Source organism: Saccopteryx leptura, chromosome 2 (assembly GCF_036850995.1).
Source record: "Saccopteryx leptura isolate mSacLep1 chromosome 2, mSacLep1_pri_phased_curated, whole genome shotgun sequence".
Taxonomy (NCBI): Eukaryota; Metazoa; Chordata; class Mammalia; order Chiroptera; family Emballonuridae; genus Saccopteryx; species Saccopteryx leptura.
In genome coordinates, this window is record NC_089504.1 from 54654792 (window position 1) to 54726880 (window position 72089).

The following is a 72089-nucleotide window of genomic DNA, read 5'->3' on the forward strand; positions in this document are numbered from 1 at the left end:
TATCTAAATTGTGGATTTATTAGGAGGAAAAGGGGAGTTATTACTATAAAAACTAAACTGAGTGCTATGCAAACACGCAATCTTGCCAATTTACTATGCACGTTATTGAATAATCTGTGCATAAAACAATTGTTAGAAAAAATATTGGGAAATTATAAAAATCTCAGTCATCTATATTCAGACTGCCTCAAAGATATCTTTAGTGTCCTTAATTTCTCTCCACTTTGAGGAATCAAACACACCATTAACACTATGTATGCAAGGTTATTTCAAATTCCAGCAGCAGACACAGTTCCAAGAAATGGCTTTGGCCCATAAAGTTCAACAAAAATGTATTAAAACTAATCAACTGTTTCTTTTACAGACCTCACTAATTAACATCCTGATTGTATCAGATAAGAGGGTCATCTCCATTTCTAAATAATGAAAAATGAAGAAATCAATGATTGGACATGTGAGAAGCAGAAGAAATCAGAGGTGAGGAAATATTTCTAATTTGATAAGAATGGCAGATGAACAGAAATTACCCACAGACACATCTCCTCACATACACAAATGTTGCCTTCCACCTCCAGCTGTAGCACCAGCTTGGCAACCAAGCACAGATTCTCTCACCACACACGAGATCCATATTTTCCAAATTATTAAAACCTAAGTAGGCCTATGAACAATGTAAATTCTGCTAAAATAGCAGTGATAAGAAGCAAAGGGTTATATCCCTTGCTGGGTTAACCTACCAGCAGACTCACCCAGGCATGCTGAAAGCAACATTGAAAAGTTGGGGATGGGGGGATGTCACTGAGCAAAGGACATTTAGCTTCAACAAATTAATCCTGAAATTTGAAATCATAAAATGTTAAAACGTTGTTTTTATTTCACCACCCAATTAAGTTTGTTAACAAATCTGAGTGGTGTTTATTTCAATTACTCATGTGGGTGGGAGAATGTTAGGCTCCATTATCTTTTCAGCGACTGGGACATGAATGGAGTTCTAGAGAGATTCATTGTAAAATGATACAGTTTCAGCAATGGTTGAAGTCATGATCTATATGCATTTCTTGGTATAATGACAGTTTTCACAAAGAAGTCAAGAAAAGAACAAACTATGCTTCCACTTCCTAAGGAGGGAAGGGAAGGAAAATTGCACATCCTTTGCCTATTACCCCAAATGAAAGTCCCAGCCCCTCCTCTACTGCATAATACTGGCATCCAATCAAAACACATAACCCTCGGTCCAGTCTTGCAGTGGACCTTCTTGGGCCCTGTGCTGTCACCAAAGCTCTTTTCTTTCTGTAAGAGAGAGAAGCAGTCTGATAAAGCCTTTTATTCATGCAACCATTCCCAGGAATATACTATTCTTCAAGGCAAGTTCTAGGGGGCAGAGCAAAGCTTATTTCAAAAATAAAGATCTCAGGCCCCATGGTTCCTGGGCAGGGAAGATCTGCCCTTCAAGTAAGATTAAGGTTAAAGAGTTCCTGATACTCTAATCTCAATGCATTACCCATGAAAGATACTTAGTAAATATTTGTCGAATTAAATGGGCAGGTGTGGTAACCTGTTCCCAAAGCTGCTCCTTTTTACCTGTGTTCAGTTAACGTCTGGTATAAAAGGACCTGTCCTTCTTTAATTATTCAATAAAATATGATCAAGGATGAGCAGATAAGTTGTGAAATGACATGCCAAGTGTGTTATGAGGCTTTGAGCTTTCAGTGACTGGACATCAAATAAACCAGTGTTTGAATCCACAAACAACTGTTATACTGAGAGCAGAAGAAAACAGCAAAACACAGCTGTCTGGGCATGGCTGGAGTGCCAATCTGAAAGTTATGTAACAGCTGTTGTGTAATTGTGCATTTAACTCAAAACACATTTTTAAAAGAGAAAACAATTCAATTTTCCAAAACAGAAAAAATAAGGAAAGAAATTGAAAGCTAGAGAGGGAGAGAGAAAGAAATAGAAAAAAAAATACGGAAATAACACAGATGGTTCTACCTGGTCCTCATGCATAAGGCACAGGGAGGCCAAGACCTTGGAGATAGTTGCCTTAGAATCTAGGGAGCTGGACTATGAGCCAGACCTGGCCTGCCTCCTGTTTTTGTAAATAAAATTGTATTGGAAGGTACCTAAGGCCATTAACGTATCTAATGTCTATAGTTTCTTTCAAGCAGAGTTGAAGTAAGTTACAACTAAAACCATCAGGTCTAGAAAGCAAAAAACATTATCTGTCCCTTTGCAGAAAAAGTTGACTGACTCCTGTCTTAGATGACTTAGAAGCCTAAGTTTATGTGCTTGAGCAGGTGACTATTCACTTCGAGAACCAAAACAGCCAATTCTCTGGGAAATGAAATTCTTGTCTTGCACTTAGTAGATCTATGATCATAAGCAAGTCACTTTCTCACTCTGTCTGTAAAACGGGGAACCAAGTAAAGATGGAAAGAGAAAGCCAAACTCCAGCACCTGATTTGGAGTAACTTTTCAATGAACCTTCATTTCCCACCTAAATCCTAAATTTGGGAGAGCTGGCAATTGTCCTTGGGGCAAAAAGCTGGTCTTAATTCTTAGTGATCAGAATTAAGAGCATCCAAACTTTTCTATCTGTGCCTGATACAACTTTTGCTAAAGCTTCAATACAATAAAGCGTTGTACTGGGATCAGTACAGTTAAAATGTGCCCTTTTTGAATGTTCTTGGCTTGAAATACTAATTTAATTTTAAGAGAATTTGAGTTACTTGTGACTCATGTTCAAATTCACTCTTTGCACAATTGCCTACATCAATGATTGAGAAATACAGCCAACTTCCAAAACCAGAGGTTACTTTCATTTTAAATGAGTTTTCACAGACGCATTGCCGTATTGCCACTGCAGTGACTGTGCGTGACAGACAGTGCACTCTGAGTTCCCTAAAAATCCTGCTGACCTTTCTGTTCCCGTCCATAAAATAAAGATAATTTAGAGCTTCTGAAATGACAATAGGTCTCCTTACCTGGCCCTTAAGTATGATTTTTGTAAAGCTGACTTGGGGTAGAGTCTAGACAGAGGGTTTTTCCTTGCCTCACCCCCAAACAGTATCCTTTCTTCCTGCTGGCATTGACCTGAAGACACCTGGCCAGGGTCCTCTCCTGACCAATTTATACTGAGAACAAGTGCCTGATTAAACTCTCAATTCTCAAATTCTCTGATTTCAAATCTGTCAGGAAATGGAAAGTTTCACAGGAGCATAAAGAGCATGAGAAGACAAAAAAATAAATAAATAATAATAATATTAACTGGCCTTAGTGGCCAGAACAGCTGTGCTGCGAACCCTATCACCGGTTTCAGCTTTGTAAATTAATTCTTCTGCAAATAGTGCCCTGTCTCCAGATGCAGCTTCCATGCTGGAGCACTGGCTTCTTAAGGATTTAACTTTAAAGTCAAGGGCTTCCTGCACTAGGTGTTACAAATAAGTAGTGTCATTTTCTTTTTGCTCCGAGTTTGTTCATCCAATCACATTCCAGTATGCAAATAAACCTTAGCCCTTGCAGATAAAAAGGAACAAATAAAGCCAAGTGCTCTATCAGAGAACTAAATCGCTGAGCCTGTCACCTGTATTTCAGGAGCTGAACCAGAAATGTCGTCCTCAGGCATGCCAGACTTACCTGTCCCACTCACCAATGTGAAGTTTCAGTATACGAAGGTTAGTACAATTTATATTTGCTGCTCTGCCTCAGATTTATAAAAACTACATTTATTTAAAGCATGAAAACATCAATTGAAGTAAACTTGTGTAAAGAGCCTTTTGCAAATACAAAAATGAAAGGCTTGCAAAATGCAGTTCTGAGTTTAATGTCTTGATCAAATAATAAATTCTAAATCACATCAGAAAACTTTTCATAAATTTATTTCTTAAAAATATTTCTAAGTGAAAGGCATTCTCTTCTGTGTGGAAAGTTCTTGAGTCAAGATTCAGTGGACTTTACTAAGCAGTTCTGTTAACTTCGGCGTAGCCCAGAATGTTGTATGATAAGAGAGCAAATACTCGCTAGAGAAACTGGAAAGAGTCAAACAAGTGGGAAATGATTTTCTTTTCTTAAAGGAGAAACAGCATGCTAAAGTAACATGATCTTTCTATATGTTTAATGAGTGTCAAAATCGAGGACCTAAGTCTGAGTATTGAATAAAACTCCTGTTTCAAAAAATGGACTTGCATTATTTAGCATATTTTGGAAAAGAAAGCATTTTTTTGTATTTCTTCAGCAAAGTTTGTTGTCCTTGGAGCAGACATATAATTGTTAACTGATAAATATATGGAGAAACAAGAGCAGGAGTCAGATCCAGACTTAAAAAACCCACAGCTAGGGAGAATGAGGAAATGGATCTTGTTTGGGTCCTTTGAGAAACTATGTCTGTTTCACATGTTACATGCCAGCTTTCCTTTCCGAGCCTAGAACTCCCAAACAAATGAAAGAAACAAGCAAACAAAATACCAGTCTAACCAAAAGTACTTAAAGTTAGCTATATGTTGTGATGGAGAGAATAAGGTAAGAAAGAAAGTATTTCAACTCAGGCAGAGCCATTTTGCTTTCTAAATCAGTCAATGAAAAAAAATCAAGAGCATTATAATTTAATAATAAAGTAAAAGCTTCACTACTATTGATTTATTTTTATTTCCTTACATGTAACCATGGATGGTTTTGTAACCCTAAGGTCAGTTACATTTTTATTTTCATATGTACAAAAAATGAGGAAGTTGCTCAGCTGACTGGCTCTTTTCCTTAGGAAAGTGCCTACAGAAATCAGATTGTGCCTTTAACATGGTTGACCAACAGCTATAAAGTGTATTTTCACAAGGTTTTATTAAAAGGGGAGATTTTTTTTTCATTTTATGGAAGCATTTAAAATATAGTGAATCCAAACACACCCTCCAACAATTAACACTTGGCAAAGTATGCCCAGAAGATAATAAGACTCAAGATTCCAGCCTTCCCAACTTTCTTACTGTAAGCTGGTCATTCACAAGAGATTTCAATTCAAGGCCCATTGAAAAATGTGTTTTATTAAGGTCAAAATCACTGAATGATTGAATTATGGCACTACTATTATTACCAAGAGTCCTTTTTTTTTCCCTCTTGACACACTGAGAAGATATTTGGTAGTCCGAATGTCACATTTTAAAAAATTTGGCTTTGCAGAACCTTGTAGTCTCCTTGTATATGTATGTCAAGAAAGCTTTAATGTGAAATACCCTTGTACTTAATTAAGTTTCACTTAGTAGTTATTAATTAAGCATGTAAGAGACAGTACTAGACAATTGAGAGGATCGTTAAAATCTAACATACAAATACAGATTTAGTGATCATTTAACATAGAAAGTTTTTAAGATCGAAATTTCATATTCTCTTCATTACACAAGAACACCTTTTAGGACACATGACTGACATAAGCGTTCAAAAGAAGGCAAGATTCAAAGAGCAGAATTATCTACCTGCTTTAAAAAAACTTTTCTAGGTAAAAATACCCAATGCAAGTCAGTGAATTTTGATTGCTCACACATCTCTATAAATCTGTTTTGCTTAGATAGCATTTTATTGTCTGATTTATTGGTTAGAGCATTTTCACACTTGGAAGGACACCAGTTATGTATGTAATTAAATCTAAATGGGTGAGCTTTTTCAAATGCCTTTGCATTTACTTTTACTATGCCCTACTGAAGAATTATATTGGATTTGCACTTGCAAGAGAAGTTGGAAAAATGACAGTTTAATGAACTAAGTTTCCTGGTTGCAAACCAAGTAAACAAGGATTTTATAGTGTCTGAGGAATCAAATTCTATGGCCAGCCCCTAACCTCAGAGTTACTTTTCTCTTACTATGTTAATGTCCTTCTTTATCATCACCAGAAGTATATTGGTCCTCGGGGCAAGGTGGAGGAAAGAGACAAGCAGGGTTGAGTAACAAAAAATTATTACAGCTATGGTAGAACCACATATTCTCAAGCTTGAGTCTGCTTTTCATCCAAACAAAAGAAGTCATTGTTGCATATCTTTTATGACTTATTCTCTAGCATGGTCTCATAAGGTTTTTTTTTTTTTTTTCTTGTTGGGGTGGATAAAACAGAGATCAGAGTTAAGAATTACTTTCTAAAATGATACAAAGGTTTTTAGAATTTAAAACCTCAATAACATCATTATAAATCCACATAACTCGGATCCCATCTCTATCCTCATTTGTCCCCTTTCCAATTCTAAATGAGTCATACTCTGCCAACTCATCCAGTTTATTGAGCCTTTAAAAGAAGAGCTTTATTGAAAGATATGTGATCATTTGGACAAACTACATTACCTCTCTCTGCCTCAGTTTATTTATGTGTAAAATGGGCATAATAAAAGTACCGATTTCCTAAGATGGATGAAAGAATTAAAAGAGTGTATGCATAAAAACCACTTGAAATAGTATCTGGGAAGTGACTGATTAACATTAGCAATCTTACTCCTCTTTATTTTTCTGACTTATTTACAGTTTTCCAGAATCTTCTTTTACTCAACTTTTTTTAGAACTGGTCCTCATTCTCTTCTAGTCTTTTCGTCACTCTTTCTTTCACAGTCATGCTCCACCTGACAAAGATTGCATTGGAGTAGAGTTCCAAGGGTTTATCCAGGATTTCAGGGATCAAGAATTTTCTCTCACAGAATTTGGTGATTTTGTTTTTTATTTCCCCTTCACAACACTGTTTTTTACAAAACAAAACAAAACAAAAACCCAAAAATAAAACAAAATAAATAAATTTAAAAAGATAAGCCTTCTCAGACAAGAGTCAACCTCCCAAATCTTAACTTATTAAATAATAATTTGTTCTTGCTAGAAAAGATCTTTATCTTCTAATGACATTTAATAGACACGTATACAATAGGCATACATACACACACAAAAAAACAGGAAATAATTATAGCTAAAATCCACTATGTTTACTCTGCTTTTTATAATGATTTTATTTCCTCATAATAACCTTCTAAGGAGATTACTATTCCTATTTTGTAGTTGAGGAGACTGAGGAACAGAGTGACTAACTAACTTGCCTAAAGTCACACAGCCAGTAACACAATTAGACCTTGAATGCTAGTAGTCTAAGATCAATATCACTTCTCTAAGATTAATATCACTGCTTTGGGGCATGGAGTTTCTGGAATCCTGTTCTGTTCTCTATTCTGATTTTCACTGGATCCATTTCTGATTACTGAAGGGGACGTGACCATGAATGAGCCTTTCTAGTCACTGCTCAGCTGTTCTGAGGCCACCAAGAGAAAGAAATAAATGACAATGCTTTCTTTCCCAAACTATGCTAAATTATGTAAACCCATTTGAGGTTTTTGAAACCAGAGCTTTCATCCAAAAGATATATTCTTGATAGAGAAAAGTTATGAATCATTGAATATTATATAATAAGCATCATTATCTCCTTATAAATTCTTACAACAAATTCAGGCCACATACATTTTTAAATACCCCATCCTCTTCACTCTTTTTCTCTCATTTTTTCTTCCCTTTATTTAATGTCATTGAATTACTGCTCCGTGCTAGGTCTTACAGTACAAGAAGACTAGTATGATTCTTAGTTCACGGAGCTTAAATTCTTGGAGGGTGTGTGGGGTGGTATAGGGAAGAAAATAAACAAGTTAATAATTTAGTCACATATGACAAAAGTTAAAATGAAGAAAATAGAAAGCTGAGAGAGTATGAGAGGAAGAGCTTCCTTTAATGAGGTTTTAGGGAAAGTCTTTTAAAGAATGTGAGCAGATCATAAGGTGCCCATGGAGAGTGAGGAAGAACGAAGATCCAGAGCTAGCAGCACAGACAAAGAAGAGCTTGATATATGTTCAAAGAATTATCAAAAGGCTAATGTGGTCAGAGCAAAGTGTGGAAGGGAGAAAATGGCGGAGATGGGAGTGGGGGCAGTGGCTGCAGTCAGATTGCCTGATGGATTTCATTTAAGGGAAACCACTGTGAGATGCTTAACACAGGGCAGGACTTATGTTCAAAACAAAGCTGATTGTATAGTGGCCTGTTTTCACTTGGGAACTCCTAACTCACTCTGGACTGAAGCAATATTTTGTTTGCCTTGACTTGGAAGCAGTTGAACATATAGCTGGCTGGCTGAAAGGTATAGTGGCTTAACAAGATCAACTCAGCTTTGATTTTCAGCTCTTGGATTTATTTAATGATATGACCTTCGCCAGGCTTCTAATCTCCTTGAGTTTCGGTTGGCCTGTCTGTAACTTGGGAATAATAATGACTACCTTGGAAAGTGGCTGAGAGAATTAAGGTAGGTGAATTGTGAAAAGTGCCCAGGACTTAGTAGCTACTTGGTCTAGGCTCTTTTTAACCCTCTTTTTTCCCAAAATGACTCCTAGAATTCTAAAATGATTTAGTTTCCAATGTAAGTGGAATGAATACTTGAATGGCTAGTCACAGTTCAAAACTGCTTTTATCTATTGTTTTCATTTGCGATTCATAATTAATCACTGGAGTAGTCTCCCATTTTAAAGCTTAGGTACCTGATCTCAGAGAACTTATGTGACTTGCTCAAGATCATACAGCTCTAAAGAGGCAAAAACATAATAAACTGGATTCTGAATCTTCTCATTTCAGACACAATACTTTTACACAAGATTTTGCTTTTTCCCCCTAAGCAGTAAAAACAGTATGACTTGAATTTCACTGGATTGTTTTATCAAGTGCTTTCTTCACTTTGATTGAGAGAACTGAAATTTGCATGATGAAGGATGAGAAATGATTTGGGCATTAGCTCCCCAAACAGGTGTACCAACAGAGAAGTTACTCTAGAATAGTACTTCTCTTGTTTACACATACAAGTGAATCACTTAGGAACTTGTTGAAATACAAATTGATCCTGTAGGCCCCAGGTGAGATATGAGATTCTGCATTTCCAACAGACTTACAGGTTTTACTGATAATGCTCAAATGGGGTCTGTTAGCTGACAATGGTCTAAAATTTTGGGGTCAACCTTGTAACTATAACTTAATCTGCAATAACCACCATTTAGTTCCTTAGGGATCTGACTTCCTGTTTCTGCCAGAAACTCACTCATACTCAGACAGATCAGAAACACTTACCTTTCCCTTCAAAAAGTGTCTGAGTCCAACAGGAATCAGATGATGGCCACAAACCAGTGACAGTATTTACCATTAATTTTCCTCCTGGGAGATAAACATTTATGAATGTAATACTTTAGCTCATCTCTGAGGAATGCAATCCTGGCAAATTGCATTTAGTCTGGCACCTGGCTGGCTTCAATAAATCTAATCAACAGAAATTCTAAAGTTGCACATACCATAAGAGAAGGTATTATCTCCATTTTATAAGGACTTATAGTGCTACAAGTGTGCACAAGATTTCTTTAAAGTGGACTTTACCTAATGAAATTGTTGTGAACTACTTGCCAGGATGAGGGGGCTAAGTGAGAAAAACCCTTAAAGAGTATGAGTAACAACTCATTTGAAGAGCAACAGAAGGATATGAAAATGCCCACAAGCAGCATGGGTAATCTATGAGCTGATATAATACAGCTCAGCATGAAAGAAATCTCATGGGAATATAGGTATGGCTAAAATGATGATACAGTTTTCTCTAACCATCAATTATCTGGCTGGGGATGATGGCGGTTTGGGTTTTCATGATGCGATTATAATTGTGGCAAGATATCAGTAGCAACAGAGACAGAGTTAAGTTCAAAAGAACATGAGCAATAATTACTTTATAATTAACATTTAATTAAAATCCACTACTAATAAGCAAATTAGAAGGGTAGATATTTACATAAACCTTGATTTTATCACATTGAAATATTCTGAGTATGAATGTGAACATATGTGCGTGTGTGTGCGTGTGTGTTTATGCATGTGTGTATGTATCAAAAACTGACACAAATAGAGGCATTGATTTCAAGGGATATAAAGTGTTGCTATATTTGATTTTTTATATTATAATATGTCTACCTGATACCTTTATTATAATGTTGGAGTTGTTAAAAGAAATTTGTTTGCTGGGAATCTGCACAAATATCACAGGTCTTAAAACTTTGCCAGAACAAATTACCTCCCACCTTAGGTCCTATTGTCTTATTATTTGCACTGCTCTCCCAGTACTTTCTTAGAAGTGGTAGGAATACAAATAACAAACAACTGAACTGAATTAGGTTCTACATTCTGTACTTTCTTTAGAAGGAAGAAGGCTTACACGTATGTGTTGTATTATTGGGTCTTAATAGTGTTAAATATTGAATATGTACAGAACTTTCTGGTGCTTCTATATCTTAGCTTTTTATACAGTGTATATATGACATACAAAAATTTTTGACAAGTATTTTTGTCATTTGTGGGGCATAGTGAAGATGTAGCTCAAAATAGAAATGCTTTTTTTCTTTCCAGGGTTGAATAGGCTGAAGAGGGTTTGCAAATAACAAGGGGAAAAAAAAAGAGTATACTGTCACTGAAGTCCAACTGTAATATAAAACAGAAATGAAAAGAAAATGGTATTTGTCCTACTTTTGTTTTGATCACTTACCATTTTGTTTTCATTCCTTTTACTTGCAGTTAAATATTTTCCTCCCATCTGTAATTTCCTACTTAATTTCCATTCAGATTTTTTTTTACTCTGAGTCTCAACATTTTGCTTTGTTTCCTCAGGTTTGGGTTGAAAGTAGTTGCCAGAGATCTAGCTTTGATTGTTTCAAATGTTTAACATCCCACCTGACTTTTGTTCAGTCTCTTATTATTCAACCTGCATCTCATTTTTCTGCCCCCTTCCAAAGTTGTGTTTTATTTTGTTTTTTCTTTTGTGCCTGAAGCTGAGAAGAGGTTTACACATTTACAACATTCATCACTCCATGTGCAGTGACCAGGGCTCTCAGGTTTGGAAACACACAGGTGATATAAAAAGGGGAATCACGTCACCTTTCTCACCCTTGGCATATCTTAAAATAAATACTTTGTGTGTTTAAAATGTGATCAGTTAAATCTCTCTGCCACCAAGAAAGCACTGGCTTTCCTAATAGGACCCAGAGCCACTGGCCCAGTTCCAGTCCCTCACATTCAGAGATAATGTGACTTCCGAGTCTGGGTGAAAAAGATGAAGAAATTAAGAAAAGAAAAATACTCAGAGACACAGACAACAGCATGGGGACTTTCCAGAAGGGAAAGGGGTCTGGAGGAGGTAGAAGAGGGCAAAGGGGTCAATGGTGAGAGAAGGAGACTTGACTTGGAGTGGTGAACACACAATACAATATACGGATGCTATATTAAAGAATTTTGAACCTGAATTGTGTATCTTTTTATTAAACAATATACTCCAATAAAAATCAATTAAAAAATAAAACAAAAAATGTGAATATAGGTCACCCTGAGTATCTGCTGGAAGAAGTCAGGGGCTCTCTCCTTTTTCAGAAAACGGGTTCCTAAACCTTATATGAACAAATAAGGCTAATAGGTGTTATTTCACCTATTAGTCAAAGTTGGCTTGCTCAAAACCAGACAAGACCAGAAATGTTTTTAAGAAAGAACTTATCAATTTAGAATTGTAGCTTTATACTGAACACTTTAAGGCATAATAACCTTTACTTGGAAAGACTTTTTTTTTTTTTATCATGACCTGGGCAGTAAAATGCATTCAGAAAACAGCTACTTTTTTTAATCAAAGGTCATATGATGCATCTCTTAAAATCTGACATATCAAAATTTAAAGAGTAAAATCAATTTTTAAGTTGTCTCAACATTGCTATTGATTGCTTCCCTATATAAGAAGCACTTGAAGTCCACGGGAACACATAGACATCTATAATTTCCAATCAATATCTTGAACTTCAAGTTGAGATCTACTATATATGCATGTGTGTGTATAATTCAAAATTATCCTGAGTCCAAAATTCGTAATTAGACCATAGTTAATAAAATGGTTAAATAAGATCCAAGAATATATTATTTTTCTAAACTTTTTTAGCCTGACCCCATTTCCTCTGAACTTACTAACAGCAAATAGAAAATGGAAAAAAAAACAAAAGAAGGGAAATGACAGAGCATTTCAATAGGCCTAACTAGGTGTCATAATTATTATAATAAACATTTGTTAGCCTACAGTTGTCCATATACAGTAGCTTTCCCTGATCCATGGTTTTTCTTCTTGCAATTTGTTACCCTCAGTCAACTGCATTCAAAAACATTAAATAGAAAATTCCAGAAATAAACAATTTACAAGGGTTAAATTTTGTGCCATTCTGAGTAGCTGACCTGCTCTGTCCCAATCAGACTGCAAATCATCCCTTTGTCCAGTGTTTCCATTCCGTGTACACTCCCCACCGATTAGTCACATAGTAGTCACTGGGTTTTCAGATTGACTGTCATGGTATCACAGTGCTTGTGTTTAAGTAATCCTTATTTTACTTAATAATGCCACATTCACATCAGGTTTATTACAGTATATTGTTACAATTATTCTTTTGTAATATTACATGTTGTTTCTGATTTCTTATTATGCCTAATATAAATTAAACTTTATCACAGGTATGCATGTATAGAAAAGAATAGAGCATATATAGGGTTTGGTACTCCCCACAGTTTTGAGCATCTATTGGGGGTCTTGGAAAGTATCCCCTGCAGATAAGTGGAGCTACTGTAACCATTTTATATAACCACAGGAAAAATTATTCAAAAACATTTGGTCTCACAGTTAGATGGAAACAAATGTCAAATATAAAGCCAATAAAGTGAAAATTTTAAAATAATTTCTTCACATCACAGAGGCAGAAAAAGGAAAATACAATTCTTGATATTTACAGCAAACTTGATCATGTCATTATTTGTGCTGAGTTCTCTTTTTATACTACAAATCCTCTGTTTGGGACTCTATGTTTAGAATTCAGAATTTTCAGACTGTAGTACAATGTGACTGTACTCTAAAGCCTCATGATCTCAATCTGGAATGTTAAAATGATTTCGACTAACATCTGGATTCTGGTTGCTCTATTTTAAATTTGTTTAGGAATATTAAAATCACCTTTCTTAAAACCATTTATTTGATCTTGTTACTTCCTATTATATCCAGAAAAGAGTCCAAACTTCCCACTCTGGGGATCAAGAGCCACCACAAACTGGTTTCATTGTCTTCATCAGAATTTATCTATGACTTGTATCCACAGGAACTCTGTTTAGGGCTGAACATTTCACTGTGTTACAAATATCTCAACAGTGTTCCCTCCCTCTGCTCACTGTTCTTCTTTCCCACCAATCCAATCCTATCCTTCAAAGATTCATTTTTCTAGCCCATGCCCCTCTCTTCCATGAGTTCAACTCTGTAATTTATTAACTAAAGCACTGCTTTGGTGATTTTACCCACAACCTTTAATTCTTTACTGGCTGATCTTGATATAAAAAAAACTCTCTTAAATTATAAACCCCTTGAAAATGGGGTTATGGCTCACTCATATCTCATTTTCCCACAGTATACTCCAAATAACGAGACAGGTGTTTACTCATTATTTGACAAATATTTTTCTATTTGGACTATGTAAATATAAACTCCAATTCAAACAAAAGTTGAGTTCACAGTGCTTGAGTATATAAAAGGTTAAAACTGAATAATGAGAGCAGTTGCTGGTAAGTTGGGATCATCTATGACAGATCTTATCCATTGCCTGAAGGCTGCCAGATAAACCTGTCTCCTTGTTTTAGGTTAATGCTCATTTACAAAAACATTTACTGACTTTAATTTGAAAGGGGAGTTTTATATACAGCTTAGATACAAGAGTCTGATCATGAAATTAGACGGTAAATGCATGTTCTAATGGTTCTTTCTCACCAAAATAGATTATATGAAGGCAGTAAAATAAGCTGTAATACATCAAGAGCATATTATTGAGAACTTGAAACTTCAAATTCCCATAGACGTAGATGAACTTAAATAAGAGCTACAAATTTTCACCTGTAAATAAAAATCTGAAAATGTCTTTATAAAGAAACTTAAAGAGAGTTTATTCAGCTAACAATTTGCAAATGGGAAACATAGTCTTTGGTATGAACTGAGAATATGTTCCAAAATGGTGGAGATAAGGCCAGGTTTCTAAAGGTAAGATTTGCAAGGAGCTGATGATCAAAGAGATAGGTTGCTAGGGAACTTCAATCATGTGTTTGCTGATTTGTGGGGCCTACTGGACTTTCAATGGTTGGCTGACTCAGTGATGAAGCAAGTGAAGTTGTGAGGTTAGAATAATGGGTAATACATGATTAAGCATTTATCAAGTCCTAGTTCAGCCCCGGCCTGTCTTTGATCACACCATTACAGTGCAAGGAGTATTATTTAACAATGAAGCAAGGAGTACAATTTATTAAACAGTACAATCAGTACAGCGGTAGGTGGTGGGATGGGAGTGGGAGGGGGTACGAGAAGAGGAGAGGGATATGACTTCGCAGCCAATTCCAGAGCCCAAAAGGGCAAAGTTATGCTGTCCAAGCAGCTGCAGAGCTCAAGCTGCAAAAAAAAAAATCCAAATTTGGGACTACAATTATGATATTAAAGTTCTTTTAAGTGCTCACATCACATTCCTAACAAAATATAATTAAATCTTCATCTAGTTTTTATTTGATTTTTGGTGAAATTATACTGTTGAGAGGTGAATTCTGGGTATATCTCTGACAAGGTAAAACTTGTGCTTTCTTAGTTTAAAAGCTATAAAGTCTAAAATGGTAATATTATCTTTAGGGCTGAAAAAAGGGAGAATTAGAAATCTGTGACTGAATCTGATGTAAATTTTGCAAATCTGGCTGAAAATTCTAGGGCAAATGCCCTGATGTTTAGTTTTTTGTTTGGAATTAGGTGAGCTGATATGTAGATTCTAAGTTTAATAAAAAGCAATATGTAATTTCATAATAGGTACTAAAATTATTATATATATTCAGAAAAGAGAAAAATGAAGTTTGTGAAATCTTCAGGAGTTGATGACATTTTAAGTACAGTTTGAGGAATGAGTAGAAGAAATTAGCAAAACTATCTGAGGAACAACATGAATAAAAGATGTGGAGCAGAAAGACATGGTGTTTGAGACAGTAGCATGAGGCTGGAACAAAGGTAAACTGAGGAAATACATAATAGGACAAAAGACTGGAAAAGCCAGATCATAAATCACCTTATTATCATGCTAAGGAATTTGTGAATGAAGAACCACCTAAGTGTTCTGAGGAGGGGACAAAACTTAAACTAGGTTGATTTAGGGAGATTATACCAACAGGGTGAAATTTAAATGTCAGTTAGGCAGAGGTGGGTGGCAGGAAGAACAAGGAGAGGTTCTTTATGATGGTATAGAACAAAGTCATACAAAAGGGTAACTGGGATTGTGTTTCTCATTAACAAGAGAGAGAAAGTGTGTGTGAAGTGTGTGTGTGTGTGTATAAGAGAGAGAGAGAGAGAGAGAGAGAGAGAGAGAGAGAGAGCACATGAGCAAACTATAGAACTTTAGTTTGAGATAAGAGCAGCATAAAGCTAGAGACAACAGGGAGCTGAATTTGGGACACATTGATTAAGGTGTTTCTCAGCCATCTCTTGGTTAGAAAAATACAAAGCTAAGGGCTCAGGATGGCATGAAAGAAATACTCTTTAAGAGAAATTACAAGATTCTTTAAAATGTGTGTATGATAACTAGAATGCTGATTCATACCCCTCAGAGAAATAGGAATTTTCTTGATACATCTCTTTTCTGTACCTCCATATGCTTATCTTTGTACACCTAGTCTGTTCATCTGATCTGCTCTGTATGCCCTGCCCCCTATGTGTACATGCTCACATCATTTTCCTGTCAATTCCAGGTTAGCATTACAATTCTTTTGAACTCCTCCAGGTACATAGATTGATGCTCTTTTGTCATATAAATAATCGTATTAATGTGAATTGGCTTCTCCCCCCGCCCCGATTTTTAGCAAATCACAAATACCATAGTGTACCTTTGTGCAAAATATTATAAGTCTTAGTAATGTGTAGTTGCTGGATTGTAGGTTCTTTAATTCAATTTTAGGTTATTTATTCAAGAATACTGAGGTTAAAAATTACATGGGGGCTGGGATTGTGTTGAACACTGAGGATAAACCAGCATACCAGATACACAGTCTTTGCTCTACCTTATAGTACTTAAACATTTAAAATGACTTTTAAAAAATGTAACATACTTTATGATAGAATTATAAGGAACCATGCAAATATTTTTGAGAACAGGCTGTCTAAATGTTCTCATAAACCACAGAATGTAAAATTAATTATACTTAAGCAGTCGGTGATATATGATAAATTCGTTTTATTAACTTAACAAGATTTTATGCTATAGTATAAACCCTGCACAATAGAATAGCTAAATTAGTGCAAACTAATAGAATTTAAAAGATTACTTTTATTCAAATATACACAATATAATTAAACTAAAAATGTTTAATTATGATAGCTGCCACTGGAAAGTTTTTAATACTATGCAATTTCTATTTAGTATAACAACTTATTTAAAACTTGGAGGGCTGTGTGTGAAGACATTTTCCATCAGGGTTACACTCTTAATAGCATATCTTTAAGTACTGAGTAAGGAGAGGTATCTGAATGAAGATATATAAGTCCAGTGCCTTTGTCATCCTTCACGTAAAACTACATATATTGACTACCTGTGATTTAAAATTAAATAAACTAGTTCATGTTGTAAAAATTATCTAACAGAAAGTTGCGTTACATACCATGCAACAGTGTATTTAGGATTATTTTATCATTTCAACAATAAATAAGAAAAAGGAGAACAAAACAAGAAAAAATGAGATGAAAGGAGAGAGAAGACATTCTAGCTTTTTTCTAAAACAGAACATAACCTAATTTTCACAAAAGGAGTACTTTGTATTAGAATTTCATCAAATATTTTTTTTAATAATTTTATTTTTAATGGGGCGACATCAATAAATCAGGATACATATATTCAAAGATAACAACTCCAGGTTATCTTGTCGTTCACTTATGTTGCATACCCATCACCCAAAGTCAGATTGTCCTCTGTCACCTTCTATCTAGTTTTCTTTGTGCCCCTCCCCCTCCCCCTTTACCTCTCCCTCTCCCCCCTCCCCCCATAACCACCACACTCTTATCAATGTCTCTTAGTTTCACTTTTAAGTCCCACCTACGTATGGAATAATGCAGTTCCTGGTTTCATCAAATATTTTTATTCTAGTAAAAGGTGAATGAGATATTAAAATTCCAGTAGGCTCTATAATGAGATGCAAATTTGGAGCTGTAAAAGTTGAAACTCGAGCTTTTTAAATGACATATTAACACTTTTTAAATATTTTGATTCTTTTATCGTGAATACAGAACAAAATTCCATATTTTCTAGACCCCTCAGTTGTTTTTTTTCCCAGATGTTTGTCTTTTTCCCATAGATACCACTAAGGAATCAAGTACTTAATCTCATCTGTGGACATATGCATTTTATATATTCTGAAAAAAAAGGACTCTAGCTAATTTTTTCTAAATAAACTTTGTTTAAGTCCCTCCACGCAAACTACATACCTTTAAAACAGTAAATAAAGTATCAAGAAACAGTCACTTGTGATAGTAAATCAGCGGTAGCCCAAAATGAGTGTCTTCAGAGTCTGAGTTGGAAAATAGCGACAATGACTCATCAAGATCAAGCCCACCAAAACCTCTGCTTTTGCCACAAATTCATGGTTATTTCAAATAAAATTATTTTCTTCTACATTGTTTTCCTCAGTCGGTATTTTCTAGTATTGAAATGACTTCGTACCTTAGTGTAGTTTAAAAGTACAATTTATTTTAGTGTGTGTGCGTGTGTCTGTGTATGTGTGTATGAAACATCTTAAACAGACAAATCTTGTAGGAATCCCTAAAGGAAGTAAGATTGCAACACTGGGCTCACTTAGGCATTCTGCAATGCTTTTGTTTAATTTTTATTTAAAAAATTTCTCAAATTTGCTGCATATTTAAATGCCTGTTTGTCTACTTTCTCTCCCTCTGTGCAGATCTTCATAAACAATGAATGGCATAATTCAGTGAGTGGCAAGAAATTTCCTGTCTTTAATCCTGCTACCGAGGAGAAACTCTGCGAGGTAGAAGAGGGAGATAAGGTGAGTTTCCTAACATTAGTTACATTCCCTGGAAGTTTTTTTGCTGCTTCTCATCATTCTGAGCCAGAAACTACATTTCAAATTCGAGTACACACATCATGAAAATACGGATACTGGCTGTCTGGGAAATTTTCTCAGTATATAAAGAGCACTCACAGGTAATGATGATGAGTCTATACTTCTGAGTGTTGTGGGGGTTTTTTCATATTATTTTTTCTGGCTTGTTTTTCAATTGATATAGTCTCTAGATTTACTGTACCGATAGACTATATATAAAGTTAATAATCATATATGTTGAAAGCAGATAAATCCTTTATTTAGGTAAGATTGTTCTTTTTAAGTTGTAAAAAAGAACCAAAAGAACACTTACATATAGGACTTTTAGAATAATATATTTGCCAAGTTACTTTATTAAATTATTGAATTAATATTAATGAGTATCTTTAAAAATAAAATCTTAAAATAAATTGATTCATAAATTGAAAGTGTTGCTCTCTAATAATACTAACAAAAGAAACAACTTTTATTTTGTGATTTTAAAAATGTCTAAATGCTGTTTTAATTTAATACTCAAAGCAACCCTATGGGGCAAGTACTCTTAGCCACTTTTATAAAGGATGATGTCATAACAGAATATAAAGATTGAGTAACTTACCCAAGATGACATTGCTAATAAATAATGAAATTAGCATTCAAATGCTTTCCTTTGATCCCAGAACTTGTGACTGGCAGGGCTACTGCCTTACCTTGTAATTATTATAAAAGTAAGATTGGGTAATATAAATACCCTGGAGAGTAAAGAGTAAAAGCCTTCAGAATTTTTATCTGAATACATGTGTTCAGCCTAATTTGAAATGATTTTCAGGTCTTAGGTTGCCCAGGTGTTATCAAGCTTTAAATCTCTGTCATGTAAGGTACAAAGAGGTAAAAATGTTTTGGGTTGTTTTTTTTTTCTTTTTGCTGCATGAAAATACTACTGGGAAATGAAGTCAGCAAGACTCCAGGGTAATATCATTCATGACACCAGGTTCAGTTCAATCACTGTTGTAATCACATGTTCCTGTCAAGTCTTGATTCTCTCATTTCCTTCTCCCCAGTCAGTGAGATCACTAATCTCACTCACTGTATTAAAACCTGCAGACCTATTCCAAGATTGCCGTAGATCTCAGGGGCTCTTCTGTGCTTGGGAGGGCCTGAATTCAGGTTACAGTATTTGCAGTACAAGTAAGACCCATGCCTTTAGGAGCAAGAGTGCAGAATTTAGCCAGAGAAATCAACAGCTTAAGAAGTAGAAGCAGAATAGAATGGAAACATATTTCACCTGCTTTCAGATTTCACTTTTTGTGTATGCCAGAGTTCAGCCATGCATAAATACTTCAAGGGCTTTTCATTACCTCTGGGGAAAAAAGCAAACCCTGTTTATGGCCTCCATCCCAGCCTCCTCCCCCAACTTCCCTTCAATATAAGAATTCCAACTTCACCGTGTCCAGTATCATCCCGCAAACACTGCATGCTGGTCACTGCCTCTGTGCCACAACCACTGACACAGTTCAAATCATCAACTGTAGTCAAACAGAAGTTCCACATTTGTATATGCCTTGTTTGAGCATCTGTTTCTTTTCAGGCAAAATGAAGGGATGCTGTGCCCCATCCACCCCTCGAGTGTGGTTCAATTCTAGAGTAGGGCCTGAGAATATGTATTTCTGAAAATTTTCTGGGGATGCTGATATTGCTGGTTGGGGTATGGATGGGGAAATACCTTTAAGAACCAGACATTGTGGCCCTGGCTGGTTGGCTCAGTGGTAGAGTGTCATCCTGGTGTGCAGGAGTACCAGGTTCAATTCCCGGCCAGGGCACACAGGAGAGGTGTCCATCTGCTTCTCCACCCCTCCCCTTCTCCTTCCTCTCTGTCTCTCTCTTCCCTTCCCACAGCCAAGGCTCCATTGGAGCAAAGTTGGCCCAGGTGCTGAGGATGGCTCTGTGGCCTCTGCCTCAGGCGCTAGAGTGGCTCTGGTCACAACAGAGTGATGCCCCGGATGGGCAGAGCGTCGCCCCCTGGTGGGCGTGCCGGGTGGATCCTGGTCGGGCGCATGTGGGAGTCTGTCTGACTGCCTCCCCGTTTCTGGCTTCATAAAAATACAAAAAAAAAAAAAGAACCAGACATTGTATCTTCTCTCAGATATTACCATTTAATAAAGGGACATGGACAATGACAGGTAAGAAGGTTGATGGTTGGAGAACTGTTCTGTGATAATCACTTTACACCTCTTAAGAAATGTCGTAAGATCAAACTCACAGAGAAATATTGATGACACCTGGCAACATGTTCCAGTAGCCAGTCTGCTGACAGCTGCCAGAAATTTCAAGCCAGTCTGTGAAAGAGTTAACCACCTTGATGTATGAAGATTATAAACCCAATGATCTTAGTCAAACTTGCTTATGCTCAGGGTGATTTCTGCCTTAGCTGTCTCTGAAATAATTCTCCCATTTTTACTGGTCCCCAAATAAAAAGGTTGAAAACCACTGTGAAATCTGTGTCCTGTGAGCCATTCCAAGAAGTAAGAAAAATAAATTCTTTATATTCAACAAAGAGGAATAGTTTTTATCAGAGACAGTACTACATTACCTCAAATGTCTGTCTAGTTGCTTGAGTGGCTCTGTCAACCCTGGGGAGGTAGAAAAAGCAATAAAGGTCAAGGTGAGGGCACAGTCAAGCCCTCTGACAGCTGCCTACCCTTTCTCTCCAGAGGTGCAAGCATCACTCAGGAGGGAGACTGCAGAACTGTTTGCAGCTTGCAAGTAATAACAGAAAAAAATTCTTGATGCTTTAGCGCTGGGGCCTGGACATCTCACCTTGCCACTCACTGGCTTTTGGGTTGAGTTTCATCAGTGAAACAAACCTGAACCTGGAGTTCCAGCAGAAATCTTGTCAGGCAATCTGAGGTCTTCTTGGCATTGTTGGTGGGATTTACTTTCTTCCATCATACATTGAGTGTGAGCTGATGATCATACCTGAAGCTTTAGAAATATTTGTCATTTATTTGCTTAGTGTTTATTGACATTACTCCTAGGAGAGCAGAAAAGCTTGCAGGTGTAGATCAAGGGCACTCATTCATATCCAGCAAAGCCTCACATCAAACCATAATGCTAGTCACATTGGCTGGATACTTGACACTCAAGTTTAATTGTTTACGATAAAACATGCTCATGGTTGGCAACTGTTTGCTTAGCATCCAGCACTCTTGTCATCATATTCTTTTTTGAAATGATCTCCTAACATTTGTTTTTAGGTAATTATTGCTGTTCTCACAATTTTGGTGACAAAAGTATAGTAACTTCTAACATTGTTTAGTGAAAGATGAAAATCTAGTAAATTACATAGTCAGAGTAAACCCAGTATTCTGAAACCGACTCTTTAGATAATGAGCCAAGAGATTTTAAGTATTTAATTATGAGTAGACTGGAACTCACAATAGGCTATAAACAGCCATTCAATCGTATTATAAAGAAAAGAGGAGGGACAAGAACAAACGGAGGTTGCAAAGCAAAGTTTAGATGTGGGTGGGAACTGTTTTCTTTTCACTTCAGTGGCTCTTTTAGGCCATTGACTAATCCTGAAAACTGCTTATTTTTTATTTTATTTTTTTTTTAGGTGAGAGGAGGGGAGATAGTGAGGCATACTCCCACATGTGCCCAACCAGGATCCACCCGGCAACCCCACCTGGGGTCCATGCTCAAGTACTGAGCTAATTTTAGCACCTGAGGCTGACTCTGGGACCCACCGACCCATCCTCAGTGCCCTGGGTGACATTCGCACTAATGAAGCCACTGACTGTGGGAGGGAAAGAAAGAGAGAAGGGGGAGAGGGAAGGGAAGAGAAGCAGATGGTCACTTCTCCTGTGTGCCTGAGTGGAAATCGAACCTGGGACATCCATATGCCGGGCCATTGCTCTATCCACTGACCCATTAGCCAGGGCCAAAAACTGCTTTTACTACTGAAGCATGACAAGTAACAAATAATTGCTGGGGATAAAAGTAAATGTCCATTAAAGTAAGTTCCTATGACATGTGTAAAAGTGAAACTGATCTAATAACTGTTTTCTACAAATGTGAATGAATTTCATGTGGAAATGCATAGCCCAAGAGTGACAGAAAAGCTTAGTCTGTGCTTACAAGTCATTGGATAGTCCATCATCATTTGAGTTCTCTTTATATATTCCGCTTTGGTCCCTTACTTAAAAAAAAAGCAACATTTTAAACTCTATGCAGTAAAAGTGTTATTGATGGTAACATATCTGACAATGTACTAAACTGTGTTCTGGTTAATTAAAAAATTATGACCTTAGAAAATGTTAGCTCTAGAATAAAAATCCAAGAAATATTAGTCCTAGAATTAAAGAACACCCTTATCCCTAATAGTTTTGATTAATATAAAAGTTTTATTATAGAATTAAATCAACTATAATATGATTTATTGTTTAAATATCAACATAAGCAAATTATTTATATAAGGAGCATCCTTATTTTAAAAAATCAATGTAACATGAAAAGTTTATAAAATAAGTAAAAAATTATTTAATATTTATTAACTTCCAATTGTTGGCACAGAACAGTAAGAAATGATATAGCTTATAATACAGATAGAAATAAATAGGCATTGAAAAAGAGATCTTTATCAGCATGGTTTTACAAAGCTATAAAATTGGATTTTGCAGTCAGAGATGGGGTAAAATTTTGGCTGATGGATTTCACGCCGTATTTCACATCTTATGAAAAACAAGGTCCATGATGCTGAACTATAGTAGTAATTGTGAGCTTATAAAGAGTTTAGCTTAGTGTCAGGAGCTCAGTAGACCCTTTACTGGTAGCTATTATGAAGCTCTCAAGGGTTTAGGTAGGTTGTGATTGTTCAGCTGAAGTCTTAAAGACTATATAGGACTTTGAAAGTAAAAGGGGTATGCTAGTAAAATGTTTTAGGCAGGGAAAGTCACAAAAGCAATGGCGAGGAGTGGGCCAGATCGAGTAGAAAAATGTGAACATAAGTTTGAGTAGATAAGATGGGGCTCAAAATGTTGGGCCTTGAACATCAGAAAGAGGAGTATGGCCTTACCATTGTAGGCAAGAGGGGCAGTTGCAACTATGTGAAAGGGAAAAATAAAAATATTTGCAAAAGGCAAGACCATTTGGGAAGAGAAGAGAATGAAGGGTCATGGTGAGGCTGGCAACAATATGAGCTAATCACAGTCCACAATAATGCAAGGTAGTGAAAACTGAAAGGAGGGATTAAAGTATACCAGAACTGCTGAGAGTTATTTTAAGGTTGTTTTGATTGCTACAACTACAATAGCAATTGCTACCATTTAATGAACACCTACCATAATGTCTGTCATACAGAAAATACATTTCAAGTGTTACCTTATTTAATACCAAAACAACTCTGTGAGGTAACTTATCCCTATTTCAAAGACAAGAAAAACTGAAGCTTAGAGACATCACATCACAATACATTTCATTTCCGAATATTTTTTACATTTTGCAATATATTGGAATGCTTATTTTGTTATATATTTCTCCCAAGCTATCGGATTTTTCAAAAGGGTAATCTTTACATCAGTATTTTATTCTTAGCAGTCTGATGACAAGAATAGTACAGATGGATAATTTAGCAGATCTTTAGATGTATGTATGTATGGATGGATGGATGGATAGATGACTCAAAATTTACAAAGCTAATATGTACAAAATTCACACCTGGGTTTTTTTGTTTCAAAGCTATATAGTAACTATCATTATTCTATTTCTGTGCCTACAAGATAAAATATAATATATAGGAAAAGTAGTAACATGATTCAAAAACATGGACAAAATAACATCTTTATTTAAAGTAGCATTCTCCAGGGATGTATTTTCCATATGGCAGAATTACTTGTCTTAAAACTAGTTTTTCCATACCCTGTGAGAGGCCAGAATGCCTATGATAAACCATATTTGGCTAAGTCTGATGGCAGAGCACTGAGCAGAAGGATCCAAATGAAAACTGTGTCACACAGACCTGTTTAAACACATCACAGCATATATTTTATAAGCTGTGGTATCCATGTATCATGCTGGCAATTTCAGATTCTTGTGGTTTGCTTTTTTAGTTTTTCTAACACTGTTCTCCAAATACAACTTGGAAGAGGTCAGAACCTATGGCATAAAACAATGTCTAAATATAAGCAATCATTGTAATTAACTGAATGCCCCAAATATGACAGTATATGTTTCTCAGGAGAGGCAAGTAGTTATGCATATGTTTTATTGTATATGCTCATCATTATCTTAGGTTAGACAGTGACATATACAACTGTATGATGTATTATAGTGAAAGAATGTTTGTTTGCAGTCTGTAAATATCATCACTTATTCAGACCAGGTTACATTTCTAAAATTTTTCTCTCACCTCAGATCAACTTAGTGTGGTGATGAATACCATAAAAATAGTTTATTTGTTTGTATTTTAATTTGCAAACTTGTAAGTTTAGGATTTCTTCATTGAATATAGCCTAAGTCAGTGGATATTAATTTGAAGTTCATGCCTTTCAAAGGGTTGATGCCATCCTTGAATGAGATTTAGTTTCATTGTGGACAACTTAAAAAATATAAAATAATTTTCCTCCTCAGATTCTCAAAGGAAATTGTTTCCTTCAGAAAGTTGTAACCACCTGGCCTGAAATGTAGTCATGATTATGGAGCTTATGGAGCTCCATGTAGTGGCCCATCATTAAATAGAAAGATTTATGCCTGACCAGGCAGTGGTGCAGTGGATAGAGTGTCAGACTGGAATGCAGAGGACCCAGTTTTGAGACCCTGAGGTCACTAGCTTGAGCATGGGCTCACCAGCTTGAGCCCAAGGTCACTGGCTTGAGCAAGGGGTCCCTCCGACTGCTGTAGCCCCCCAGTCAAGGCACATATGAGAAAGCAGTCAATGAACAACTAAGGTGATGCAACAAAGAATTGATGCTTCTCACCTCTCTCCCTTCCGGTCTGGTCTGTCCTTATCTGTCCCTCTCTCTGTTTCTTACACACACACACACACACACACACACACACACACAATGATCTATGTTTTTAAGGTACTTACAACTAATTTTGATAGGGGGGAACATGAAGTAGTAATGGCAGAGGTGGTGACTTTTGTAGTGTGTATATTCTGTAGGAGCTCAGAAGAGGTCTAAACCAGAATCATTAGGGAATGGACTGGCCAGGGAAAGTGTAAATTGAAGTGGACTAGAAAAGAATAGGAAAAAGAACATACTTCAAGGCAACAGGAGTGAAGGCAAGGAGGCTAGACTGAGTGTAGCATTACTTGATTATTTAGTAATGCAATTTTAAAATTATAAGCAGTAGCTTGTTAAAAATAAAAATGACTTTTTTACCTAGTTAGGGATTGAAAAGGATAATGTTGTACCCAGTTGGGAAATGAGAGGTTGTCACATGCCAATCCTCCTCCATGTCAGTTTCACTACCTGTATTTCTATATGCCTTTTTCCCACTGCACAGAGGAATGAGCAATGTGTTTATAAAGTTTTCTCTTTAATGGCAAAACCAAGTTCTTATTCACCCTTCAATAAGTGCTTTATGAGAGAGTGCACAAGGTATAGGCCACCAGAGATTTAAAAAGATAGTCATTATTTTATTTATTTATTTTTTACGAAGACAGAGAGAGAGTCAGAGAGAGGGATAGATAGGGACAGACAGACAAGAACGGAGAGAGATGAAAAGCATCAATCATTAGTTTTTCGTTGCGACACCTTAGTTGTTCATTGATTGCTTTCTCATATGTGCCTTGACCATGGGCATTCAGCAGACCGAGTAACTCCTTGCTTGAGCCAGTGACCTTGGGTCCAAGCTGGTGAGCTTTTTGCTCAAGACAGATGAGCCTGCGCTGAAGCTGGCGACCTCGGGGTCTTGAACCGGGGTCCTCTGCATCCCAGTCAGACTGCTCTGTCTACTGTGCCACCACCTGGTCAGGCTCCATAGTCACTATTTTAGATCTTGTGCTTTCCCCGCAGTTCTTAGGAACTGAGTCACCAAAGCACTATAATGCTGTGGCCAAGAGCAAAGGCTCTGCAGCCAGACTGGCTCCATTTAAAACTCAGTTCGGCCACTTTCAGGTATTGATTTTGAGCAAATATCCTATATTTGCTTCACTTTCTTCATCTGTAAAATGGGGAATAGGCCCTGGCCAGTTGGTTCAGCGGTAGAGCGTTGGCCCAGCCTCTGGAAGTCCTGGGTTCGATTCCCGGCCAGGGCACACAGGAGAAGCTTCCATCTGCTTCTCTACCCTTCCCCCTCTCCTTTCTCTCCATCTCTCTCTTCCCCTCCCACAGCCAAGGCTCCATTGGAATAAAGTTGGCCCAGGCACTGAGGGTGGCTCTATGGCCTCCACCTCAGGCAGAGCAATGCCCCAGAGGGGCTGAGCATCACCCTTTGGTGGGCATGCCAGGTGGATCCCAATCTGGTGCATGCAGGAGTCTGTCTGTCACCCCTCTTCCACCCCACCACCCACTTCTCACTTTGGAAAAATAAAAAATATATATAAATGATAATAAATAAAATAAAATGGTAATATATTTGTCTCAAAATTATTGAGCGTGAAATGAGTCAATAAGTATGAAGTAATTAGAAATTTACTTGACATATGGCAAGTACCCAGATAATAGCAATTATCAAAATATAATATTTTTATCCTAGGAAATCAAGTATGTACTATGTGTGGGACTTGTCATTCTAAAGATTAGGCAACAGGTGCGATTTCAATGTACAGTACCTGAGTTGATTCAAGGTGCTAGACTTTGGGCTTAAGAAGACAGAGCCTGCTTATAGGAGACACTATCGTCTTCTATAGGGTTATTGCCACTAGATTTGGTAATATGTTGAACCTACTGATTTGAATTGCTTTTGGCTTGCAGGAGGATGTTAACAAAGCAGTGAAGGCCGCACGACAGGCTTTTCAGATTGGCTCTCCATGGCGTACAATGGATGCTTCAGAGAGGGGACGGCTGCTATATAAGTTGGCTGATTTAATTGAACGGGATCGTCTGTTGCTGGCAGTGAGTATGAACTAAATACTGGGCAGGTAGTGAGATCTCTAGAAATCATTCATTGTTCAGATTTTGCATTGTTTTAATTTTAGGGATCACTACTTGTTCTTTACAAAGAAACCAGAAACTCCATTTATCAGATCTCTTATAGGAACATTACCATTGAGTTTATTCTTAGATAATAATCGGCACTCTGATTCTGGATATTGTTAACTTCTACTCCCAGAATAGACTCTACAGTCTAAACTTTGGCAAACCCTGAGTTAAACCAAGTTAAACACATTTCTTTCCTTTACTCTGGAATTTCTCAGAGTGATTAACAAGGTAACAGGTTGTGTTAATATCCTAGAATAATATATTGAATTTCTCTTAAGTTACTTGACCACAGATCTCTTTGAGTAGAAAATCTCATATTGTTTTTTAAAGGTGCGCAGAATATTTCTCTAAAATAAATCCTAAATTTTTCTTAATTTAGCCCTCTAAGACACTTAACAAATGGCCACGTTTTCCCTTCCTAAAATGAATATGTTTACAATGGTCTTGTTTAAATTATACTTTTTTTTTAAACAGGTGAAAAGGTAAAGAATAAAAATGTCAAATTATTCATATATTTTTAAAAATTATGTTTTTCTGTATACTGCTTTTTAAAAAAAATCTTAGCAGTTATATGAGTCAGCATATAAAATGACTAGGGAGATTATTTCCTTGCTTTCTTCTCAATTGGTATTACAGTGAAGTCAATTTAACACAAACCAATACCAAGATCAGGTTGCAGAGTAAAATTTTATTACTTTTAGAATTCTAAATTGGCAGTAACAAAGAGGCCTACGTTAAAAAAAAATCAACATTAGAAGTTAATGTTTCTCAAAAGACCATTTATTACTGAAAGATTCAAAGTAGACTATGAAATGAGAAGCTATATATGATGAAACTACATTAACCAAAATGTCCTGTAGGAAGAAAGCAGAATTTGCCAAAAGTTGTCTTCTCTTATTTATCTGATCTGTGGATTACAGAGTGTTGACTGCCTTCGTCAGCATAAGCTCCTAAGGAGGAAAAAAAGAGCAGACATACAAAAATCACATTTGATTAAGTTTTGAGATTGCGTGTAGTATAAGGTAGAGACAGAGGATTGTCGAATAGGGAGGAATAGCTTTAATAGTTTATGGCTTGTACATTCCTGCCCCAGAGAACACTAGGTTCCGAAGAGCTCATTAAAGCTCTGCTTAAGAAAGGAAGGAAAAGAGAGGTCATATTATAATTGTTAGGGCACTAGGCTAGATAATGTTGAACCTCACTGCCTGATCATTCAAACAATAATTATGATAATAGTGGAAAAACTGAGAGTTTTATAGTTAAATATTCTGCTGAAGAAACTCATAGATGAAAGACCCAGGAATCATTTAATTCTGTGTGAATTAATTGCTTCTATCTAGATGAAATGCAAAGTTAAAAATAACTATTGATAGTCATTGACACTAAATTGTCACCCACATTTGTATTATACAAGTAAAATCTTGTTGGAACCCTGAACTGTCTTAAAGAGACTAGGTCCTCCTCTCATTAGCTGTGCATATATCAAATTGTGACCACTTACTAGAGAGTTGGTGAGTCGGAGGACATTCACAATGAAATAGAAGAAGCATTGGGTTTAGAGAACAGAATCTAACTAACTTTTCTAACCCAATCTTGCTATGTTACCTTAAGCAAATCTAAGAAAGTCATTTTAACTCCTGTTTCAGTCTCCTTTTTAGGAAAAGGAGGTTAGACAAGATGACTTCTATATCCAAAATTTTCTAGCACATCTTTATTCAGAAAATTTAACTATATATTTTTAATTTAAAAAATTAAAGAAGTGTAGATTTAAGTTTGATCTCTTTTTCAGACAATGGAATCAATGAATGGTGGAAAACTATTTTCCAATTCATATCTGATGGACTTAGGAGGCTGCATAAAGACATTACGCTACTGCGCAGGGTGGGCTGACAAGATCCAGGGCCGTACAATGCCTATTGGTGAGTAGCTTTGAGAAACTGCTGGGGTGGGGGTAGCAGTGAGAAGACATCTGTAGAACTGAATAATTTCAAACACTCCCTTTTAAAGATGTCAACCAAATAAGGAAAATTTATTGTCTTCTTGACTTTGAGACAATGCAGTTCTAAATCTGGAAGTTTGGCGAAGATTCATCAACTGGCTTTTTTTTTCTTTTCTTTTTTTTTTCTGAACTGAGAAGCAGAGAGGCAGAGAGACAGACTCCTTCATGCACCCGACCAGGATTCACTTGGCAAGCCCACTAGGGGGCGATGCTCTGCCCATCTGGGCCATTGCTCCATTGCAAATGAAGCCATTCTAGTGGCTGAGGTGGAGGCCAGGGAGCTGTTGCTAGGACCAACTTTGCTCTGATGGAGCCTTGACTGCAGGAGGTGAAGAGAGAGATAGAGAGAAAAAAAGAGGGGTAAGGGTGGAAAAGCAGATGGGTTCTTCTCCTGTGTGCCCTGGCCTGGAATTGAACCCAGAACATCCACATGCCGGGCCAATGCTCTACCACTAAGCCAACTGGCCAGGGCCTTCATCAACTGGCTTTTAAAATTGTTTCAACATAATAATACATCAGATAACACTAGTTATTTTAGAATATATTAAAGTGAGTAAATTCTTATGCCTGAATTACTGTCTTAAACCAATTTTCTCACTAAGGGCCCAAACTTTTCAAAGCTGACCTCTGAAATTAGTTATGTGGGTTTTATTCCAATAGTAGTATTTATATCCTTTCTAAATTGTAATTATTTAAGCTACTTTGCATGTTCCAATAGTCAGTTATGGTCACCTGTGCCTGGTTTCACTCAGTATAGTTACACCAGGTTAATTAAACAAATTAATGTGACTTTAAAGTCTCTTCAAAGCAAAATGGGATTGTGTTTATAGCTCAATTTAAGAATTTATATGAGTGAATGATTATGTTTGTGTTTTAATATTTTAGTAGAGTATACAAAGCATAATTTTGGAAAACATTATTGGTTGAATTTGATTCATATAACCTTGCTTACTGTAGAAATACTGTACCTTCCAAGATGGCCCTGGTGGGCATTTCCAATATAATTAGACCATCCAGAAGATTAGAAGTGATGGCAAGGAACCTAAAAGGAAAGAGTGAGACCGTGAGAATACTAACAGAGGTGGCTATTTTAGAAACTTTTACTTAACCCTTTGACAAAATGGGAGAAGCCATTTAAAATACCAATAGAGCCTGACCAGGTGGTGGCACAGTGGATAGAGTGTCAGACTGGGATGCAGAAGGACCCAGGTTCGAGACCCTGAGGTCACCAGCTTGAGTGTGGGCTCATCTGGCTTGAGCAAAAAGCTCACCAGCTTGGACCCAAGGTCGCTGGCTTGAGCAAGGGGTTACTCGGCCTGCTGAAGGCCCGCGGTCAAGGCACATATGAGAAAGCAATCAATGAACAACTAAGGTGTTGCAACGAAAAACTAATGATTGATGCTTCTCATCTCTCTCTGTTCCTGTCTGTCTATTCCTCTCTCTGTGTCCTTGTAAAATAAATTAAAAAATAAAATACCAATAGATTTTTTTTCCTTTTCCTTATGTTTTTGTTGTTGTTGTTGTTGTTGTTGTTTTGTTTGTTTGGTTGGTTGGTTGGTTTTTTTATTTTTCTTAAGAGAGAGAGAGACAGGAAGGGAAAGAGATGAGAAGTATCAACTCATAGTTCTGTCAGTTTTGTTGTTTATTGATTGCTTCTCATATGTGTCTTGAAAGAATTCAGAGTACAGTATAACCTCAGGATAATGACATCAAATTTTGAGGCATATAAATCAGTCAAATACAGATTGAAAAGAAATGTCTATTACTTCTGGCACTTTTTTCATGGATTAAGAGAGTTTGATTTTATTGTTTAGTAGGTAAATAAATAAATGAATGAATGAAAATAAATAAATAAAAGGACATTTTACAATATGCCAGTAGAAAAGCAATAACTCATAAAAAGATAAGTATTTTTTTAATTTTTCTACTTTTCAATTTTACTGTTGTTGAAATTATATTACTCAAACAAATTTCCATCATTACTGATAGAACTTAGAGCTTCCTGATCAGAACTTTTAATGTTTTCTTAGTCACACACCTTTTACTTCCTTTCTCATGAAAGAAAGGGAACTTTGAGAATAAAGGTAATTTAGGAAACAACCCTCCTATTTATTGAAAAAATTAAATATTTTTCAGGTCTTTCCAAATTTTGAATTTTGGCTTTGGCCTAATTCAGTTTTATGATTCTTTTCATTCTGAATTACTATTTAAGAGCTCAAATTTTTATTTTGTAAATAGTTGGAGATATCTTCCTTTTTTGTTAATGTTGTCTATAACTTCCTCCCACATCACCCCAAAGCTACCATTTCATAAATGTCAATCACATTTGTCTATAAATGAGTATGTGTTTTATTTTCCAGATGGAGATTTTTTTAGTTATACAAGACATGAGCCTATTGGTGTGTGTGGCCAAATCATTCCTGTAAGTTGAGCTTCTATATAATTTTCAATCTTAAAAAGAAAATGAGCTCTAATTCTATATCATTTGGTAATGAGGCTCTCCCTGCACAAATGGATGCTTAGCTATTTGCTGTATGTGGGAAAAATGTAATAACTGTTGAATTTATGTCTCCCTGAGACTGAACTCCTTGGCTATGAATTAGATAGTACAGAAACTTATCTACATCCTGTATATCCCTTGAGTGTGTTTCAGTATTACAGCTTCAACAAATCTTGACCTTTTACTCTATGGTTTGTTTTTAAATGCTGTATTACATATTCTTTATGAAATTCTGTTTTAAAAAAGCAGTGTTACACACTCTTTTCACAACCTGAGTGTATGTTTTAAATTGAAATGGATGAAACTGTTGGATCACTGTATAGAAAATATCCTTACTTTAGACGAGAGGCTTTGACACTTCAAATTTCTCATAGAGCAGATAGTATTTTTAAGCAGAATGGTAAAGATTTTCTTTTAAGTTCAACAAATAGGAAACTATCTAAATAATTTCAGTTTAACTGCAATACTTTTTAATTCAACCAGGCCAAATAAAAAGATGGTAAAGTGTTCTCAAGTTCTTAGATGAGGAAGTAGCAATGAGTTATTTTCTGCTCTAATAACATAGATTACATATATTTTTTGAATGAAATTTCTTATTAGTTAAAAAATTCCAATAAAATCCATAAAAATTACACAATCCCAAATACAAATATTAGCTAATATTTACTGCCTACCTATGATGAACCAGTCAGTCATTGTCTTAAGTATCATACTTGGCCCACTTTCTCCATGAATTCCCAGGACAGCTTTCAGAGGTAGAATAGACTTTTATCAACATGTATAGATGATGAACCCATGCAAGATCATGGAGCTTGTCTGAATTTACATGATTCTTGGTGGTTAATCTGAGATTTGAACCAAGCTCTCAGTCTTCAGACCCTAGACTTCTTTGTCTTTAATACAATATTTGTCTTACAAATAAATGCTACTAAATAATATTATTGGGTCAATAGTCACAATGGATGATCTACATTTAGAGAAGGAGGATAATCACATTTTTAAAACACTTAGAGATAACTTATATTATGCTTAATAGTAACGCTTGAATTTCAAATCACACAGTGATTTTTTTCCCCCAGTTAGAAAAGCTCAGTAGAACAGCAGTTAATAATACCTCGTGGCTCCCTCCTGTTCCTCCTCTGTGTGTAGTTTCTTTGGAACTTCTTAGCATTTATGAGTTGCTTTTAGCAATGAATTTAATTAGAGTACTCCAGATGATTAAACAAAATACTGCAATTATTATTTAACATCTACAGGAAGTGTATCATGTAGAAGTTAGGTGAGTGAATGTGACTTACAGCAATACAAAGACTCTCTTGTTACCCATTGCTTCCTAGTGGAATTTCCCGTTGGTTATGTTCATTTGGAAGATAGGGCCTGCCCTTAGCTGTGGAAACACAGTGGTTGTCAAACCAGCTGAGCAAACTCCTCTCACTGCTCTTCACGTGGCATCTTTAATAAAAGAGGTAAGTTTCCTAAACCAAAATATGCACAAACCTCACGAGTCCTACTTTACAATGGAAAGACCTCATTTGCTTCTACTGTAAACTACATTACCTGCCAATGGCTCCTGTCCAGTTGTGCAGACACATTTAGCATGGCCACCGGCTGGGATCTCTGCTGGCAGTCAACCCAAAAGAACTACTAAATGGAGCCAAGAAACCAGACTCAAAGGCGTTATGTCAGGCACCTCATGATCACATTTTTGTTTCTTTAGCCCTACTATCATGAATTCATGTTAAATTGATATAATTTTTCTCAAATGTTGAAATGGCCTGGATTTTCTGCAACTTTGTTTAAACTAGTCCATCTGAAGGTTGGAGGCTCCTGTGACAAAAGCTTGCTTGTAATATTGGGCCACATTGTATTTAAATTCATATACTCATGAACAGATATGTTGATACTCTCTTTTTCTGTTGTAGTATCTTCTAAATGTACCTTCTTAGTCACAAGAAATATAAATTTAGGAATACTGAACCTGTATTTTAAGAGTATTTTAAGAAGTCAAAAGAGAAGGCAGACTATTGGTTTCCAGAAAGCAGATGGTTGGGGAACTGAGTGTAAAAAAGGTAAAGGGATTAAGAAGTCCAGATTAGTAGTTATAAAATAATCATAGGCATGTAAAGTATAGCATAGAAAATATAGTCAACAGTACTGGTGCCACCTGGGTCCTGAAAATATCAGCAGTTTGTAAGGCACATGGTTGTCTAACCACTATACTGTACACCTAAAGCTAATATAAAATGATAGTGAATGTAAACTGTAATTTAAAAATATTTTTTTTAAAAAAGAGGCATTTTGATGCAAATAAGGTGAAATTTTAATGTGCCCATGTTATTTGCTACACCGTCTTCTACCTGATAATTCTTGAACTAGGAATAAAATCAATCTATGAAGCTTAATCATGAGTGGATGATGGTTGTTAGCTAACATCTAACATGGAACTGTTTAAATAATGCCAATGGGAATTTACTACCCAGTTAGTATGCCCTGAAGAGTCAACAGCTAGAAACTAAAATGGTATGGTATCCCTTTAGCTTCTTATTTTTGTTTTCCCTCCATTTTATTAATTTACAAAACACTTCTATACATACTCTCCTTTTGTACTATCATTATGCCGTTTGAGATAACCATCACTGGAGCAGTGGTCTATAAAAGTCATATATGGACTGACTAAAAAAAGTGGTCCCTCAATAGGGAAATAGGCCCTTGAGGCTATTTTCAGTGGACTAACAAATGAAATAATAATAGTAATAATAATAAAACCATTTAATTGAGTCTTTTTTTGGATTAGAAACTCATAAGGTTAACCTAAAGTAGTAGCTTTGATTTCATGTTCTCCTCTTTTTCTTTTTCTTTTTTTTCATGGATTTAAATTCTCACTTCTGTCAAACTATTTTACTTTGTATCTTTTAGGCAGGGTTTCCTCCTGGAGTAGTGAATATTGTCCCTGGTTATGGTCCAACTGCAGGGGCCGCCATTTCTTCTCACATGGATGTTGACAAAGTGGCCTTCACCGGATCCACAGAGGTAACATTGCTTACTTAGCCGGTAATGAAGATGTCTGCCTCTCCCCCTGTCAGAAGTGTGTTCTATGTAACTGTTTTTAAGCCGACATTTCCTTAAAACAAAAGTTCTTTTTAATGATTTGTTCCTCATTCTAACTTTCAACCATGTTTATAGAACATAAGCAGATGGAGTTGAGATGAAACAAAATATCTCTCACCAGCTCAGAAGGACTGGATGAGAAATATGACCAATTAGACCTTGTTGTGTGATTAGGTACAGTTTACGATAGAAAATAGAAATTAGGCTACAATGATTTGTATGAATAAATGTAATTTTATCCTATAGATAATAAAACTTAAATAGCTGAGCCTCATTCCTAGCTCCTTATTTGGGGCCCTCTCATCTACGAACATCCTGAAAGGCCAGCAGCTCAGCTTGCCCAGATATTACTGCTGGCCCAGCCTTACTTTTCTGCTTTTCTGGCTCCAGCTGGGCATTCTAGAAGGTTAAAGAACAAGGCCCCAGCCATGGGCACCACAAGGAGAGGCAGGAGGAGAGAAAAGGAGATCCCCCTGGAAGGAGAGTTTGAGAGAATGGATTCCCACCTAACTGAGATGATTATCTATTGCAGACAAAATAAAGAGATGAAATCATACTGTATGAAGCAAAAAATAAAATAAAATAAAATAAAATAAATCAAATCTCTTAAGTCATTTTTATTATATTTTTAATGCAAAATGTAATGCATGCCTCTTACAGGTATATAGTACCGAGGAAGAAGAGTGAGAATAACTTCTTGTAAAGCTGCTGACACAAATAAAAAATGAGGCAGGATGTGATAAGATGCAGAGCTGTGCGTGCAGGGCTGTACGGGGTTCCCAGGAAGGAGGAACGATGTCTGAACGGGTGCCAGGATTTACCCTGGGTTTTGAAGAATAGTTAGTTTTTTAACTTCCTGAAGATTAAGAGACAGAAACATCCTAGATAGAGAGAAAAAACTAATAAAATTACTTTATCCAATTAGCCACTCCAGTATAAAGTAATGTTTACTTAGAGAACTAAAATGATGGAGAATCAAATATTTTTTTCTTGATTATTTCAAAAGTAGGTATATAAACACATTTTCTCTTCTGCACATATAGAGTAGAAAAGGTTTGCATTCTGTAAATCCTTAACTGAGGTATGGGAAAGCCAGTCCTACATTCGGAATTCTGTGGGCAAAAAAAAGTTGGGGATATTCAAGGAATGGCAACAAATTAAAAAATGGTGAAGCCATAGGTTGAAATCATAGTGGGGGGTAAAGGCAGGAAGGCAGTAATTCCTCAGCCCAGCATTCTAGACCGTCCTCAGTAGAACCTTCATGCCCATATTCAGCTCTAGATTTCATGCCTGCTCTTTTCTCCAGTTCATCTGGGTCAGAGCTGCTGTTCCCTGATCCCATCTCCAGCCTCACAACCTGTTTGTCTTGGCTCATCCCTGAACCTCTGTAGCAGTCTGGGGCACTTTACCTACCAACAAAGAAACCTTGGGATTAGAAGACCAAGAAACAGCCAGGTTCAAATTCTGACTCTACCCTTCTTAGCAGTATGCTTTCTAAAAGTTAAGTAGTACTGAATAAAATCAAATGAGCTAATGAGTGTAATACATTTAGTCATTTAGCACCCTATTGAGTACTCAATAAATGGCACAGTTATGTGTGCTCTCTACTCTTTTCCATTTGCTTCTTCTTTCCTTTATACTTTTATTTCTCCCATTAGTTTAGAAGCTGGGGGAGAAGAGGTCATCACTTCCTGATCCTTCCATGTCTCTTTCCATTCCTTCAGGTCTTTGCTCATAAGTGATCACAATCAACTATAATATGATTCCCACCTCATGTTACCTTTCTGGCTTTCTCTGCAGTCTCAGAAGCATCTTGAATTTTAAAACTCCTCATCTGTGTTCCTATTATCCACGATATGTAATTATAACAGTACATGCTCACTGCTTTCTTATATACTCTCTTCTTGGCTGACTATCCTCAAAGAATATCTTATTCACTGTTATCTCCAGAAAGCAGCACAGTAACTAGTTCTAAATAAGTATCCAAAAAAATTAAATTAAAGCCCTGTCCAGGTAGCTAAGTTGGTTAGAGCATTGTTCCAATATGCCAAGGTTCTGGGTTCAATCCCCAGTCCAAGCATATACATGAACCAACCATTGAATGCATAAATAAGTGGAACAACAAATTAATGTTTCTCTCTCTCTCTCCCCCAATCAATAAATAAAATTTTAAAAAGTAGTTTATCAGGTTAGGCTGACTAAGATGATTTTTGAAACTACACAGGAAAATCAACTTTTCTGAGTTCTTTTAGCTTTAGGTTTGTTACCTGGCAGATAAGGAATTTGCCAAATGCTGTAAAAGAAAAAAACTACATTTCTTGTGGTCATTGTAGCAATGCACCCTATTCTAAAAATACTTCTGGGAAGGTATGAATTTTAATGTCTCATTAGATTCATTTAAAACAGAATCCAGTCCACATTGTACAGGATATAATAAGCTAAAACATATTCATGAACATTTGCTACTTCTGTCCCACATGGCAATGCCACAATTTCATACTATTTACCATGCTATTTACCATACTATTTACCATAATGACAAATACTATTTACCATAATCTTAATCATTCTCATCTTTTCTTTATTGCAGACCTCTTTGGGAAAAATGATGAACCTTTACTTTTTTCCAGTTAAGGAAAAAATATTATAGGACAAAAATTAATGTTTCCTGGTTTTGACTTTAGCTATACTTTGGGGAAAACTCAAACAAATCTATTTATTTGCCATCTGACCTGGCACTAAGTAAAATTGTAACCTTTCTACTTCACTCATACTTCTAACCATTCATCATACTCGTCCTTTTGACACTTTTAACTTTTAGAAAAATGTCCCTGATCCTTAATCATTCCCAAAACAAAAGTTATCTACTTTCATAAAGTTTCTCCAGAAAGCCTTTCTAAATGGAAAAAAGGGGGGGAACAAAAAATCAAAAAGATATAGAAAGAATTTATATCAAATTCAAAAAGCAAACAGCAAGGAATATTATCTAGGAAACAGAAAACACTTAATTGCCTTAAGTGAAAATTCAGTTGTTTAAAGTGATCATTAGAAATTTATGGTAGAAGAAAATGGGATACAGGAGGAATTTTAGGCAGGGTTTCCCCACTGCAAGTCTAGTTTTAGTTTATTTTTAAAATTAATCTTAGGGGTTTCACTTAGTCCCATAGCATCTTAATTGAGATAAAAAACATTAGCAGCTTAATTAGTGTTCTACTCTGTAAAGCAGTCAGTTCAAAACCCACATAAAATTGAGGTCTGACCTGTGGTGATGCAGTGGATCAAGTGTCGACCTGGAATGTTGAGGTCGCTGGTTCAAAACCCTGGGCTTGCCTGGTCAAAGCTCATATGAGAGTTGATGCTTCCTGCTCCTCCCCCCATTCTCTCTCATTCTCTCTTCTCTAAAATGAATAAATAAATAAATAAGTGCAAAAAACACATAAAATTTAAACATATATTCAATAAGCATCTACTTATCCTTTGTTCACTTGGATAGAAAGTTTTTATTAAAATCTGATGTGTTGGAAAGAAAAAAAATGCAGAGAATAAAAGAATCAAGCAAAAATGAACCATCATTTTAAAAAATGCAAAGATCATTCTAGAGCATGAAGACTTTAATGAAAAGTAAAGAACAGTGGTTATAAAACAGGCCAGGTTTCAGAGATGGGAAATAAAAAGAAGTACAGAAAATAATCTTGATGGGAAGTGATCCACAAAATAAAAAAAGAAAGAAAACAATGTCTTTCTCTGCAGAGAGGTAACTAGCATTAAAGAAAAAACCAGAACAGTAGGATTCCAGCTAACTGAAGTAGCAACACAGAACAGAGATCCAATTTCTTTCTTGTAACTCCACTGTTCTAAGTGTGGAGGGACAGAAAGGTCCTTCTGTGATAGATAGTGCTGAGAAGGGGTATGCCAATATAGATTGTTGTCACTGCTACCAAGGAGGTGACATCTGTTTGAGAATTGAAATCTATACAAATAACCCCGTCTGAAGGAGGCTCTGAAAGAGTCCTCCTGAAAGTCCCATGGGAGGTCAGTGGAATAATGGGTCACAACCACCTCGAGTCATCAGAGAAGAATTCAAAAATAAGCTACAATACGAGCTGAAACCCAATGAAGGGTAGGTTTGGGAGCAGCAGCCCAGGTCGGGTGGGCATCTAATGAGGAACGGAGAAAAATGAGATTCACAGAGGTGGTGAATATGCCAACTATTCTAGGTAGAGTTTTCTGGATTCCAGTAAAGGGATAAAAAGTCAAATATGTAAGTTATAGTTGGAAGAAGATATGTCAAATATATCAGGAGAAAAATGTTCTGCTTAAAATGAAAAAAATAATCATGTCTAGCCATGTACAACAAGATTAGCTTTTGTGTTCTATATCTCTATTCTCATGTGTGTTTTTCTGAGTCACCATATAGTTATGCTTGGATGAAGTAGCCTTTGATATCTGAAGGCGTCAAATCTTGAAAATGTCATTTAATGTTTCTCCCAAATGAAACTTAACGATGGCACACACTTCATATAAATTCAAAATCTAAATAAGCCTGCATTCATGGGAGCAGATTAAGCCACCTCTGTTGCAATGCTCCATTTCAGGTTGGTAAAATGATCAAAGAAGCTGCTGGGAAAAGCAATCTGAAGAGGGTGACCCTGGAGCTTGGCGGGAAGAGCCCTTGTATTGTGTTTGCTGACGCAGACTGTGAGTAGAAGCCATTTTAACTTCTCATGCTTCATTCTTTTTGGTGCTTGTTAATGTCATACAATGAACTTGAAATTTACAAAGGGGTTTGTTTTTAACATCCAAGTGTAAGGCATTAATGAAAATCCAAAATTACTCTTGAAATTCTCTTAAGTTGTTCTAACGTTATAACTCTAGGTAAGTCTAACAGAGACACTATTTTTATTTTTATTTTTTTGATTTGGAATAGATTACTATTCTCCCAGTTTAACTCTACACGAACTGTTTTACATTTAGGAGCCATATTATATGTATTTATAATTTTATACTTTTAAATAGTAGTATCACATTAAGAATAGTGAGGTACCCTTAGATATATTAGACTTAGGACAACAACCACATTTATGCAGATTCTACTCTTTGTTGCTGTCATATCAGATTCAGAAAGAATTAGAGAGTTTAATTTGTCACCTGGCTGATAAGAGATGGGATATTTTGAATCAATATCTGACTATATGACTCATGATTTTTCTGTAACACCATATTTCCTCTGAGAAATATGTATAAAAATATACTGTCTTTAGAAAACATCTCTTCTTTAACATGAATGTGTTCCTTGCAGTGGACAATGCTGTTGAATTTGCACACCAAGGGCTATTCTACCACCAGGGACAATGTTGTATAGCTGCATCCCGGCTTTTTGTGGAAGAATCAATTTATGATGAGTTTGTTCGAAGGAGTGTTGAGCGGGCTAAAAAGTATGTTCTTGGAAATCCTCTGACCCCAGGAGTCAACCAAGGTCCTCAGGTGAGTATATAACAAAGGAAGAGCCTTCTCAGGGGACAAGAATAAAGTTTCCTTTTTAGACCTAGTTTTTATTCAACAGTATTACTTCCTAGATAGGTATCTTCCTAAGTGAAAAAAACTGTATCAGTTTGATTAAAAAACCAATTAATTGTAACTCCCAATGGTAAAGAAAACATCCTGTTTCCTGGTTTTTATGTCTAAGAGTTTAAGAGTCATGTTGGGAATTAAAGATATGAGGAAAAATAACAAATGATATAAATTGATATAAATTTCTTGGGGTTTTTTTCAATCTACACAACTCTTGATTGCTAAATATGGTTCTCTATCCACTTGGAAGTTCTTACATAATTCTATCATTTTTTTTTCTCAGAATTAATCCTTCTTTGTCAGCTTCCATCCCATAGACAGAAGCGCCTAGCACACCCCTCAAAGTTCTCTCCAATGTCTTCAGTTACTCTAATGGTGACATGGGTATCCTAAAAGTTCTTGAGCTCCTCCTGGGTTTGCGGAAAACTTATCATTTTTGTGTCAAAGACCAATTCTTCCCCTAAGGTGCCCCTTTTCTTCTGTCTACTTAAAACTATTATCAGTAAGAGTGTCTCTTTAACTCTTTCTGTCTCTTATCCAAAGGTCACCTTTTCCTCTTCCTTGCACAGTTCTCTGTTTATTGTCCTGTTAGGAAAGCTCCTGGACATTTGATTTGGTTCTAAATTTACTCCTGCCCTTTAGGATCTTGATTTAGAGGAGTGGTTCTCAACTAGGGACAATTTTGCCCCCCACAAGGGATAATTGGCAATGTTTGAGACATTTTTAGTTTTTACAACTGGGATGAAGAGTGGTTCTATTTGTATCAGTGCATAGAGGCCAGAGATGTTACTGAATCTCTTATAATGAACAGGAGAGTCCCACAACAAAGATTTATCGGACTCAAAATGTCAATAGGGCATCCATTGAGAAATCCAGCTCTAGAGTCTACACATTAAACTCAGAGGCTTTTATTCTTACACACTGTTCCACGGTTTCACTAAGCCAAAAATAAATTTGATTAACCAAAATTGATGGAACCATGCTATCAGCTAAACCTGAGGATAGGTACTTGACAATTCCCAAAGAAACAGGTTATGCTACTCCACCTCATGGAGTTTATAGTTGTGAGAAGTTAAAAAGCTGCCTTGTAGTTTCCTGGTCATGCAAGATATCTAAGTAGGGAAATTTTAGGAGTTAGGCAATGCCAAATATTTAGTCATAAAAGCCCAAAAGTAACTGGCAAAGTAACAAGTTGTTTAGCATTATCGCTTTATACTTTGTATTTATCTTGGAGTCAGTGAGTACATAGAAGTAGTTGCTGAATTTTTAAGTGAGAGTAGGTGAGGCAGAGAGACTCCCACATGCATCCTGACTGGGATCCACCTGGCAAGCACCCTAAGGAAGATGCTTTGCCCATCTAGGCTGTTGCTCAGCAACTGATCTATTCTTAGCACCTGAGATAGAGGCCAAGGAGCCATCCTCAGCACCCCAAGCCAACATGCTCATACCATCAAGCCATGGTTGCAGGAATGGAATGGAATAAGAGAGAGAAGAGAAGAGAGATGAAGAAACAGATGGCTGCTTCGCCTGTGTGCCCTGTCCAAGAATTGAAACTGGGACATCCATATGTATGGCTGACATTCTACCACAAGTCAAAATTGAAACCAGAATTACTGACTGCCCCAGGGGGACCTGAACTGGGGAGGATGTTCAAGCTGTGCTCTGCATAGACCCAGCCAGATGGGATAATCAAGAACGCGGGGAAGCAGAGGCCTAGGAGTCTTCCTAAAGTCCCATAGCATCACCTTTCCTACTGCCATATCTAATTCCACCCGGGATCAAAGTTCTCTTTCTCTCCTACCACTCTTTTTATTTCAGTCAGGGCTACAGTTTCCCAGTAAATGTATTTGATTATTAACAGGCTTTTCTTCCAATGTAAATAAATGACAGTCATGTGAAAAGGTTTATATGTGTTTGAAGTGCCAATATGCTTTTCTTGTATAACTGTTAAACAAATACTAAATACAAATCTCTATCTTCAAGGTTTATGAAAATGTCTCAAAAATATCTTCATAAGTCCTGAAAATAAAACATACCCAAGGAATGAATCTGAGCCTCTGTCAGCTGTTTTGATTATTTGACCTAATAACAATATTCTAGCATTCTGAAGCCCTCAGTAACAGGCTGTACAATGTGTTATCTTTACAGGTTGCTAATTTATTTTTCTTTTTATGTGGTATTTTCCAAATAGATTGATAAGGAACAGTATGAAAAAATACTTGATCTCATTGAGAGTGGGAAGAAAGAAGGGGCCAAACTGGAATGTGGTGGAGGTCCATGGGGGAATAAAGGCTACTTTGTCCAGCCCACGGTTTTCTCTAATGTTACAGATGAGATGCGCATTGCCAAAGAGGAGGTAAATGGTTTCATTCTCTTCTGTTCCCTTTATTGCCATGTTTTGTCTGCATGTGTGTGCACAGTGTCTCTTTAAAATTCTCAGCTCTTTGAACGTTTTTCTCAGCTAATGTTACTCTTTATTTCTGTTATTGATAAAGGTTCAAAGTTGTGATCAAAATTAAAAATTGTAAGGAATTCATTGGACAGGCCAAGAATATCCAGCCAAACACAGATCATGATGCTTAACAATTTCTAGGTGCTTTCCTCTCAAATAACAGATATAATACTAATTGCTTTATAAATAGTAAATATATAAGAAAATGATAAATATAAATATTTTTATATTTACGTGTACTTTTATAACATTTGTGTTAATTTACATATGAAGTTATATATAAAAAAATTTATAAATAAATAAAACATAAAATAAATATTACATTTTATATATGAATAAATGTATATGACATATAACATTTAAATATATCTATATAAATAATTATAAAATACTATAAATATTAAATGTTCTCTTTTTTTTCACAACTTCATAAGAATAGTATTATGATATGTTTTTCTTTTTATGAAATATCTCCAATATTAGGAGAAAGCCACTAGTCTTTTTTTCCAGCAAAAAATACTCTCTTTTATTATTTTAATATATTTGTGATGGTATTATTTATTAATAAAAATCTCAGAACATTTGTAAAGTCTATAATTCTTATGTTTCATTTTAATGTTTGGTGACTAAATATAATTAACCATAATATTCTGATCCAAAAATTTACTAAATAAAGATTGTCCTCAGCTCCTTGATATTATATCTATTCAATTATTCCCATGAATATAACATGTCAAGGTGCTTTTTTTTCAAATATCTATGAAATTTTTATTGGTTAAAAAATAATGTTGATAAGGAGATCCATCTTTCTTTTTTTAAATGAAGTTTATTGGGGTGACATTGGTTTGCAACACTATACAGGTTTCAAGTATCCAATTCAACAAAACTTGTCAGTTTTTCTTAAACTTTTTATATCTTGAGTTCTCCTTTGGGTCACAGAGCCAACTATGATTTAGAAATATTCTTGTTATAATGCTAAATAGTAGGTGAGAAACCTAAGGCCCAAAGAAGTTAATTAATTAGGCCATGTGTCTAGTTAAAGGCAGTTTGGGAGTATAGCATAATTCTCATGACTACCATTCCTCAACTCTTTCTCCCTGATCAATTAATTCTCATATTATCTTATTCTTTTTTTTTTTTTTTGTATTTTTCTGAAGTTAGAAAAGGGGAGGCAGTCAGACAGACTCCCCATGCACTCAACCGGGATCCGCCCGACCGGGTTCCACCCGGCATACCCACCAGGGGGAAATGCTCTGTCCATGTGGGGTGTTGCTCTGTTGCAACCAGAGCCATTCTAGCACCTGAGGCAAAGGCCATAGAGCCATCCTCAGTGCCCAGGCCAACCTTGCTTCAATGGAGCTTTGGCTGCAGGAAGGGAAGAGAGAGACAGAGAGGAAGGAGAGGGGGAGGGGTGGAGAAGCAGATGGGCGCTTCTCCTGTGTGCCCTGGCTGGGAATTGAACCCAGGACTCCTGCACTCCAGGCTGACGCTCTACCACTGAGCCAACCGGCCAGGGCTCATATTATCTTATTCTTCATTCATTCCCACCATAATCTAACATTGTAGAATCCATGAACATGTAAGAACCATTCTGTTAATAGTGATTGAGTGTTAGTGCTAGAAAGAACAATTTGGAGAATTCAGGCCAAAAGTCAAATTTATAGACGAGTTCATTGAAATCAAAGAGCTCGAGTGACTTACTACTATTTCAAAATCGTAGACATTATGAAGCTAGAAGGATTACTTAAGACCACTTATTCAGCGCCATTATGAGCTTCTTCCTGATAAACAGCCAGTCAGTGTCTTTTTAAACAATGTTAGCAACAAGTAACACTATTTGTTAGGTATTGCCATGTTTGGACAATGCTAAGCATTAAAAATTTCTGCTCTGGCTACCTCAGAATCCTTTCTCTTGTGTTCTACTGCTTGTCCCATATCTGTCCTATGGCCTTTTTCCACATAAGAGCCATCATTACTTATCTGTCTCCATGTGTTCTTGGTTCTACATTTTTCAATTGTTGCACTTCCTGATTGTTCTAGAAAAATATATTGCTGTTAAATATTTGGTGAGCACAAACTAATTAAATCAAGAAGAATGTTATCCATAGACACACAACTAGGAAAGCCCAGTTTGCAATTAGGAATTGTAAAGACTCTACCTCATGGGCACTTAAGGCTTGCAATAAATATGAAGCTAGATTCATTGGCTTTGGGTTATGAAAGTATTATATAATAAATACACTATAATAAGAAGGTACTGGCAACTCAAATGTACTGAGCCACAATCCATTCATTCAATAAACTTGTATTTCAAGTTTATGAAATGACATAGAATCTGGGTGCATTATTTTCTTTACCCCCAAAATGTCATCAAATTAAGAGAAAGTACAGAACCAGATCTGCAATAGGAAAAACAAGGAAATGCATATGGATAATCGAACAACTTTGTTTCCCTACATCATTTCAGCCCTCCAGTGAATTATAACTTTTGAATTTACTGACAAATATTTGTTTTATTACAACTGTTGTTCTTGTTTATCTTGGTTAATATCTGATAGAAAGAAAAAGGGGGAAAAATCTTCAATCACGGAACCATTTTTTGTATTCCCACAATATTCATAGTGAAATAGCTTGTGTGCTACTTCAAAGTAAAAATCTGGACCAATGTGCTGTGTTCAATTAAAATCATGTAAGATTTTGACACAATTGTTATAGTAGATGCTATATAACTGGTTCAGGGGTCACAGTATCATGATTAGATTTATAACCTGTATTGAATGGTGGCTACCCCCTCCTACACTTAAAGCAATGATGAACACCAGCAAACTATCTTTTCTGGTTTTTGCCTCCTCTAATTTACATTTCCCAGAACATCCTGGTAACACTTGGAGGAGCCCCTCTTCATTTCATTTTAATATATATTTTATAGAATAATAATATAGGAGCTTAAATTTTAAGAGAAAACCCAGTTGTTTTTCTCCCACCAGGAGATAGATACAGAATGAATTGAGCTTGGGCTGCACTAACTAGATAGTTCAGCAAAACTGAAAGAATGTTCGGGCTGGAATGACCAAATTGTGACTTTTGTTTCCTGTCTTGTGATTAGTCATCATCAATCGTCAATGAATTTATGCTTTGATTAATGCAGAGTGGATAAGGACTTAAGTTCTTGCAGTAATGAATTATTATGTTCGGTATATGTGAGTTGAAAAAGATTTGGCTAATGAGTAAAATCTGAATAAAAATTCATGTTCCTTCACCTAATTTGGTTGATAATGAAAAGATCCAGGACAAATATAATAGTTGACATTTCAATTGATGGGAAACTGATATTTAAAACCTTATTATTAATCACTGCCTACTCATCTATCCAGTAGAATAAGCATTGCTTTCTTGAGTTTGCTGTTTATGTAGTTACTTGGAAGATGAGAAAAACTAGAAAGAGAATTTAAAATGAGAAGAACTAGTAAGAGAATTTAAAATGTTCCTAAATGGAAAAACAACTCTGTAGTTAATGATTTTATGCAGAACCATTAAGTTTTTGGAAGACTAATTCCAATTCTTGAAAATGAATATTGCCTTATTTATTTGTATCCCATCTTGTTCCAAAGAGAATTTAACATGTCTTAACCTGGCATTCCAGCAGCTACTATTTTGATTCTCACACACAGTTTGAGATGAGAAGCAACATCTTAATTTAGTATAGGCTATAAGGCAAAATACTATAATATCATTTAATATATTTAGTTTCAATCTATTTCTTGTGGTATAGATATTTGGACCAGTGCAGCAAATCATGAAGTTTAAATCTATAGATGATGTGATCAAGAGAGCAAACAATACTCACTATGGCTTATCGGCAGGACTCTTTACCAAAGACCTTGATAAAGCCGTAACAGTCTCCTCTGCTCTGCAGGCTGGAACAGTGTGGTAAGTTACACCTATAAATATAGACTTTTCAATATTAATTCATTAGCAGGTTACTTTGAACTTTTTCAGACTTTGATTTTTTCATTTGGAATCACACGGCCTTTTAGAAAAACAGTTGCTACCTTCAAAACAAACAAGCAAAACCCCCTGCTATATTGGAAGATATGAATTTTAGAAAGGTATTTTCTTTGACTCCTTCCAGTCTCCTAATATTGCTTGCCCAAAATATGTCATTGATGTTTAGCAATACAATATATGTTATACAAGGCACTTGGTACTATCTTATACACAGGGAGATAAAAGTTGTGTTTTAATGAAGCTAGATAGTAAGACAGTATTCATTTGGTGCCCTTATGTATGCAAACATTTAATTCTTACATCAGCTTCTTACTCTGGGATTAATAGAGATATCTGAAGGTATTAATTTGGGAGAACATATTGAGTTTTGAGGAACGTGTTCCTCTCATTTTTGATCTGATTATTATACTTTAATTTAGGGTATATAAATGCTGAGACTATGACTCGAACTATTTCACCCCCTGCCTAGCCCCTAGTCCCAGGACTGCCTCATTGCTATTTTTGTCCTGTCAAACTTCATTCAATGCTCTCAGTTCTGGCAACAGCCCAAGATTATTTTCCTTACCAGTAATGTCAAATCTATTCCAGTTAAAAAATTTGTTAGATATTGCCCTGGCCAGTGATGCAGTGGGTATAGCATCATTTCAGAGCACTGAGATCACTGACTTGATCCCGAGGGCCCTGGCTTGACCCCAAGGGTCCCTGCTCAACCCTGAGGATGCCAGTTGGAGCCCTGATCAGGGAACATATGAGAAGTAATCAATGGGTGCACAACTAAGTGGAACAACCAGTTGATGCTTCTCTCTACCTCTCTCTTTCCCTTTCTCACTCTCAAATTAATGGGAAACATTTTTTTTTAAACATTGAAAAGAGACAGACAAGCAATCTTTGCCCCTTTTGATAGCTACAGGATCTTTTTCCCTAACCAAAGGGAGAGTCATCATTTAGTTAACATGTATTCTATCTATACTAGGCATTCTTTACATTCATTATCTTAGGTTACCTTACAGCTGCTTAAATTTGTCAAATTTACTAATGGTAAAAAAAAAAAAATGAAAGCTTAGCAAGATTAATAATTGATTATGATTACACAATAAGTGATAGCTGAGATTCCGACCTATTTCAAATTCTAAAGCAGTGATCCTCAATCCTGGCTCTACATTAGAGTCGTCTGAGGAGCATTAGATATATAGAAACTAATTTGGGGTGGAGAAGTGTGTACATTACACCAACCAATTATTATCAATCTCTGTGATTGAGTCTGAGCATAGCTCTTTTATTTAAAGAGTATTTTTCAAAGCTTTTACATGATTCTTGTATGTAACCAGGACCAAGGACCACTGTTCAAAAGCCTGCTTCTTTCTATAATGGAGTGTTCACTTGCAGGGACTCTTAAATAAAATAGTTTTTCTTAAATATACAGTATGGCTAGTGGCTAATGTAGAATTATCCTGTGACACAATTATTAATAAAATTCATCATTGCCACTGTATGTGTGCATATTATCTCCATTTACTAAAGACTTACTATGAATCAAGCACTATATGAAGCATAATTCTACACATCATCTTACTTACACCTTGAAACAACTCTATTAAATATTATTATACCCATTTTACAGAGGAGGAAATGAATGCTTAGAGAAGCTAGATAACTTTCCCAGTACCTTCCAGGTTCTAAGGGGCATAGCCAGGGTTTGTGAGCATAGGATCTTAAAAAGAGAATCAATTGGCAGGACTGATCATTTTGAACTTACATTTTGCTCTGAGTATTTCTCAGTTCTCTATTTACTCATACTAATATAGTTTCATTTGCCACGTAGAGTCAAAAGGGCAAGCTCATTTTCTGTACTTTTTTAACAACGACATGTTTCAGGTTTTTTACTTTGGAATGACAGAATGTTATATGCCTGTTTGATTAAGAAGCTTCTTATGACATCATACTAGCCAGTGGCCTGGGAATTCCCAGTCAGAAATTTCTCTACTATTAAAAAAGAGGTGGCCATATTATTACTGTATATATTAAAAAATAATAATTTCCTGACATTGTCCCAGACATAGTCTGTGTTTGGTGTTTTTCAAGTAACTACTAAATTCTAGAGGTGTTGGGATTTTACCCATAATTTCAAAGTAATGATTCAGTTTCACAGTTGAAAGAGCAGTTAAACAAAGCTGAGACAAGTTCTTTTTTTTTTTTTTTTTTTTGAAAGTTTATTTAAGAAATTATTGGCCTGACCTGTGGTGGCGCAGTGGATAAAGCATCGACCTGGAATGCTGAGGTCCCTGGTTCAAAACCCTGGGCTTGCCCGGTCAAGGCACATATGAGAGTTGAAGCTTCCTGCTCCTCCCTTCTCTCTCTCTCTCTCTCTCTCTCTTTCTTTCTCTCTCTCTTTCTCTCTCTCTCTCTCTCCCCCTCTCTCCTCTCTAAAATGAATAAATAAAATCTTAAAAAAAAAAAAAAGAAATTATCCTCCAGGAAAAGAAGTTGAATAAGAACTCTATGATCTACACCTGACCAGGCGGTGGCGCAGTGGATAGAGCATCAAACTGGGACACGAAGGACCCAGGTTCAAAACCTTGAGGTTGCCTACTTGAACACGAGCTCATCTTGTTTGAGCAAGGCTCACCAGCATGAGCCCAAGATTCCTGGCTTGAGCAAGGGGTCAGTCAGTCTGCTAGAGCCCCCCAGTCAAGGCACATATGAGAAAGCAGTCAATGAACAACTGGGGTGCCGCAATGAAGAATTGATGTTTTTCATCTCTCTCCCTTCCTGCCTGTCTATCTTTATCTGTTCCTTCTCTGTCACTGTCACACACACACACAAAAAAAAAAACTCTATGATCTAAAGAAAATATGGAACTCTGAAAATTGGATAATAAATGCTATAACTGAGAAAATGTCTGAATATTATCTCAAGGATAAAATTAATAACCATGCTCTTCCAAGCATAATACAATTTATCTAAGAAGTCACACTATTGCTCACCAATTATAATGGCATAAAAAGAGAAAAAAGTATTTGAAAGAATACTGTTCCTCCTTTAAATAAAATTGTGTTCCTCTTATGTATAATGAGAATCATGTAGATAATTAGATTTTGCAATTCACTTTACCAGGAAATTTAAAGCTAAATAATATGTTCATGTCCTGCGTAACTGCATTCTAACTTCCCCCCTTGTTTTATCTTTTATCGTAATTTTTTCCTTTAGTTCTAATCACTCATGTTTTCATATTTATATTTGTTCAGAAATATGGCAAGCCTGATCTATGGCACCACAGTGGATAAAAGTGTTGACCTGGAACGCTGAGGTCACTGGTTCAAAACCCTCGGCTTGCCTGGTCAAGGCACATATGGGAGTTTATGCTTCTGGCTCCTCTGCCCTTCTCTTTCTATCTTCCCTTCTCTAAAAAAATGAATAAATAAAAATCTTAAAAACAATAAAATAAATAATAAATATAGCAAGGAGTAAACAAATTAATAATGAAATTCAATTCCTGCCAAGGCCTAAAAGCAGTCTGTGAACCAATTAATGAAAAAAAGTGAACTGAGTAATATGATACATACTATCATTGTGAAGGAAAATTGATTCTAGCCTGTTAAGTACACAACTCTCAAGCAAATTACAAAGCTTATTGAATATAGACAGCAACCCAGCCAACAAACCCCAGTCATTAGCAAACTATATCCTTTGTCCGATGGCATACAAGCTGTTCTATCTTTTATCATTCAAATTACAACTTCTGAGGGACATAATGTCCTACCAAAATGACTGTCCACACACAGAATTGTACCCTGTATTTGTTTCTAGGTAGCATATATACATAGACTTCTGCAATTTTTTTATTGCAATGATTATGTTATATTGTTATTAATGGAGTTCTTACAAAGCTTTCTGAATTTCTAAAATTCCAGACTTAGGAGTTATTTCATAGGGTAAGTATGATCTATAATATACTTTTTTTTCTTTCCAGGGTGAATTGCTATAGTGTGGTGTCTGCTCAGTGTCCCTTTGGTGGATTCAAGATGTCTGGAAATGGACGAGAACTGTAAGAATAATCTCTATTAAGATAAATACTTATCTTGAGATAAGTGGTTGTCAATCCCAGGAAGTTAGTCCACAGTTGCTATTTAAATTAAAACTTGCCTCTGTTCTTCCCTAGAAATTCATACTGCCAAATAGCTTTTTAAATGCTGGGTTTACACCATAGGTACAAAAAGATAATGGCAGAAGAGAAATATACCTTATCAAACTTCTACTATTCATAAGGGACAATATTAAGCACTTTACATTGGTTATTGAGAACATTCTCAGAAAAAAGCTAGGAACTACAAATTGGTGATTGTGAGAAGTGTGCAAATATAAGAACACTGTAATTATTTAAATATATCTCTTAAGTAAATAAATTAGGTGACTTTATCTAAAAAACTTTTTCACAATAAGAGGAATAATTCTCATTGTTTGAATTACTATTGATGTAGACTCTAAAATTGCAAATGACCTGAATGAGGTATTCTTGGTACTAAAATCTAAACTGAAAGGAAAATTTGACTAAGGAAAATGTGTTTATAGTAATGATTAAATCAAGAATATATATAAAAATATATATATGAGCCTTTAGTTGCTTTTAAACTGGGGTATATAGACTTTTTAAATTTGCACGTACATATGTACACATAGAAAGTAGTGGCAATATGTTTGCTTAATTTTGTTCAAGCAATTTCAACCATTTTATTTCTTAAATTTTTTTTTATATTTAACAATAAATTTTAAAAATCATAAAGAAAAAAGAGATTGCTTCTCGACCTTTTGGGTAAGATCAAGTGTAGTATAAAAAAAAAGATACATCATATACAAACCTAATGGAATAAAACATAGTATAGCTGCCCATTTTATAAATAACAAGTAAAAGCAAGTCTGTTTCTGAAGGTCATGATGCCTGTACTTCATCATTTAAGAAAAATCAGCAAAATTACAATGAAACAACTATTTTTAGAGAGCCAGTGGAAAAAAAAAGGAATTGATAAAATGATCCATCCCCCTTCTAAATATACATTCACTAAGTACTTGTGTGTGAGTGTGTGTGTGTGTGTGTGTGTGTGTGTGTGTCCAGAGAGCCCCAGAGACATGATACCATGTCCCATCCTTCATATAATTGTGGTGGAAGTAAGAATGTGTAAAGAAATATATAGTGCAAAATAACCTACATACACTGTGAAATAAATTGTATTAAACCAGGAATTGATACAACATGGAAATAGAGAAGCAGCTCAAGTGCAGAGCACAGTAGTGAAGGACAGAAAATCAGGACATCACTAGAATATAAATTTATGGCATCTCTCTAACTCACAATTTAAATCTGTCCAACAGGGACAGCATTTGTGGTGGGGATAGGAGTGGGAGAAGAAAGTAGGAAGTCTATGAGCTCCTTTTCATGCATAAGATTCTGTGGATGTAACTCCAGTAGAAAGTCAGTGGATAAAAACTTCATGGCAATTGATAGAATTAAGAGAAGACCTCACAGAAAAGGTAGGACTTGATCTAGGGCATGAAACAAGTGTAGGAATTCAGGTAGTGTAAAAAAGGCAGTTCTGAACAGAACGTTACATATGGCATGGTGAGGATAGTGAATTTAGTTGGCTAGTGAGGATTTATGAAGGTGGGAAGTATGAGTAGAGTTAAATAGGATACAGATTAAGAAGTTCTGAATTCAAGAAAATTGGATTACATTTTATTAGTGGAGCATTGAAAAGCTATGGATATCTTTAGAATGCTGTCAAGGAAGCAGAGAGTGGCAAACCATAAAAAGTGCATGGCATAGTAAAGAAAGCTAATTAAAGATGAACGAATTTGCATTTGAATACTGACTATACCATGTGCTAGCCATGCAGCCTGGTTCAAGTTGTTTAACTCCCCCCCCCCCCCCCCGTTTATTTGAGTGGTGGGGGGAGGGAGAGAGAAAGAGAAGCATCAACTCATTGTTTCATTTAGTTGTTCCATTGAGTTGTGTATTCATTGGTTGTTTCCCACATGTGCGCTGACTGGGGGGGGTCGAATCCGTGACCTAGGCACACCTTGACGACACTCTGTCCACTGAATCACCCAGCCAGGCCCAAAGCGAATAACATTTGAGCCTCTATTTTCTCTTGTTTAAAATGGAGATGTTAACATTCCTCTTCAAATGGGTATGAGAGAAAAATGACATACTGCTTGTTCATTCTCTAGCTGTCACAAAGTAACTGTCACAAATGAGGACTCAACAAATGGATTCTTTTCTTAGTTATTTTTTCTTTATAATATCCATCATTAGAGGATCTCTTGGCAAAAACTAATTACTTTATACAAAAAGCTGTAACAAAGGTTAGATTATTTTGAAGGACTAATTGCTGGCCCAGTTATCTAACATATTTATTTCCCTAGAAATGCTAAAAATAAAATAATCAAAAAGATGAAATAACTGAAATAGACCAAACATGTTAATTTTTTAAATACAATTTGGGAAGCCTGACCTGTGGTGGCTCAGTGGATAAAGTATTGACCTGGAACACTGAGGTCGCCAATTCAAAACCCTGGGCCTGTCCAGTCAAGGCACATACAGGAAGCAATTAGTATGAGTTGATACTTCCTGCTTCTCCCTCTTTTCTCTTTCTCTCCCTCTCTCTCTCTCCTCTCTCTCTCTAAAAATCTATTAAAAAATAAATAAATACAATTTGGTGAAACTTTAAAGTTAAAGCATAAAGCAATCAAAAAAGAGAGGAATGAAAAACAGGAATCAACCTTCAGTAATTTCCTAAACAACTAAAATGGGCATAGAGCATTTCTTTCTTTGAAATGCAAAGGGAGACCCTGGCCAGGTGGTTCAGTGAATAGAGAGTTGTCCCGATATGTGGAGGCATGGGTTCAATCCCCAGTCAGGGCACATGCGAGAAGCAGCTAGTGAGTGTACAACTAAATGGAACAACTAAGTGGAACAACGAGATGATGCTTCTCTCTCTCTTTCCCATCCCTTCTTTCCTCTCTCTCTGTCTCTCTCTATCTCAAATCAATGGGAAAAAAATTTTTAAATAATAAAATTCAAAGGGGAAAGTTATATGGTAATTTTTTTACTTCAAAAATTTTAACTGAGACAGAGGCGGGGTCACAGGGAACAGGGGGCCAGCTATCAGAGGGAAGGGGGATGAGGGGACACAATCAGAGAAGGTGAAGGGATTAGTGAAATTATAAATACATAATACATAGGTGCAGATAACAGGACAACAAATCCCAGAGGGAAGGGGGAGAAGAGAGTTAAAAGGAGGGGGCAAAGGAGGTGTAATGAGGGACACATGGTTGGAGGTGAGGGTGTTGAGTCAGACACTTGAATCCATGTAAACACAATAAATTAAAATTAATAATAAAAAATTTTTTAGATGAGGATGCTACTGTTAATGTCTACCTGAAACCAAATTTGGCAAATTTTATAAACAAGTCATTTTCTACAAGATGCTCAAAGAGAATTACTGAAGCAATAAAAACAAATAACTTCTAAGAGTTCATAATTTATCCTCAGCAATAGAAAGGAAGAATTCATTAGTTTGGAAGAGAGTGCTCAATGAGCCTAAAATAGTGGTATGTAGACCCCAATGTGCTAGTGATGCTGATACCCACCCCTGCATCTGTCTGCATCTCAGATCACAGCGCTGGCACTGGGATTAGTTCAATGGCAGAAATTCCTCTTGTCGTACACTTACACTAATTTTTACTTAAGGTAACATAACTTGAGACTTTACCAGTGTGCCATTTCTACTGTAATTGGCTCTCTCAGCACTCCACAAGATACTTCTTTCCTCCTTTCCCTTAACTTCTAAGCTTAGAGAAAACTCATATAAATTTATTTTTTTGCTTGATTATATTTGCGAAGTCAATTCAGCAAACATTTCCTCTGTGTCTACTTAATTAGTATCATGCCCATTTCTGGGTCTGGAGTGAAAAACAGATGCAACTTGTTACTACAGTGTAGATCCTGGATGAGAAGTGTGGGCATCTCCTGGAAATTTGTTGGAAATGCAGTCTCAGGCCTCTCTTGAGACTTAAACAGAATCAGCATTTCAGTCAGTTCCCAGCTTATTGGTATATTGATGATTTTAGAAGCATAGAACTAGTCACCCACAGATGAGTAAGACTGAAAGAAGTGTAAAGAAGTGTTTTTGTGTTATATCATAGATTTAATATATGCATGGGTATATTAAGGAGCTGGACTTACTTCAACCTGAGTATGACAATAATCACACTTAATACTTTCCTGAGAGTTTCAAGTGTCCTATAACCCAAAATACAATGGAAAGCTTATTGGCAAAAATCATGGACTAATTTACCTAACTTTTTGAAAAATATTATCCTTTAATGGGTTTCAGACAACTGAGGCTAAACCCTTTAATTATGCTGAAGAACATGCTCATTGAAGCTTTTAGAAGGCATTTTCAGAAGCTTAATGGCCCAAGAAAATAATCAGTGTAAGAGGATTAGGTTACCCAGAAGAAAAAAAAAATGTCTTCTACATACCAGCCTGCATCGCCAGAAGGGAGGGGTAGAAAAGGATCGAGATCTTTTACTTCTGTAAGCCTATGTGTGCATTAGTGTTATGATTTTAAGAGTACTCTTAGGTATATGTAATTCAATGCTTTACTCAAAACAATACAGAGGGGGAATTTAGCCTAATCTGTTTCGTTATCTTTTTAACAAAGGATAAATCATAATTTTCAAAACTGATAAGAGGTCTCAATAAACCTGATAACAAGATACCAGGGTCCCAGTTGATTAATTCAAGTTAATTCCTGATCATTTGGGTTAGAAGTTATATAAGCAAAGTACAGGGGCTACATAAAAAAAAAAACCCAACAACCACGGAAAGTCCGAAAGGCCTACATGTTACATGTATGCCAATGAAGTCTCTCCCTTTCTTAAAAACAAGATAAACAATAAATAAAGAAAAACCTCTAACAATAGGTCCGTTTTTTTTTTTTTAATTTTGCCAAGAATCAAGAAACAAAAGATATTGTTAAAACTACAGGTAGAAAATACTTTGTTTCAAGCTTTCTATTAAAGCATGTTAGAATGAAAATGGAAGCATGGTCATTTTAAGCCTCTTCATCTCTTCTGGGCCAATCACATGTGGTCAGTAACTAAGCTAAATTATACTTGAATTTATTAGTTTTTCCAAACTACTCAAATGATTATACAGGTTGAGACAAAAGTAGATTTATAGTTGTCATTATGCAAAACACAGTTGTTCTTATATTATTATTTATTATCATTTTTCATACAAACAACTGTAAACCTACTTTGCTCTACCCTATATATTACTTCTCCTCTTGTATTATATCTGTATTATTTATTTTAACCTAAACTAGAATTTTTTATGTGTGGTGAGCTTTTGTATTCAAGTAGAACAATGTCAAAAATAGGCAATTTCGCCTGACCAGGTGGTGGCGCAGTGGATAGAGTGACAGACTGGGATGTGGAGGACCCAGGTACCCAGGTTCGAGACCCCAAGGTCGCCAGCTTGAGCATGGGCTCATCTGGTTTGAGCAAAGCTCACCAGCTTGGACCCAAGGTCTCTGGCTTGAGCAAGGGGTTACTCAGTCTGCTGAAGGCCCACAGTCAAGGCACATATGAGAAAGCAATCAATGAAAAACTAAGGTGTCGCAACAAAAAACTGATAATTAATGCTTCTCATCTCTCTCCATTCCTGTCTGTCTGTCCCTATCTATCCCTCTCTCTGACTCTCTCTCTGTCTCTGTAAAAAAAAAAAAAAATCAAATGAGTATGCATGATCATTTAAAATTAAAAAAAGTTTTGATATTTTCTCCACAAGGAGATTTATGTAAAACTAGATATATTTGATTGGCTGGCTGCTATTTGAAATGCTCTGTGCACAGAAAATATCTTTCATTGTTTCTAGCCAAAGAAGCATGAGTAAACTTGTACCCAATCAGAGACTATAGTACAAATTTGTACAGCCGTGCTAAATTCTGTTGGTTTTTTCCCACTATCTCTAGGGGAGAATATGGTTTCCATGAATACACTGAGGTTAAGACAGTCACAATGAAAATTTCTCAGAAGAACTCATAAAGAAACTACAAGACGAGAGAAAAGAATCCTCAATGGCTAAGCATCTCATGCATTTGCTAATACATTATGGTGGGTTCTAAATACAAAATTGTTGTTTTGTTGATTTTTTTTAAAACATAAAGCTAATCATATTAGCATTACTACTACATATAGACTACTTGATGTGTAGCTTATATTGAATCATTTATCTTCTGATATGTGACCTCCAAGTCCTATCTGTGATAAAAAGGATAGATTTAGATGCAAGATATCTCTAGCTTCATAATAGTCATGTGCTTTCTTTTGTAGTTACTTGTCCAGAATGATCATTTTATAGAAGAGGACCAGTTTTCATATAGCTTCTTTTCATTAACAATCCCTTGAAGTACTTAACATACCTGTTAACCGCAGAGTAGATGTGCTCTGATCCCAGTAGTTGTGCAATCCTTAGAGTTTGTTGAAATGTTTCTTACAATGTCTTGCCTTCTTGTCAAATGAAGTAATTCCTGAAATACTTAGCTGTAATCTAATCATAAAGCTTAATAAAAACAACCTTGCATGATTCTTGTTAAGTTTGAATTTTTCTAAGAAGAAGTCTTAGTTTTGTTGACTCATTCTCCTTATCACATAAAAACAGTGTTAAATTGAGCATAAAAATGCATTTAAAAATAAAAATCTAACCTACTTATTCTCAAATATAGAAACATATTTTATTTTCCAGAGGAATTCTTGATATCAATAGAAAACATTGAGATAGATGGTTCCAGTCCTTCAGCAAGTGTTTATTGAGTTGCTACGAAGTTCTTGTATTAAAACACATAGAATGCTGTGTTAGGTGGTATAGAAAACAGGTGAATAGTAGATTAGGTTCATAACTTCAAGGTACTTTAAATTATTGGAGAACAAAGTTACCATCAGGAAGGAAAGAGAGAAGGAAGAGAAGGAGGGAAGTAGGGAGGGAGGAAGGGTGGAAGGAAGGAAGGGAGGGAGGGAGGGAGGAAGGGAGGGAGGGAGGGAGGGAGGGAAGGAAAGGAAAGGAAAGGAAAGGAAAGGAAAGGAAAGGAAAGGAAAGGAAAGGAAAGAAAAGAAAAGAAAAGAAAAGAAAAGAAAAGAAAGGAAAAGGAAAAGGAAAAGAAAAGGAAGGAAAAAAAGAAAGGGAAGGGAAGAAATGGGTCTTATAATGGAAATGAGAATTCTAAGAACCTTAAGAGTAAGTAATGTGCCAAATGGGTAATAATGAACTCTAACTAAGGGTATTGAGAAAGGCCTCATGGAGAAATTTACTGGATAAGAACCCTAATTGATGATTAATTTGTACCAAATAAAGGGAAAAGAGGTCCCACAACATAGTCTTTCAGGACATGTTCCATTGGAAAATGTTGGAATAATTTTATATACATATGTAATACTTTCCTTTCTTGGTGTTTCAATTGAACATTGGCATATTCCAGGTTCTGAAAAGCCCTATAAAACTAATACAGTTTTCCCCCCAAATTTATTTAACCAAAAAAATTTGCCTTCTCCTCATCCTCATTTAACACTTATTAACACTGAAAAAGCCATGTTGGAAGATGCTGTTCTATGACACAAGGTAGCACTGACTGTTCTGAGGACATATCTGGGAATCAAGGGAGAACTGCTAAAGCAATATCCTCTGTGTAAAACTAACTAGCCCATACTTACATATTCGTGCCCTCATACAAAGCTGCTGCATATGCTCCCATGTAGGAAACAAATAAGCAAATATTTTTTTGTGTATTACTGCACATATTCTAAAATATTCTTAGTTCAACAACTTAAAACTTAAGCCTAGTAATTTTTAGGATAATTTTTCTTTTCAGTCTCAGATAGTATATAAATAATTAAGTTTACCTTTGTAACATTAATAGATACTTCAGTGGCATGGTTATTAGGACATTATAATGGTTGCCACAGTAGACTGCAACAGTGTGTAAATGAATGAAAGTCATTAGCTTCTTAGACCTGAAATAATTTCAACTCCAATAACAAGAGTTTCTCAAAATTGTGTGTGAACCTACAAGATTTGCAATCTGTCTTGTAAGTTTGGAGACATAATTAGTATTTTGAAAACTGGAGGAATCAGAATCTTAGAGAGAGCTGAAAGTTCTAGATCTTTGGACATTCAGAGGGGGAAATATTCAAATACAAAGGAAAGTTGTGTTTTCTCAAAACCAGACAGTGTACATTTTAAAAGATGTGTTTAAAACCATGCATACATAAATTAATAAGTAGACAAGTTAATTTTGTAATGGCATCACACCAGAACATTTTAAAATGTATAACAAAGGGGCTGAACACAGAACAAGACAAAAGCCAGAAGCAAGTTTAAATGTTTGAAAATTAAACCTTCACTGTATAAATAAGACATTACAGGATTAAACGGAAAATATCTGTTTTATATAGGTTCATTCTTAGCCTACAGACATAAATGTGTATTCCTTTTTTACCAATTTACAAAGCCACATTGGCAATAATTCTAAAACCTTGAAAAAGTTAAAATGTATCTCATTAGCCTGTGTGCTACAGGGATATACAAAAACAAATGTGATTTCACTGTCCTCAATATCCACATGGTAGAGAATATTATTATTTTAAACACTTAGAATACCAGATTAAGTCACAGAACTTGGGTGTAATTGTTCATTAAGAGGCAGTGTTAAGACTCAGATATGGGTTCTTAAATGTACAGTGTCCTTTCCCCTAACCCCCGCTTTTTAGGATACATGCTTCTCTACATTTATTTTGAAACAGCAAAGGTGAAACAGAAGGAAATATTTTTTCTTAAATTCTCATGGCCAACTGAAAATAAAGCTATCTCAATGTAGAGAATTGTAGGTATTCACGTAATTCAAGAGGGAATGATGAACAACCACTACAACAACAAAACAAACAACAAACAAAAACCACTTTCCGGGAGCACTGCATGTAACTTTTTGAGCATCTAATTTCACTTGGACCTTTAGAAGTGCACATGTACCATCAACTAAACTCTTATATTTGAATGGCTTTTTCAGAGTATATCAAATAACCAGGTTATGTTTTTACATGAAGCTCAAGTTCCCAATTATAATTTTGTTTGCTGATTTACTTTGAGATTTTTTTTTTATTGTTCTCTGGAGATGGCATTTGAACCTCCCTGTTTTGATGGTGAAAGAATTTTAAGGATCCAAGATGGCAATGGAATAGGTATATGTTACACTCACTTCCTCCCAGGACTAAACTGGAATTAAAACTAAAATATAGATCCATGAACCTGAATAAGCAACTGAAGACTAGCTGAAGAGAAGTCTTATAACTAAGGATTTACAGGAAAAGCCACATTGAGTCTGGTAGGAAGGGTGGAGATGTGAAAAGGGCTAGTGGCGGTTTCTGCTCCCTTGGGCGGGGGCTGAGATTCTGCAGGGTTATCTCAACTGCAAAGGTTCCTCCTGAGGAGTGTGGGGTTTCAACCCCACATCAGCCTCCCTAGCCAAGAGCACCAGAGCCAGGAAGAGGTATCCACATAACATCTGGCTGTGAGAAGCAAGGGATGTTGCATGTGAGGGAGAGACAGGAGTCTGCAAGAGACACAGGTGTGCTCTTATAGAACAACATCAGTAAAATGTCCATACTACCCTAACCAGTCTATAGAGTCAACACAATTCTTAGTAAGATACCAATGGAGTATTTCACAGAACTACAACAAATATTCCAAAAATTTATATGGAACCACCAAAGACCTTGAATAGCCACAGCAATCAAGAATAAAAAGAACAAAGTTGGAGGAATCACACTACTTGATATTAAACTATGCTATAAGATCATAGTAATCAAAATAGCATGGTAATAGCGTAAAAGTAGAACAGACTAGAGAGCCCAGAAACAAACTCACACCTTCATAGTCAATTCTATTTGACAAAGGAGGCAAAAACATACAATAAGTTAAGGACAGTCTATTCAATAAATGGTCTTGGGTAAACTGAACAGATACATGCAAAAAAAATAAAACTAGACCACCTTCTTACACCATACACAGGAATAAATTTGAAATGGATTATAGACTTAAATGTTACAGTTGAAACCAAAAAATCTTTGAAGAAATCATTGGCAGTAAAATCTCGGATATTTCTAATAATAATAATTTTTTTCTAACATATTTACTCAAGATAGAGAAATAAAAAAAGGGATTATATCAAACTAAGAAGTGTTTGCACAGCAATGAAAATAATCAACAAAGTGAAAAGACAACCCACTGAATGGGAGAACATATTCACCAATGATATATCTGATATTACTTAATATACAAAATTTATAAAGAACATATACAACTGAAGAAAATCAAACAATTAAATTTAAAAAAATGTGTGAAGGATCTGATTAGATACTTCTCCAAAGAAAATATACAGATGGCCAATAGACATATGAAAAGATGCTTAATGTCACTAATCATCAGAGAAGTGCAAGTTAAAACCACAGTAAGATATCACCTCATACCTGTTAGAATGGCTGTCATCAATAAATCAACAAACAAGTGCTGGCATAGATGTGGAGAAAAAGGGAACCCTTGTGCACTGCTAGTGGGAATGCATATTGATGCAACCACTGTGGAAAGCAGTATGGAGTTACCTAAAAAAAATAATGATGGAATTGCTTTCTGACTCAGAGATTCTGCTTCTAGGAACATATCTGAGGAAACCAACTAATTCAAAAAAATACATGCCCCCTTATGTTCGTTGCTCATTATTTACAATAGCCAAGATTTGGAAGCAGCCCAAGAGACCATCAGTAGATGAGTGGATAAGAATGCTGTGTTACATTTATACAATAAAATACTGCTTGGCCATAAAAAAGAAGGAAATCTACCTTTTGCTATAGCACAGGTAGACCTGGAGAGTACTATGCTCAGGGATATAAGCCAGTCGGAGAAAGATAGATACCATATGATTTCACTTGAATGTGGAATCCAATGAACAAAATAAACTAAAAAACAAAATAGAAACATGCCCTTGCCTGTACCTCAGTCGGTTGGAGCATTGTCTTGACATGCCAAGGTTGCAGGTTCCATCCCCAGTCAGGGCACATACAAGAGTCAACCAATGACAGCATGAATAAGTGGAACAACAAATTGATGTTTCTCTCTCTGTGTGTATGTCTCTGTATCTCTCTCTCTCTTCCCAGATAGATGATAGATAGATAGATAGATAGATAGATAGATAGATAGATAGATAGATAGATAGATAGATAGATAATAGGACTCACAGATACAGAGAACAGACTGACAACTGTTAGAAGGGAGAGCAATTGAGGGGATGAGTTAAAAAGCTGAAGGGATTAAGCAAAGGAAAAAATAAGTAACTCCTAGATACAGAAAACAGCATGGTGATTACCAGAGAGAGGGAAAGGGAGGGGGGAGGAAGAAGAGGGTAAAATGGGGATAGTGATGCAAAGAAACTTGAACTGAGGTAGCAAACACACAATACAGTGTACAGATGATATATGGAATTGTACACCTGAAACTTATATAATTTTATTAACCATTATCCCAATAAATTCAATAAAAATAAAATAAAATAAAAAAATAATTTTAAGAAAGAGAAATGGAAATGATGGCTAAATTCTCTGTATACCAAAATTCAGTCACTGCCAAGAGGTCATGAAAGCCTAACCTTGTAGCATGCTGGGACTAGGTTATTCTGGCAGATACCCCGAATGACAGCACAAATGCAGGTGATTTAGCTCCATTATAATTTTTATTCTGTAGATGGGTAGAAATGGCATGTCTCTCTCTCTCTCTCTCTCTCTCTCTCTCTCTCTCTCTCTGAAGACAACACCACAAAATTATTGGTGGAGGCTTAAAATTGCTAAAGATCATGACTCTAAACTGGCCCTTAAATTTTAGGTAGCTGGTTTATTATTCCAGGGAAAAATAGTCACATTTATAAACATTTAGGATAATTTCAAAATCCCTGGAAAATCAAGTTTATTGCCTTGTGAAATAGAAATGCCAAAGATATAACAATGTTTTCTGCACAATTACTTTAGTGCCATGTGCTGATTAGTTTCACAAGCATTTAGCTTTTTAAAGAAATAAACATCTCTGAGTGTTTTTAGAAATGTTCATGGAAGATTGACGTGGTGCTATTCTGAAGTAATTTCAAAAGATTTTAGCTTGTTTACATTTTGTTCTTGTTTGAAGGTTCCTTGGGCCTAGAAAAATATGCTAAATATGAAAACACAAAGTTGATTTAGTGTGGCAACTGATTTTTAAAAATTTTTTATTTTAAATTAATTTCAAATTTGAGGAGAGCTGCTCTAGGAACTCCTTTAAATCTTTTATTAATCAATTTAAAAATTTTATTGATTGATTTTAGCAAGAGAGGAATAAAGAGAGAGAGACAGGAGCATCAATCTGTTCCTGTATGTGCCCTGACCAGGGATCAAACCGGCAACCTCTGTGCTTCGGAATGATGCTCTAACCCAGGGGTCCCCAAACTTTTTACACAGGGGGCCAGTTCACTGTCCCTCAGACCGTTGGAGGGCCAGACTATAAAAAAAACTATGAACAAATCCCTATGCACATTGCACATATCTTATTTTAAAGTAAAAAAAAAAACGGGAACAAATACAATATTTAAAATAAAGAACAAGTAAATTTAAATCAACAAATTGACCAGTATTTCAATGGGAACTATGGGCCTGCTTTTGGCTAATGAGATGGTCAATGTGCTCCTCTCACTGACCACCAATGAAAGAGGTGCCCCTTCCGGAAGTGCGACGGGGGCCGGATAAATGGCCTCAGGGGGCCACATGTGGCCCGCGGGCCGTAGTTTGGGGACCCCTGCTCTAACCAATCAAGCTATATTAACTAATTTCTAATATTTTCCCATATTGACTTTGTCACTCCCATTCTCTATATTGATACTTTTTATTTTCTTGAGATAAATTTTTGACAATAACTGTTGGACATCATGTTCTTTTACCCCAAAAACACTCTGTATATTTTTCTAGGAACAAAATAATATTTTCACAAAACCACAGTATAATTATCTAATTGAAGAAGTTCAACATTGACAAAATACTAACATCTAACACACAATCCACATGTATTTTTTTAATTGTCCCACTAATATCTTGTATACCATTTCCCCCCCATGATCCAGAACTTAATTTAGGATTGTGCATTGCATTTACTTATCATGGCTTTCTTTTGTCTTACTCATCTTTTATAATAACAATACAACCCATAAACACTTGCTGTTTAGCCAAGTTGCTTAGTTCTGCCTCAGTCTGGATAGAAACCTAGGAGATGCAAAACTCACAAAGTTACTGAGTCATCAAGAATCAGAGAAAAGGGGACTGAATGGTTTTACACAAAATATACTTCATTTAAGATTTGATTATTAATTACCATCTGCCAGGATAAACAAGAATGTTTACCTAGGCTGATAAATATGTTTTCTCCGTTGGACAAATTTTAAGAAAAACTATATGTTCCCTTGAGGATGTTGGTGCCTGTTCCTTATGTTATCACAATACTGTTTTTTAATTTCAGTTCCTAGATTACCGAAAATTTTTTCCTTAATAACAAGTTGCCTAAATTCTGATGACACCTGGGAAGGCACCTTAATTTTAGGTAGTTATAAATCCCTTAGCCTCCATAGAAACATTTTAAATGACTTTCCTTTCAAAGTACAATTTTGGTAGAAAGATCTTGGCCTTTGGAGTCAAAGAGATGCTAAATGCTGTTTCCACCTCTCACTAAGATATTAAGCCAATTATTAAACCTTTCTTGTGTAGTAATAACCTAACAGATAATCATGGCTATTGATATCTGAGAAGCATGTTGTACACAGTCACATGGCCTTTAGAACCCAGCAATCTGCTTTCAAATTCCTGCTCTGCACTCGCTGGCCTTGGGATTTGAGACAAGATACATAACCTTTCTAAGTTCTAGTTTCTTTATCTGTAAAAAGGAATTACTAACAGTACTTTATCTAATTGGGTTATTCTATTAAGTGAAATAATGTTTGTAAAATGCGTAGTAGGATTTCTAGGCTATAACAAATACCTAATACATGTTACTAATCTATGGATGGATGTCTTGCATTAATAATAACAATATAAAAAAAATTTAAAAAGCTTTTTTAGAAGCCAAAGAAAGTTGTGTTTTTTTTTTAACTTGACTTTGTATCTTCTATTTGTTCTTTTTCTCATTTTTCTAGTGTCCTAGGGTTTAGGTTGATTTTAGTTAGGACCACTTAATAGTGATTTGCCCATCCCTTCCATCAAAAAAAATCATAATAATTTCCTTCAGAAAAAAGTTAAAATTCACTATCAAAGACAAAATGCAGGCAAAAGGAATCCAAACAAACTTGGCTTATAGTTGAGGTTAGAAATTTAAATACATTTAATACTGGAGTAGAGTTAGACTTAATTAAATGAACTGGACTGTCATTCACCCCTGAGTCACCAGTCATCATGATTAATCTTTACGCTAATAGTCAGGGACAGTGGAACTAAGTGAACAACAAACAGAAAGGGCCAGTTTCAAATGCAGCCTGGGAACCCACAATGAAGGTCACCCAGCAATTGATTCAGACTCAGCCAGCCCATATGAATTCAATGGAAAGGATTAGTAAACTTAAAAGCACAGGGCTTAGCATTTGTGTTCAATGTTCAGTCATTCCACATTCATGTAACCTCAAAAAGTCAGAGATGGAAAAGAACTTAGTGTTCTCTCAGCCCAATAACTTCATTTCGCAGAGGCATAAAAGCAACAAGAGACACTTGAAAGGTCACTAAAATGTCACTGGCAAAGTATGGTTAGTGCCCTCTGTATTCTAACTGCTAGTTCACTCTCATTGTTTGTGTCCCAGGTGGCACTGTGGATGTTTGATATTTCATTAAATAAGTAACCTTCATTGTTATACTTTATTATATTTTTCCCTTTGTCTAAAAAAACGGGAAATTATGTAACACCCACTGTTACATTTGGTTGTATGTATTTTATTTACTGGAATGCATTTCTTCTATCTAAAAAAGAAAAAGCTTTAAGTGATAGTCTTTTGTAAGCCTTCAAATAATACAAATCAGAACCCTGACCAGTTGATTTAGTGGATAGAGTGTCAGCCTAGAATATCCCAGGTTTAATCTTCAGTCAGGGAACACATGAGAAGTGACCACCTGCTTTTCTTCTTCTCCATCTCCCCTATTTCTTCCTCTCTTGTAGCCAGTGGCTCAATTGGTTCAAGCATTGCCCCAGGTGCTGAGCATAGCTCATTGATCCAAGCACATCAGCTTCAGGCACTAAAAATAGCTTGGTTGATTCAAGCATCAGACTGAGACAGAGGTTGCTGGGTAAACCCTAATTGGGGCACATATTGTAGTCTTTCTCACTATCTCCCCTTTTCTCACTTAAAAAAAATAAAAACAAAAATAAATACAAATCAGTTACAACCATTTACAAAGCAGAGTGCCATAATTTAGCTACAAAAAAATTAAATTCTTTATATTTAATTAACAGTTATCAGCAGTCAACTGTGTGCAAAATACCATGGACTACAAAAGAAACAAGGGGTATTAACTCCTTATTCTGTGCAAATAATTTCTAGGTACCTTACAGAACTGATTTGCTTCATATAAAAATTAAAGATCTTGCTTTCACGTGGCTTAAATCTAATAAAGATGAGAAATATACACAAAATCATGAAAATAAAAGATAAAATATATGGAGTATACAATAAGATTGATAGCAACAAAATCTGCATTTGGAGAGAAGAAAATGATTTCTCCCTGGAGTGGCATTCAGGAAGTAGGCAGCATTGGCCCACTCTGACACAGAGTAGGATCTGAACACATGCAGATGATGCAGGACAGATTTTCTGGCATGAACATAAGGAATAAAAATGTTAAAACCCTAGATTTATATGGTCAACAGTGAAGATTCAGCTTTCTTGAGATATAAAGCTGAACAAGCCGTCTGGGGAAAGACCATGAAAACCTCAAATTCTAAACTAAGCCATAAACACTTAATTGCCAGGCTTGGTGAAAAAGGTGAAGGGATTAAGAAAAGAAAAAAAAGAAAAACCTCATAGACACCGACAACAGTGTGTTGATTACCAGAGGGAAAGGGGGTGGGGGGTGGTAGAAGAGGGTATGAGAGGTTAAAAAGTAATGGAAGAAAAGTTGACTTGGGGAAGTGGACACATAATACAATATACAAGGGATTTATTATAGAATTGTACACCTGAAACCTGTATAACTTTATTAACCAATGTCACCGCATTAAATTCAATTTAAAAAAAAGACAAGTAGAAATCTTTAAATGAATGGTCAATTTTTTGAGGTTGAATTTTTTAATTAGACTCAACTTTTAAATAAATGTTCATATGAGTTGTAAAAAAATAATGGAAAGAGATGCTGTTTACTCTCGACCCAGTTCCCCCCAGTGCTAACATCTTGTAGAACATCACAACCAGAACACTAATGTCATTACAGCCACCGTCACCTCAATCCCCCATGTTGCGCTTTTGTTGTCACACCCTCGTCCCTCCTGTTTTCACCTCAGCCTTAATCTCTAAGTATTTCAACTCCATGGCTATAATTTTGTCTTTTTAAGAATCATACCATATGTAACCATATGAGATTGACTTTTCTTTTTTTTTACTCAGCAGAAATCTCTGGAGATTCATACAAGTTGTGCATACCAAATCATAATACCTGTAAAATACATGATTGCATTTTACTACTTACAATGGGAATTGTCTTGAGAGGTGCTAAGACAGGCATCTTTAGAGAGAGGCTTTGTTTCCCCTTTACAAACATCTGAACAGAGTTAAAATATCTCGTTGTACCAAGTATAAGGATAAAATTGCAATGAAAAGGTACGTGAGCAGGAGAACCTGTTGGCAGAAACATGGACTGTTCCATTTTCCTACTTCTAGAGGTGCAACTGAATCTTCTTGGAGTTCTGAATTAGATTTGAGGGAAAAAAGGGACAAAATTTTCAGCCTCCATGTTAGAATTAAAATGAAGCCTTGGAGAGTATGGGGCAGAGAGTACTGGAGAGGGTATGCCTCTCAGACAAACACAAACGGGTTAGGAGATTTTTGACGGGTTAGGAGATTTTCGACCCCTGGCTCTTCGTCGTCCATGTCCATTTCTGAGTCCTTCCCAGAGAGCCTGAGGTAGCAATCATGGGGCTTCTTTCCTAGGACTTTTGACATAATGGCTTCACCCCCTCCCCACCACCACCACCAACAGACTGGTCCCATCCAGTTTCTCCCTCATCCAGAAATTATGTTGACCCCACATGAACCTGGCTCTTCCCCTCCACTACTGAATCTAGGATAACCATTGTGACCATTGCACACAGCATTGCTCCAGCTCTCCCTGCAGAGTGAAAGGCACAGCTGCCACAGAACCCCACAAAACTCCATGAAACAGCAGCAGCGCAGCCCTTACTGAACTCTTAGTTTTCCAAGCGCTCCAGGCACTATCCTGGGTGCAATTAACGAGTTATCTCATTTCTTCTCAATACCCATATGAGACCATTACTACTTTTCTCATCTGGTAGTTGAGGAAACTGATCCTCAGATATTTTAAACTTGGCAATGTTACATGGCTAGTAAGTAGCAGTTTGAAGATTCAAAGTCAGGAAGTCTAACAACATAACTCTCCCATTCTTAACCAATAAACCCTAATCACTGTGCATTGGACTCAGTCCAGCAATCACAAGCTACAGAATAGTATTAACACAGCAATTATTTTATTTTGCATTAATATTGCATGAAAAGTTATTGAGGTTTCTCAGATTTTAAATACATTGTATTTTTCTCCTCTTTTTAATATCTAAGTCTAGACTGCTCAGATAAATCTGTTATGTTCTTATTGACTTCTAACAAAAAGATCCATTAGCCAGTCATCTTTGGTGGCAGATAGCGCCCTGAAGACACAGCAGCTGGAGTTCTCTCGTGTCTCGTTTACGCCCATTTTCACAAGTGGCATGTAAGCAAAGCTGTCATTTCTCATTCATTGGTCTCACCAGCTAAATATTTACCAAAATATTCCTTTGCCCAGTGATGTTCAAAAGTATGTTCTCCACAAATCGAGTGTCCAAGGTCTCATTCGGCTAAGTGAAGTGATATGTTACTTCTATAACATATTAACACTTTTATGCTACTCTTAGCTGATTTTCCAAGATTAAAAAAATTTAATCCAGACTCATCTGCAACAATAAGGGGGCTGTCAGTTTTTAGGTAAATCAAGTCTTAAGAAAAAGTGTAGAGAAGGAAATATTTAGATGTACTTTTTTATAGTTAAATCATGGTTAAGGGAAAAATCAGAGTACAATTTGGAGAAATGAGGGATGATAGCACAGGGTGATTGTAGGCATGGATACTGAAGGATATGGAAGAACTATATCTTATTCTAGTGTTAAGATTGGTGGTGCTTCCTTATGATTTAAGTCAGCAGTCACCTTCACCCTGAAGCTTCCCTGCCATACACTTGTCTAGTTAGTTGCCTTTCCATATGTCCCATAGAACACTTAGTTAATTTTTCACTTAGAGGTTATTGTTCTCAAATCTAACACTCTGTTTAGGTGCTTGCTTCACACATTAGACTGAGAAATGACAAACTGAGATTTGATGGTATGCTTTTATTTTACCTTCCTAGATTCAGTAAAATCCTTAGCACTTATTAGAAGTTGAAATAGAACTTACAGAATAAATTTTCACTCTGACACCTTGTGCTTTTGCAAGCTTTGGTTATACTTCCAAACACTATGTTTTATATATAAAACATGTGTGTTGCATTGGCCACAACTCTGGGTTTTGCCATTTGCTCTTCCCAGTCCTCTAACTCTGGGGATGGTGGAAAGGATTCAAATCCTGTGATCAGGGAATGGCGGTTCAGAGAGAACCAGATCCACTCGTCTTTTCACAGGCTACAGGAGAATAGGCTAAGCACATCATAAGCACACCCTTCTTAATACAGGCAGATGTTCGGTCCTTACAAGAAATACTGTAGAGATTTTGTCTGAGAGAGCTAACTTTAGCATCACACAGACTTACTTCAAAGAGCCAGCTCCTAGCTCTGATGTGAATAATTTTGCCACTTTGGGCAGAATCACCATTGTAGGTTTCACTTTCTTCATCTCATCAGTGAATTGAATACACGAGAGTACAAACTTCAGAGGACTGTAAGAATTAATCCACGTAACTAACTTACAATGGTCTTCAGCCCATAGTTCGTGATTCACAAAAGTGAGCAGTGAAATCATTAGCTAGCTGCTCAACCACTCATGACAGTTAACATTTTTGCTGCATTTTATATGGGGGTTTCACACACATTATTATATTTAATTCTTGTAACTTACGAGGTGAGCTGTGAAGGCACTGTTACCTCACTGGATATATAAAAAGTGTTAACTACTAAAAGATTTACAGACTTGTTCACGTTCACACAAGTAAGGCATAATGGCACAGAGATAATGCTAAAATCTTCTGATTTTATTCATCCAGGCCCTAGACAAGGCCATCAGCATCAGTAATTATTCTTTCTCTCACTGTACGTGTAAGTCAGAGCCTGCCAGAGAGGCAGCTATAGCAGAAACATTTGTTCACTGTTGGGGAAAGGAAGGAAAGCAGGAAGAAAGGGGGTTCTTACTCACTGAAGTAGAGTAACATTTCTGCTTCATATTGTCCATAAATATCAAAGGAGAGCTGTGTAGGGTTAGTTCTGCATGGGGAATGGGTACACATAAGGGATACAGGTCTCGATGCTACTGCAATGATAACCCCAATAACTCCAATCCCAAAGGGATGCTCTGTTTTCTCCTCTAGAGTTTGCCTGCTAATTCTCATATGTTCTCTTACCATTTCTAGCACCATGCAGAGCATAGAGCGTGGTGAGTGGGGACAGCGCAAAAATGGAAGGAATAAGTTGGAGAGTGCCATCTGGACATCCCAGAGTTCTTTCTATTAGGGGTCTAAGAAGTTGATCACAAATCCCTTCATATGGAAAAGGTGAAAAAAAGTTCAAAAGGGTATGAATGTGATGGAGGTGGGACACTATGGAAATTGCTAGATCTTTCATTCAAACAAATATTGGAAGCAAAATGATCCTCATTAAAGAGCCAGAAACGCTCCCTCAAACAGGATTTACAACAACGAGCATTCTGAAATGTAAAAGCTCTGAACCTTGCAAATCCCGGACCTTTATATACAACTGACTGAAACTGAGAGGTCCGTCATAGCTTCTCGCTGGGCAGACAGGGCTGAGGTAGATGAAAATGTTTAGCTGCAAACCGCCCTTGGGATAATTGCATGTTCTGAACAACATCAAACAAAAAGGCAGCCTCGACTTTATTGGCATGAGGTGCTATTAGGTTGTCAAGAATCCTGTGATCTCAGTCTACAAGAATAGGCAGAAAATGACTGTTCAGAGGACATTAAAAGATTGTAGGATATTCTCTCCATTGTTGGATTATCATTTTTTTTCTCTCTCCAATCATCTTGAGTCACATTCTGGAAGGGAAAAACTAAATAGGATTTTCCCATAAGGCAGATGGTACTATTTAAAGGAAAAGAGTGGTTATGCTGAGTTTATAAAAGTCCCATCTGATCTTCTGGTTTATAAGCTTTTTTGGATGCAAAGAAATGTAGGTAGCTGTGACATGATTATACCCAGCAGGTAAAGGGAAGCATTGAAATTACATTTCTGTAAGTTATCCACATTTCAATGAATTTTACAGAGCATTTTTGGTTGTGACAGATTGTTTGCCATAGATTTGAAGAGGAAGTCAGAATAAAGGGGCTGCAAACTCAACCTCCCCTCTCTCGAAACAAAGTCTTTCTGAAGACACCATGGTAGCATGGTGTCATAAGTGGGAATGGATCTAGTAGCACTATAATTCCAGCCCTATTATTATATAGATAAAAATATTGAGGCTTTAAAAGGTTAAGTGGGATGGCCGCTATCACACAGCTGGTTAGTGGCAGCTTTATGGCCAGCATCCAGGATTGCTAATTTGTAGAC

At 36.1% G+C, this 72089-nt stretch overlaps 1 protein-coding gene across 1 annotated transcript; it reads left to right on the forward strand.

Moving 5' to 3' along the window:
* Positions 1–3523: 3523 nt before the first annotated feature.
* ALDH1A1 (aldehyde dehydrogenase 1 family member A1) lies at positions 3524–57612 on the forward strand. Its single transcript, XM_066367989.1, has 13 exons — positions 3524–3674; positions 18040–18144; positions 27099–27239; positions 29116–29245; positions 31686–31747; positions 33163–33291; positions 34742–34855; positions 39529–39631; positions 40233–40417; positions 42696–42860; positions 46729–46886; positions 50935–51009; positions 56999–57612. Exons 1-13 carry the CDS (start codon positions 3609–3611, stop codon positions 57069–57071), a joined length of 1506 nt encoding a protein of 501 aa, XP_066224086.1. The 5' UTR covers positions 3524–3608; the 3' UTR covers positions 57072–57612.
* Positions 57613–72089: the final 14477 nt, after the last annotated feature.

What these genes read in the sequence shown, in the direction of transcription:
- ALDH1A1 (XM_066367989.1), top strand. Translation starts at nt 3,609, where the DNA reads ATGTCGTCCTCAGGCATGCCAGACTTACCTGTCCCACTCACCAATGTG. An exon ending in AGGTAGAAGAGGGAGATAAG is followed by an intron (nt 18,145 to 27,098) that starts GTGAGTTTCCTA and finishes TTTGGCTTGCAG; the next exon opens with GAGGATGTTAACAAAGCAGT. An exon ending in GAGTCAACCAAGGTCCTCAG is followed by an intron (nt 40,418 to 42,695) that starts GTGAGTATATAA and finishes TTTTCCAAATAG; the next exon opens with ATTGATAAGGAACAGTATGA.